The following is a 72,089-nucleotide window of genomic DNA, read 5'->3' as shown; positions in this document are numbered from 1 at the left end:
TAGGTGTGAATAGTACTGTTCCATTGAATTTTGATTTTAATAATGAACAGCCTAGTTGCACCGTTTACCTAGAATTTACCTATGTTTCAATCGGGATAACCCAACCTTCTTCAGAATAACAGTATCTGTCGTTTGCCCAAAGTGGACATAGTCAAGCTAAAACTACAAATCCGTAGATTATCGTCAGACTAAAACTTATCTGGCACTGCCTCGCCCCACTTCGTGATCGCGATGCGGCAACCACGAGTGCTGTACTGGAACTGACCGTAGCGTCATGGGCCCGCCTAGGCGGACAGAAAATACCTTGCGCCTGCGCATAAACAGTTACCTGTTGGGACAAGACGTGAACTTAACTCCTGACCTTGAATTTACTAGTAAAGTGAAATAAAAGGTATAGCTGAGGAAAAGGGCGTATATGTTAACCTGTACAGAACGTACTTAGATCGACTGTCTTAACATTTATAAAGTATTCATTCGCTATGATATGAGGAAGACATCATGTGCTTACAAGGTATGGCCTATCTAGAAAAATTTTTGTGCATAAGCGTGAAGTTTAATCACTTAAAAAGAACTTGGAAGTGGTAAAGTTAATATAAAGCCAACATCGTCATTATTACGACTAGGTCTAGAAAATTTTACAGTCTGACCATAATTTACGGATTTGTACTTTTAGCTTGACGATGTCCACTATGGAAAAAAGATAGATACTGTTATTCTGAAGAAGGTTGGGTTAGCCCGACTGAAACCAAGATAAATTCGAGGTAAAGGGTGCAACTGAGGCTGTTTATTATTAAAATTAATATTTATACGGCTGCTGACAGGGCTGCGAAATGTTGAAGATACGACTGTTCCGTTTCCTTTGCTGAAACTTTTCCCCTCTTCAAGATGCTCTTCCCATCTCCAGCTTAGTTGTAGAAGGGCTCTCCGCGAAATGACAAATTTTCTTCTTTTTCCCCTTTGCGTACACGATTTTTCTGGCTTTTTGAATCTGGAAATGCCACTTACCAGTCACATTCAAAACCATTCCACGTATGTCATAACAATTAGTGTCAACACAGCATTCATAGCTTAACGTTGCTTTAATAATACTTTTCATGTTCTTACCTTTCTGTTTTGGAAACATTTCTTTTCCACTGATCAGAACGCCTCTTCTTCTTCCAGGAGGAACTGTCGCCTTTGGTCTCGTTCTGGTCATTTGCAACTACGACGATGGAGTCGACTTCTTGCAGAATTCCTACTGTTTCGATTACTGCCACTTCATTTGCACCATATTCTGCATTTAAGTTGCCCACAACATCACTTAGATTCTTCAAAACGCTCACGTAAATACGTCAACAAACATCTTACTGACCAGCTAAACAGTGCTTACCGGCGTATATTTCGACAACGCATCGGCACCGAGAGCTTCGTTGTTGCATACGTGTTCGCTACAGGGCACCCAACCTAACTCTGAATAAGAAAAATATCCATTCGAATCGTAACAAACTGAACGGTTGCTTTGAATGTCTAGATTGGTAAGTCCGATGTCAGTTGGCGTTCGTTGATTCCGGACATGGCAAGGCGACCGCCATACCTATTAACTTGGTGGGTTTTGCAAACGCTGAAAATTTAGCAGGTTTCGCACGGATTTTGCACCCTGAAACCTATTCCATCGTGTCGGCGCTGAAAAAATCTATACGGTAGTGTGCACAACTCAAAATCGACAAAAACTGCATTTAGCGGCTTTTGCATCTGGGCTACTCATATATTCCTGTTTAAGGGAAAACTAGATGTAACACAATACGTCAGTTAACAATATCTGCTACAGTAAGTAAAACACAAATGCCGATTTACTACAAATTAGACTATGCTCAGGACAATGGTAACTTCCGAAAATTCCCAAAAATTGACGTCTATTTGCGTTGATATACAATGAAATTAGGGGTGATCTTTTTTTGTTAGTAACTGTGAATCACAAACGCTGATTTTCTGTGAAATAAATTCTCCAAAACACTCCTCTTGATAACTTACGAAAGTGCAGTTTTGTTAGCATCCCAAAATTCTCAAAGATTACCTATTTTTCACCTAAAAAAATGGTTCAAATGGCTCTGAGCACTATGGGACTCAACTGCTGAGGTCATTAGTCCCCTAGAACTTAGAACTAGTTAAACCTAACTAACCTAAGGACATCACAAACATCCATGCCCGAGGCAGGATTCGAACCTGCGACCGTAGCGGTCTTGCGGTTCCAGACTGCAGCGCCTTTAACCGCACGGCCACTTCGGCCGGCCATTTTTCACCTAATTATACAATGAAATTAGAGAATGATTGTTCTGAATCAGGACAGGCCCACTGTTCTCAAAAATTTTAAAAGAGCATAAATAAGTTTAAACCTACAATTGACGATAACAGTACCCGATTATCGTGGCACTTGTGAATGTTCAAATTTTCTCAATACAAGTGGGTATTTGTACAATTAGTGAAAGATTAGGCAGAAGTGCCGTGAACTGTAAAATGTTTGAATCTGGCATTTCAAATCAGCACATGAACATTGCATATACTGTCTCACACAAACGAAAATTCAGAAGTCAGCTTTTACATATAAATAAATGTGTGATTGCACGGATTTTTTATTTAGCTGTTCCTGTGCCAAATCCTACATTGGTGTGCTGAAGAAGAACACTGCAGCATGAGTTTATCTCAGTCAAAACTGATAAATGTACAGCATCAACAAAGCACGTCCTCTGCCTATTGCAGGTAGCATCCATAACTACTACTGGTTCAGTATTAAGGAACTGATCAACCTATTTACAGTCAGAAATTGATATTGTAGGTAATTTAAACTAGGTAGAATCAGTAATGATAGTTACTAGATCAACAATTAATTTAAAAAATTCAGCCATTTCAGAGCATAGAATGTCTGAAAAATCTTTAGATGATGAGAGCATATATTGAATAATCTCCAAAGTATTTCAAAAGGAAACACCACATTGTCCTTGTGATTTCCACTAGCAGTGCCAGAATTTTAGTCATTTAAATAAAAACGGGAGCTAGCTCTAGAACTAAGCTAGGTGAACTGGGAAATTCAGAAAGCTTTTTGCAAGGAAGTTCAGCAGCATGCATTACAAGCGGCTAATGCGATGTTTAGTGGTGAGGCACATCTTCATCTGTGCAGTAACGAACTTGAGGTAAAGTTTCTGTATAGAGCAATAGGTAATATTCATCAGCTTTGAAACAATAACTGTGGCGTACAGGGATTGGACAAAAAAAAGCTAAGAAAGTCTGCTGTTTACAATGTTGTATTTGATCATAATTATCACCTGTGCAATGTCCTCAATACATTTCAAATGTCAGTCATGGCCAGAACAGTGTTCTGTGTAGCTGTTAGTGCATTATGTTGAAGATACGTGAATTCAAACGTGAGGAAATTGTTGGGGCTTGTGTGATGGGTGCTTCTATAACCAAGATACCTGAAGTGTTTGATATTTCACAAGGCAGCATACTGAAGATTTATACATCATATAGTGAAAGTGGAAAAATATCATGTAGGAAGACAAAACGTGGACGAAAGTGTGTGTTGAGTGATCATGGCAGAGTCATTGAAGAGGATTGTGACAAAAGTAAGGGGATGACAGCTGCAAAATTCACTGCAGAACTGAATGACGCACTCATGAATCTTGTCAGCCAGAAAACAGCATGAAGGGAACTCCACAAGCAGGAAATTTTAGGGCAAGCTGGAATTCCAAAACTACTCATCACCGAAGCAAATGTTCACACCAGTAACATGTGTCAACACAGCCAAAAAAACCTGGAGTATGGAGCAACGGCAAAAAGTCATTTGGTCAGATGAGTCTTGTTGCACATTGTTTCTAGCTTCTGAATGAGTTTATGTCCCAAGAATGAGGAACGGTGGGGGTATGGTTACGATCTGGACAGCCACATTGCGGTATTTCGTGGGCTCCGTTGCAAGGTCGTATTATTGCCAAGGATTGTTATTGTTGTGGCCTTCTGTTCAGGGACTGGTTTGATGCAGCTCTCCATGCTACTCTATCCTGTGCAAGCCTCTTCATCTCCGAATAACTACTGCAACCTACCTCCTTCTGAATCTGCTTAGTATATTCATCTCTTGGTCTCCCTCAATGAATTTTACCCTCCACTCTTCCCTCCAGTACTAAACTGTTGATCCCTAGATGCCTCAGAACGTGTCCTACCAACCGATCCCTTTTTCTAGTCAAGTTGTGCTACAAATTCCTCTTCTCCCCAATTCTATTTAGTACTTCCTCATTAGTTACGTGATCTACCCATCTAATCTTCAGCATTCTTCTGTAGCACCACATTTCGAAAGCTTCTATTTTCTTCTTGTCGACACTATTTGTCGTCCATGTTTCACTTCCATACGTGGCTGCACTCTATACAAATACTTTCTGAAAATACTTCCTGATACTTAAATCTGTATTCGATGTTAACAAATTTCTCTTCTTCAGAAATGCTTTCCTTGCCATTGCCAGTCTACATTTTATATCCTCTCCACTTCGGCCATCACCAGTTCTTTGGCTCCTCAAATAGCAAAACTCATTTACTATCGTAAGTGTCTCATTTCCTAATCTAATTCCCTCAGCATACCTGATTCAATTCGACTACATTCCATTATCCTCGTTTTGCTTTTGTTAATGTTCATCTTATATCCTCTTTTCAAGACACTGTCCATTGCGTTAAGCTGCTCTTCCAGGTCCTTTGCTGTCTCTGACAGAATTACAATGTCATCTGTGAACCTCAAAGTTTTTATTTCTTCTCCATGGATTTTAATTCCTACTCCAAATTTCTCTTTTGTTTCCTTAACTGCTTGCTCAGTACACAGATTGAATAACATCGGTGGTAGCCACAACCCTGTCTCACTCCCTTCTCGATCACTGCTTTTCCTTTTCATAATGAAAGTGGAAAAACATCATGGACGAAGACAGAACGTGGACGAACGTATGTGTTCAGTGATGGTGGCAGACAGACAGTCTGTACAAATTGTAAATAGCCTTTCGCTCCCTGTATTTTACACCTACCACATTCAGAATTTGAAGAGAATATTCCAGTCAATATTGCCAAAAGCTTTTTATAAGTCTACAAATGCTAGAAACGTAGGTTTGCATTTCTTTAACCTATCTTCTAAGATAAGTTGTAGGGCCAGTATTGCCTCGCTTGTTCCAACATTTCTAAGGAGTCCAAACTGATCTTCCGTGAGGTCGGCTTCTACCAGTTTTTCCATCCGTTTGTAAATAATTAGTGTTAGTATTTTGCAATGATGACTTATTAAACTGATACTTTGGTAATTTTCACACCTGTCAACACCTGCTTTCTTTGCAATTGTAATTATTATATTCTTATTGAAGTCTGAAGATATTTCGCTTGTCTCATACATCTTGCTCACCAGATGGAAGAGTTTGGTCGTGGCTGGCTCTCCCAAAGCTATCAGTAGTTGTAATGGAATGCTGTCTACTCTTGGGTCCTTGTTTCGACTTAGGACTTTCAGTGCTCTGTCAAATTCTTCACGCAGTATCATATCTCCCATTTTATCTTCATCCTCATCCGCTTCCATTTCCATAATACTGCCCTCCAGTACATCGCTCTTGTATAGACCCTCTACATACTCCTTCCACTTTTCTGCTTTCCCTTCTTTGCTTAGGATTGGTTTTCCATTTCAGCTCTTGATATTCATACAAGTGGTTCTCTTTTCTCCAAAGGTCTCTTTGGTTTTCCTGTAGGCAGTATCTATCTTACCCTTGTGATATATGCTTTTACATCCTTACATTTGTCCTCTAGCCATCCCTGCTTAGAAATTTTGCATTTCCTGTCGATCTTATTTTTGAGACGTTTGCTTACTTTTCACCTGCTTCATTTACTGTATTTTTATATTTTCCACTTTCATCAATTAAATTCACTATCTCTTTTGTTACCCAAGGATTTCTACTAGCCCTTGTCTTTTTACCTACGTGATTCTCTACTGTCTTCGCTATTTCATCTCTCAAAGCTACCCAGTCTTCTTCTACTGTATCTCTGTTCATTGTTCTTGTCAGCTGTTCTCTACTACTCTCTCTGAAACTCTCTAAAACCTCTGGTTCTCTCAGTTTAAGTAGGTCACATCTCCTTAAATCTCTACCTTTTTGTAGTTTCTTCAGTTTTAATCTGCAGTTCATAACCAACAAATTGTGGTCAGAGTCCATATCTGCCTCCTGGAAATGTCTTACAACTTAAAACCTGGTTCCTAAATCTCTATCTTACCATTATATAATCTATGTGAACCATTCCATTGTCTCCAGGCCTCTTCCAAATTTACAAATTTCTTTCATGATTCTTAAACCAAGTGTTATCTATGATTAATTTATGCTCTGTGCAAAATTCTATCATGATTTTGTGACCACTTTGGCTAATCATGTCCGTCCCATGGTACAATGTTTGTTCCCCAAAGGTGATGCTGTTTTGTAAGATGATGAGACCCCTAATTACACAGCCTGCATAATATGGGCCTGGGTTTGTGAGGGTGGGATGAATTTTTGTTTTTCCCCTGGACACCATAGTCACCAGGTCGCAGTATTATTGAGCTCATGGATACTTTCATGATCAGTGGCCACCTCAGTCATCATTACCTGAACTTACCACTATTTTGTAGGAATATTGGCATGGGATTGCCTTTAAAACCCCGTAGAAACTGTATTCATCCATTCTGAGAAGCTATTTTGAATGCCAATGATTTTCCTGCATCGTTTTAGACATGATAATTTCTTGTATTTTTGATGTTTCCACATTTTTGTCCACCTCCTGTAGGACTGATAAACGCTTGTGTTACGAATATGTGGGCTTAATGACATGAACCTGCTGTCCTACAGTTCTGTTCATTTACTCCAATTTTTTAGATAAATAGTTTCAGTTTCTTGAATAGTAATGTTAGCTGGACACTGACTACACCTGATTTGACTCTATACACTTTTCTTCTCTCAGGCTATCTAAAACCCAAGATCTTTGCATTCGACCTGAAGCTGTTCAAGAACTTAGAGAAATGATGAAACAAGGAAGCACCAAACACCTACAACGACATGAAAATTGATAATTTACTTCCTTGAAAGTACGAGATTGTGTGTAAGTAATAACAACTGACTCCAAAGCCGAGGTCACTAATGAACACTTGGATGGTGGTGCTCAACATGGAAGTAAGAAACATTTTCACTGCCATATTTGCCCAATAAGTGGAGGAGAGTTGGTGGAATTCAATTTCTTATTACCAGTATTTGTGACAGAGCCCTGTATTAAATTCAAAACCTCACTGCTGTGTCTCATGAAGTAAGGGCGTGTGACTTTGTTGATGTTGATCTGTCCATAGGTTGGTGACATTAAGCTTGGTGGTCCCCATGAGCCTATTCGAGAGGAGTAGGATGTGTGTAAGCACTGGTTCTCAACGTTTCCATTCTGTTCTTCCATAACATACAAATGGGGCGCTGCACTTAAAAAGCACCCATCACTGTCATCCATACAACACAGATACATTCTTGACACTTCATAACAGGTCAGAGGTAGGCAACTGCAAACCACTAGGACCATGCCCAGTATGGTGAGGTAGGATTTCTGGGTCCACTCCCTATAACAAAACAAGGGATTTCTTGATCAACTAGATGTTGTGACACCACTCTGGTTCAACTGAAAGATACAATTCCATCTCCATTTAGGTAACATTTATTCCAATTTTGATCGTAAAGAATGAGATTTGTGACTTTTCCATAAGTATTTAATAATCTGAAGTATTTGCATAATTGTACTCTTTTTTAAAATTTGCCTACAATATAATAAAACATTTTTTGTGAATTACAATGTGAAAATACAACTTTAGAGAAATGAATATCACTTTACAAAGCCTTATATTCAAGAAGAAGTTGTATCTTTAAAAGCTGTAATCAGCCTTCAGTTTATTTATGTAATTTATAACAGTTTATTATTCATGAGATAGGTAGTCATCAGCGTATTCGAAAAATGTAATTCACTTCACTAGAAACAATATTTTTCTAGATGTAAAATGTTAATACTGCAATAGGTTAACAAACCTTGTTATGTGGCATATTTTGAAAGTTCTGCATTTCAATTCAAACATTTGAAAGTCGGATGGAATAATGGCCACAGCGCCGAGAGACAGTGTTCACGTGTGTGTGAGCTGTGCTTGTTTTACTTAAGAAGAAGGCCCTTTGGCCAAAAGCTAAAATATATAGCAATCTTTTCATTGTACCTACCTGTGACTCAACGTCTCCTCTATATATCTAATTTTCTTTCAGGACTATATACATCTTTTATTACTGTTTGAATACTCAGATGTTTGTAACTACAAAAAAATGCAGTTTTGCTTCAGTTTTTCATGATTATAAAAACCACATGTTACGAAGGAACTTCTAGAAAATTCTGGAAAACAATTTTGTGCTATATAGAAGAGAATTCCCTCCATATCAGTCAGTCTGGAATGAGTAGGGGGTGTGGAACTCTGGAGATAACTGTTGGCGAGTTACTTTTAAGCTGTTGTGTGTGACAAATCAAGCATAGTGTGTCTTTTGCTATGAGAAATTATGCATAAATGAGTTTCATTAAAATGTAGAAACAGTTTATTATGTTTCATTATATGTGACAGAGTAAGCGTGAAAATAAATCAAGAAAAATATTAAGAAATGCTATCTTTACTGGCTAATCAAGAATATGAGAACCTGTTCATTCTCAAATTAGAGAACAATGAAACTTCTCATTGTTGCAGTAAATAAATCAGAACTGTGTTTTCTTTCCTCTCTTATGGTGGTGCTTGGTTCTGTGTTGTGAATTTCTTTGCTTCTAAGAGTTTCTTTTGTTTTCCATGTTTTTACTCTTTGAAGTTTTGTTTTTGCTGTGTCATCTTTTAGAGATTAAAGGAAGATCAGTATTCCTAAGAGTGACAAGTTCTTGCTACATAATTATATCCTAAGTTCATCCACAACAGGTTATGGGTCCAGGTTTGAATGCTTCAGACCCTGAGAATTATAGTATTCGTTCGTGAGACTATTTTTCCGTTTACTAGGATATTTGTGAGACTGCAAAATTTTTGGAATAACACAGTGCTTCAGTTGAGTGATGATATCAGTAGTACAAACATTTGCAAACTGTCAAGTGAAGATCAGTGGGAAACATGGAAATGGCAGATTCAACTTTGTTTAAAGGATCATTCTCTTTATTCGATTATAGATGTTACATGTCAGTGGGGTCAACTGAAGAACGAGATACAACCTGGCAGCTTTGACCAATGATGTCATAGGTTACTCATAGATATTAATGTGTTTACTTTTGAGCCGTAGATAATAAATCGGTTGCCAGCTGTGGATAAGTGCCATCGCTGTAAATTGGATAAAAAACCAATGTGGTTTTCAGAGACAGCGCTAGAAATTGTGTAAGATTTTTTTCGTTTGCATTGATTTAAATAATTTGTTCTTTCCAATTCACTCGGTACTTAATTTCATTCTTAGTAAGTTTGAGATAATTTGGAAGAATAGCTTTTCATTTAGAGGAATTTTTACTTTTTCATTTTCGTTTATAGATATGGATTTATCTATTCCCATGAATGTGGAAGACTTAAAAGGAGACTTTGGGTGTAGACATGATGGCAACCATTCGATTTTTGAAAAGTCTGGTCTTCTTGCTGATAACGTTCGATGTCGTGGGTGCGGCGATCATATGCGCCTGACAAGTGTGTCCGCTCATCGTATTTACGAGCTATTCGTATGGAGGTGTAGCAAGGATCGACTATGGCGCTCAGTTAGATGGGGAACATGGTTTGAGAAATCGAAGCTGGCTTTGAGGGATATAATAAAAATTATATAATGTTGGTGTTGAGGTATCCTGTGTGCTTGTGTGTGCATGAATGTTGTGTGAGTGAGAGTACCGTTTTACACTGGTATTGTTCTGTAGGGAAGTTTGTGGGGGCCTTTGGGGGCCGGGTGTTATAGTCGGAAACGATGAGTCTCAATTTGGCTAAACCGAGCACAACAGGGGGGGGGAACCTGCGATAGGATTTTATGGGTTTGGGGGGCTGTAATTTCAGGTCCAGAATGTGACAATGTAGTTTTTAAAGTAGTTCCTAATCGAATGAAGAAAGTTTTGGTGAAATTAATTGAAGGTCATGTTGCAGAGGGTTCTGTAGTTATTTCCGATGGTTTCTCTTCATATAGTGATTTGGGGAAACGACGGATTTCGAATTTACATAGCTTTTTAGATGAATATTCATGGAGGCGTAGTGTACCCGATACATACTGCCCATTTAAGTGTTCCTTAAACGTGTTGGGCACACGTATCTTCCAAAATGTGCCCGTTAATTTCAAATTGGGATGGGGGATAACTGATAATTAAGGAGAAGGCTGCGTTTGGTCGAGATGGTTAAAATATTGATTTGGAATTTTTGGGGCTGATCCGTCATTCTTCAGTTTCTTATGTTACATAATTTTCTTCTGTGGATTTTTTTTTCCATTTTACTTCATTTCGTTGGTGTGAACTTCTGGGTTTGTATATTTGTATGTATGTGTATATGTGTGTTTCTTCGTGGTATTGTGTTTCTTGTGTATTTCTTGTGTATGTGGGTATGTGATTTTTGTTGATGTCTTTCAAGGCGACCTTTGGTTTTTTGCGGAGGAGTTTCCATATGGGAAGTTTAGTTTTTTATTTTTATGTTGCACTGAATTTGTCTATTTTGATGTATTACTTTGTCATATTACACTGTTCCGTGTTAAGTATGGGTTCGTTAGCTGCGTTAAGGAACACAAATTTTGCAGTTGTTGCTCTTTTTCCCTTTATCAGTACTGGTATCACTTCGATTTTTTCGAGTATCCACGAGCACTACTGAAGGCAGAAAGACCGACATACATAAAATATCTATCCCGTACTTCAGCTGATGTACACAAGTCAACTGAAGTACGGATACTGGTGCTAGCTAGACGAAAAAAGCGCCATATGTAACATTGATGTGATTTACCTACACAGGTCAAATGTTATGTATGTCGCTATTTTTCGCCTTCGGTAGCACTAATATCCTATTCTTCAGTTGACCTATATAGGTACAGGATACACATGTTATAAATGTCGTTATTTCCCATTCGCTAGTATTAGTATCTTCTTCTTCAGTTGACCTATATAGCTCAACTGAAGTATGGAATAAAAAATTTAACTGCTGTTGGTTTTCTAATCGTCGCTAGCAGGACTATGATAACTTTCAGTCGATACTATTAGAATCGAAGGCAGAAAAGAAACATTGTATCCCATATATAGGTAAATCATATCATATAGGTCAACTGAAATAAGGGATACAAATTTTGTGTGTGTCGTCTTCTTTCGCCTTCGCTTAGCTGAAGGGAGGTACAGGTTGCCAATGTTACATACTTCGATTTTCTCGTTTTCGTTAGCAGTAGTATCCTATTCTTCAGTTGACCTATATAGGTCAGCTGAAGTATGGGATACAAATATTATGTATGTAGATCTTAACGCCTTCGCTATTAATACAATCTACGTAAAAAGAGAGTGCTGGTAGTAAACGGAGGCAAGAGAAACAACACCTGTAAAATTGGTATCCCGTACTTCAGTTGACCTATATAGTTAAACTGAAGAATAGGATACTAATGCTAATTAAAACGAAGAAATCGAGGTACATTAAATTTGTATCCCCTACTGCAGTTAACCTATACAGATCGACTGAAGTCCGAGATACAACTCATATATATGTCAACTGAGGTATTCTATGCTACCGCTATTTCTATCCCTTTTTTCCCTATATTTTTCACAGAAGTGCTAGGATTCAAACAAGCGATATCCTTATCGTTATGGTTCAAACATTATTGGACGTGATATTACTCGCGCAAACAAAGTTTACACTCGGCGCGGTGGCTGATGGGAGAGACTGTAAAAGGGAAATGCCTTTATGGTCGCTACCATCAGCCAACGCGCCTAGTGTCAACTTTGTTTGCGCGTGTAATACTCGTATATGTCTGCCATATGTTTTCTCTGCTGCATTCCTTTGTTTATTAACACTCTTCTCTGCTGGAATGAGATTTTCACTCTGCAGCGGAGTGTGCGCTGATATGAAACTTCCTGGCAGATTAAAACTGTGTGCCGGATCGAGACTCGAACTCGGGACCTTTGCCTTTCGCAGGCAAGTGCTCTACCAAGTGAGCTACCCAAGCACGACTCACGCCCCGTCCTCACAGCTTTACTTCTGCCAGTACCTCATCTCCTACCTTCCAAACTTAACAGAAGCTCTCCTGCGAACCTGCTTGGGTAGCTCAGTTGGTAGAGCACTTGCCCGCGAAAGGCAATGGTCCCGAGTTCGAGTCTCGGTCCGGCACACAGTTTTAATCTGCCAGGAAGTTTCATATCAGCGCACAATCCGCTGCAGAGTGAAAATCTCATTCTGGAAACATCCCCCAGGCTGTGGCTAAGCCATGTCTCCACAATATCCTTTCTTTCAGGAGTGATAGTTCTGCATGGTTCGCAGGAGAGCTTCTGTTAAGTTTGGAAGGTAGGAGACGAGGTACTGGCAGAAGTAAAGCTGTGAGGACGGGGCGTGAGTCGTGCTTGGGTAGCTCAGTTGGTAGAGCACTTGCCCGCGAAAGGCAAAGGTCCCGAGTTCGAGTCTCGGTCCGGCACACAGTTTTAATCTGCCAGGAAGTTTCACTCTTCTCTGCTGTTAAATCTGGTCATAAATCATCTCTGGCAAATACCGACGTCATTGGTCAAAGCCGACGTGTTGTATCCCGTCCGACGCATATCGGCGCTGGCAATAGGACAATGCTCAGGCAGCTCGTATCATTGGAATGGCGCTTTATGAGGAACCTGCTATTCAGGTAAGAAAGAAGACTGACGCAAAAGAAATCTGGGATACCCTTATGTCAGTACATGAACAATTTTCATTGTGGCGACTATGTACGTTGTTCGATTGTTTCTTTGAAACGTTACAAGATGACGTCACGTCTATAACAAAACACACGTCGCTACTTGCGAACGTTTCCCATGACTTGTGCAGTGAACTGATCAAAATTAATACAAATGCAACTTCGCCCCTTTCGCTGTTCGAACATCGTATTTTCAAAACATTAGGACACGTATATCAGATTTACAAGTCGACTTGGTATCATGTTCCTAAACCTGAGCAGACGACACAGCTTCTAATTGAGAATCTGCGTTCAATTGAGAATTCGCTAGCTAGAAAGGCAGGTGCTGCTTTCTACGCAAAATCAAAAACGAATGAGCAACATCAAAAACAGAAGAAATTTGCAACAGAGGAGAGTAAGTGAAAGAAGAAAGAAAGTCGTACGTTTCTGTATTGCAAGAAAGCTGGACATATCATCGCAAACTGCCGAAATCGCATGGCCGCAGAAGAACCAAAAGCAACAGCTAACAACAATAATTTCAGTTCCAGTTTAAAAGTGAGCAACAAACCAAATACATTTCTAGACACTAGCTTGTGGTCTCATGTTAATTTTGAAAGTGCAGATTTTTGGATTTCGGACTCTGGCACGACACATCATCCTTCACCAAATAAACGGCATTTCGCTCCATTAGAAAAGTTTCAGATTCCCCAATGTGTCCAGACAGCTGGCAAAGAAGTTAATTTTGCACATGGGACAGGCAGTATTCATACTGATATATTCATAAACGAAAGGTGGACACCTGCTTTGCTTGAAAATGTCTGGTATGTACCTGATGTCAGACACCAACTTTTCTCTGTCCGTCAAGCTACGCGACATGGATAAAATGTGACTTATGATAACAAAGGTGTTATTATTCGGCGACGTAGTGAAGTAGTCGCAACAGGAAGACTAGTTGGTTCTGTATACATTATAAACATGCGAGTTTGTCCTCGAGATTCACAAGTAATGATTAACTTAGCAACTACATAAGAACAAGTACAATGTTGGCATGAGAGACTCGGCCATCAAGATAGACGTCATGTACGAGATGTGCTCCCTCGTTTTGGTATATCAGTTAAGTGCCCTGATACCACATCATTTCATGATGGATATATTCTTGGCAAATCCTACTGTAAACCATATAGCAATTTAAGAGATGGTCCACAAACTGTCAGTAAGTTGATCAATGCAGACATTAATAGACCCATGTCTATTGACTCTATAAATAGTTTTCGTTACTATGCGATTTTCAAGATGATTTTTCTCGTTTCTTTCGGGTATATTTCATTCCAAATAAATCTGAAGTGGCTAACAATTTGAAAACATATTTGACGGAGTGTGATGGTTCAAATGGCTCTGAGCACTGTGGGACTTAACATTTGTGGTCATCAGTCCCCCACTTAAACCTAACTATCCTAAGGACATCACATATATCCATGCCCGAGGCAGGATTCGAACCTGCGACCGTAGCGGTCACGCGGTTCCAGACTGAAGCGCCTAGAACCGCCAGGCCACATTGGCCGGCAAGGAGTGCGATGCTATTGGTCATAAGGTAAACGTATTTCAGTCTGACGGTGGAGGAGATTTAATTGTAACTTGGTAGCTGCTGTTCTACAAAACCGTGGTATTGAGTTTCGTCTCACGTGTCCAGACCTCCTGGGCAAAATGTGTTGCTGAACAAGCAAATCGACATATAGTTGAATTATCTCGCTCAGTGATAACGTCTAGCAAGTTACCTAAATCATTTTGGGCTCATGCATGTGACACAGCCGTTTTTCTAACAGTTTTAGCTATCTACGAATTTTTGGATGAAAATGTTACGTTTGTTTGACAAGGAAATTTCGTTCTAAGTTCGATAAAAAGGCTATACCTGGTCGTTTCATTGGCTACATGAATGACAAATGTGGTTACAAAATGTGGATTCCATCAAACTATCGTGCGATGAAATCACGCAATGTCGGTTTTCAACGAGAAAAGGTATATACAACTGGAAATTCGATTGAATTGGAATTTAATTCTGTACCTGAAGAAACAGGAGAGAAAAGTGATACTACTGTTGATCAGATTGGAACTAGTAACCAAGAATATTTGAATGAGTTACTAAGTTCGTGAAATACGTCCCCCAGTGAAATTTAGTGACTACGAATTAGGATACCAGTCTCACCACTCTCAAGAAGCAAATGCATTAGTTGGCTGACAAAAGCAGTCCATGAAGAGCTTGCACCAACAAACTTCAACGAAGCTATGAAAAGTAGTGATTCCAATGAATGGTTTAATGTGATGAAAGAAGAAATGAAGACATTTGAAAGACACCTGGGACTTGGTAGAACTGCCGAAAGGAAAATGTGTTATCGATAATTGAGATGGGTGCTTTGTATTAAGGGGCTCCGGAACGCCCTATACTTGCAATGTTAAAATAACGCTTATAAATTACATCTTTCCTCACAAAGTATTTGAGGTAGGAAGTTGAACTTTTTACAGATTATTTATTGGAATATGGACTACGACTTAACACAGGGATTTTACAAAATTTTAGTTCAGTTATTAAAGATGATTTTTCTTCAATTGTAATGAAAATTCACAACATTTTTTTGCAAATTTTTTTTTATATATTTAAAAATGCACAGTGTTTTGGAAAAAGGCTGTGTTAAATTATGCAGAAGGTACTGTGTAACATTTACTGAAAGTTTGAAACAAATACGTTTGGAAGATCCTTAGAAAACATGTAATTAGTATGAGAAAATAAAAGTTTTGGGAATCGAGCGACAAAGATTGGATTAACTTTTTAGTGCATTCAAGGTCCATAGGATGGATTATCTTCATCCTCTGCAAACTCCTCCTCCAGCTTCCTCTTGTTCCTCCTCCTGTTTACTCTTGCTTGTATTTCTAGACTCTTTACAGCCCTGTCTGCAGCCCGAAGGCGTTCCTTGTCTAAAGCAAGCATCGCTCGTACCATGTTAGAACCTATCTTCATTCCCATATTTCTAAATACCTTGCACCTTACAATGTTGCCATCATTGAAAGTCGCAACAGCATCGTACACACCAAAGTGAAGTGTTTCTATTCCAACAAATACAGTCTTGGGGATTCTCGACCATATAACACTATTTACACTTTCATTGGGGTTTTGAGTTTTTCCGTGAATACACTTTTTCAACAGTTCAGGTGCTGCTAAGTCTCTGAAAATAGGTTTTATCACCTCCATTATTGCATGAGGCAGACTATGCTTATGAGTGTACACTTCACCAGTTAGCAATCCTTTGTTATATTTACACCAACTGTCTTCTTCTTTGGGACACAAGCTATGTTGGGGATTTTCATCAGTTGAAGAAGTATGAAAAAAAAGAGCCCAAACAGCCTTCTTCGTTTCGTCGACACTTTGTGTATTTTGCCTAATAGCCATTCCATAATAGTTCTGTATTTTGTCAATTACACTGTCAGTTAACCTTCCCTTCCCATCCAACCCTTTACCATCACTGAGTTTTTGTTTTTTGTACGAAGCTTTCAGTCGCCGAAGTCTTGTTCCCATTCGCTTCTGTACGTGTCCAATACACTCAAATTTCTGCCCTACAACATCATCATCATAGGGCTTCAGTCCTTGAACATGTTTGAAACTTTTAGAATCACAGTCACCAAGGTAATTAACATATCGCACTTTATCACATGCCTCAGAACGCTGGAATATACTGGCAACACCAGCCACTTCCATTCCTCCACTACTGCCACTATAGTTAGCTTTGAAATTATTTTCATGTGTACCTTTATATTTTTGTGGACATCTACAATACTTTGATATTACTGCTACATCTAAAACTTTCCCTGTATACATACTGGTGGCAGATACTACACCACGAAGAGATGTGTGTCCCCGTTTATGCCAGGTACCATCGAACGCTGCAGTCAAATCTCTGTTACCATTATTTTCCATTACTGCCTCTTCCACAGCGTTCTTCATAGATTCTATACAGACATCTTCTACTTTAGACCCTATTAATTTATTATAGGTCGTAAACTTGGTAGGGGGATTTGGAAGATTCATGATGCCACAGAAAATTGCACCTGCAGTAGCACCCTCACCAACTGAACGCAAGGAATAAACAAATCTAATGTTGTGTTCGTAGATTTTGCTACCATTTTCTTCAGTTGCAGTTACTGCAACACTGTTCCAAAAGGTGGTCATGTATGAACACTTATCACATTTCAGTTGTATTTCACTAGCAAGTCCTACGTGCTTTATTATGGAGAGTTCCAGACCAACTTCACTACAATGAATACATCTTACACAGTTTGAAAAAATTCCTTTGAGAACCGACATATCAAATATTTCATTCACATCCGATTCGCCCATAAAACATTCCTAGTTTTCACTCATTGAACCAAGCTTCTTCTGTGAAGTATTTTATTTCCCACTTTCACTGCTATGGGCAGGTGTACTTGAGAGGTTAGGTTCACTCACTTGGTTATCGTCTTTATTGTTTACAGTAATAACACATACCTTTGGCTTTCCAACATTTCTCCTTTTCTTAAAAGCCTTCAGATGATTTCTAATAACTTTACTTTTACTCATTATTATACTTCAACAAAACAGAGACTCAAGAAACAGAATTAATTGCGAATATTTTCGAGATAACGACAGAGTAAATAAACATGAAACAATCGACAATCACACCAGCGATATATATTGAACCATCACAGGTTAGCCACAACACATACTTTATCTCACATCACTAAAATGTACCTGATAAACACGGACGTTAATAATAACACCATTTGACAGCAGTTTAACAGCGCCACAGTGGGTCACTCCCATGTAGAACACATTTCAAAAAAAATTTAAAAATAGTTGTAGTCTTCGAAATTGAATAAATTATATATCCATTAAAAGGTAATAGTCTGCAGATTCAGAAAACGCAAAAAAGTAAAAATTGAACTTTTCATGATTTTGAGCCTTTCCGGAGCCCCTTAAATATAAGCCTCATGGATCGATACTGTGCTTGCATGGTTGTGCGCGGTATGTTTCAACGTGTCGGACTTGATTATGATAAAACGTTTAGTTCAGTTGCTCGTTATGACGCTCGTGCTGTAATAGCGATTGCAGCTGAAGAAAATTTGAAACTTGCTCAGTTTGACGTTAGAACTGCATTTTTATATGGTGACTTGGATACAGAAATATACATGACTCAACCAGAAGGTTTCGATGACGGGTCAGGTCGTGTTTGTCGACTCAAGAAATCAGTGTATGGACTCAAGCAAACACCTCGTTGCTAGAAAAATAAGTTTTATTCATTCGTGAGAAAAAATGGCTTTATTAGTTCAACAGCAGAACCATGTATTTACATCCGACAAAGCAAAACAGAAAAATTGATGATTGCTATGTATGTCGATGATGGACTTACAGCAGGGACAACTGAAAGTGCGCTGAATTCATTTTTAGATATGTTAAAGTCTGAATTTAAAATAGCAATGGGATCCTTAGACTCATTTTTAGGTATGCAAATAGAGCAACGACAGTCTGGCTTGTTTATTTCACAGCGAGCATACACAGAGAAGCTTCAGCATCGTTTTAACATGGGTGATTAAAAACTCCATGTGATAATGAACAATTAGACAGTGAATATAGCAATACTCTTGACAACAACGTTTCGTATGTTCGGCTGTGTGATCATTAATGTACCTGGTATGTTCTACTCATCCATATCTCGCTTATGCCGTTTTCAAAGTTGCTCGATCTGTGGCTAAACCCACTTCTGATTGGAACTCTGTAAAACGTATTTTGAGATGTCTTCGTGGTACTTCAGAATTACGTCTCTTCTATACTTCATCTGGCGGTAAACTTTGTGCATATGCTGATGCTGACTTTGCTGGCAACACTAAAACAAGACGATCAACAAATGGTTTTGTTTCAGTGATTGGTGATATGGCTCTATTGTGGACACCTCAACTGCAGAAATCAGTTGCACTATCCACCACTGAAGTGGAGTTCGTTGTTGCAAGTGAAGGAGCCAGGGAGTTAGTATAGCTCAACAAACTGCTGTTGGAGATCGGTGGAAAAAGAAACTCGCCTGTATTGTTCATTGACAATGCAAGTGCCATTAAATTAGTGAAAAACCCAGAGTTCCATAAATGTTCTAAGCACATCGAAGCAAAGTATTATTTTATTTTGTGCGTGAACTCTATCAAAATGGGGATATCAATGTGGAATATATTTGTTCAGAAAATCACCATGGTGACATATTTACAAAGCCTTTAAAATCAAACAAATTTAAAGCAATGTGTACCAAGATAGGACTTCGTAACTAATGTGTTTTGACCTCTTATTTTTTATTTAAAAGTTGTTCGGTGCACCACAGTTTGATTTGGCATAAGTGTTAAAGTAAATAAATCAGAACCACAGTCTAACGACAGTGTCAGAATCGTGTTTCCTCTCCATTAGTGGTGCTTGGTTCTGTGTTGTGAATTTCTTTGCTCCCAAGAGTTTCTTTTGTTTTCCATCTTTTTACTCTGAAGTTTTTGTTGTTGCTGTGAGTCATCGTTTAGATATTGAAGGAAGAAGATCAGTATTCGATCTATAAAATTATATCCTAAGTTTATCCATGATACTCATCAATAACAATATGAGTATTTACTTTATTCTACAAGTTATTTAATCAAATTTTGAAGGAGTATCTCTCTCTCAAAGTTTAGATATACTAAAATATCAGAAAATAACTTAATCTAAAAAAAGTGTAATATTTTCAAAAAAACTGTGTATTACATAATTAGAGTAGAGGCTCATTTGAAGTGGAGTGGTTCCCTGGGATATTATGTCTCAGATAGATCATTTTATCCCCTATACTTACTCTGTGAGCATGGGATTCTTATGTTATAACTAATAATGGATGCCTTTCACATGTGGACTCAATAAGCTTTAACTGAAACTAAAGAAATTGCACATAAGTGGTTTTCATAAATAAAAGAATTCACGGTCCAAGTTTTAATAAGTTTTTAATGTCTTTTGAAACATCAACTTTTATAATACATGCAATGTAGCAACAGTATTTTAGCAGCTGTTTGTTGCCTCTGATGAACTTGCAGAAATGTAGAATTCATTTTTAAGGAAACACAAAATGCACAAAATATTTGACAAAATAATCCAAATGACAACACAAAAAGGTATTGGATCAAATGCTAATAAATATACTACACTAATAATGGTACATTGTATGCTGACTAATGTGTATTAGTTTACATGGTTGCATTACTTATTTTACAGTGTAGCATTACACATGTCAGTAAGAAATAGTGGACGTTATTACACATCTCCATAAGTATAAACATATACTCTGCCGGCACTGTAGGCAGCTGCAACAATTTCTTTCTTGCCATCACCATCCAAGTCAGCTACAACTGATTTGCCTGAAAGTGAAAGTTTATTTTCATTAAATAATCACCTTTTCTGAGCACAAAGAAATTTTACATTCACACACATAATTTTCGTGGATTAACAATTAGAAAAAATGAAGACTTATTAATTCATTCATCATATGTACTGTGTAATGAAGGAGCAATTCAGTTACGTTAACTGAGTCGTTATACATTAGTGAGGTGAAGTAGCTATTAAGAACTGAATGTATATTAATTAATGTGTTAAACTGCTATATACTATTTGTGCTTTCTCAAACTAAATTTACTAAAGCAAAATTAATAGTCACCCCCATTTAGAAAACAAATGATGCCACTTTTTCAGTTGTATTAAATAGCTACTAAATATCTAATATTGTTGTTGGCTTAGTATCTACCTGACTTTGGATTACTTATTTCTAACAATTAAGTTGTGCTCAAGTCAACACAATGAGAAATACTTTCAAGGGCAAAACATCCTAAACTAAGTTGCCTGATTAATGTTTTTACGTGTTGTCTCAGTTTTAAATTTTCCTGGTGCTAGCAGATTATTTTTGTTTCTCTAAAATCACATATGAGTCTTGGTGAGACTGAGACAACTATTTGCTTTGAACCGGTCATAGGCTTGTGCAACTATCATTTGAGCTGCATCTGGTAAGGTTGAGTCTGGAACCTTGTTTAGTATGGTTATGTCAACTGCAACAACTGTCTTTCAAAGTCATTGGCAGATAATTTATGTCAATTAAGAACAAGAATGAGACCAGTGCTGATCCTTGCAGGACACTGACAGTCTCTCGTTCCAAGATATGATGAGGGAGTTAATGTTGGTGGCTGGTTCACAGTGGCGACGAGTGAGTCACAGGAAGATAAGACATGAAACATATTTGAAAAAAAAAATAGTAGCAATAGATTGAGATATAATTTGTGTTGTTAATCAAGTGCAGAAGAGAGGGTGGAAGATGCTCAAATGTAATAAGAATGTTAAGTGATAACATTTTAGGATACACAGCTGAAAAGCTGCAAACACAGTTACATAACTCAGAAGCTGAGGTAGGAAGCATCTGCTCTGGGTATGATGTCCACTGTAAACCAACAGGCAGTTGTGCAATATTAAAGGTTAAAATAAAAGAAGGATAATATACAGAAAAAATAGAAACCTGGAGGAAATTGGTGATTTCAGCGAAAGTTCATTACACATCTGCTTGCAACAGGGTGAGCTCACTAGTGCTTCAGCCCTGTCCTGTCCCCCTGCCACCCCCCCCCCCCCTCCCCCCCTCCCCAACCAGCCCCAGCCATCATCCTGCTTTCTCTCTCCACCTCTCCCTCTCCTCCCTACACTCTTGCTCCTTTCATCAACAGCAACTGCACTTGACAAACTGCTAAAGCTTCAGAACCAGTACAATAGAGCTGGCCGAAAAATGTGTGTTCACTTAATCAACTAGTTACAGGTGAGTGCAATGGTTTCTTCCATCATCTACTCTGTCTGACAGTTGGTCCAGAAATGGGAGGCTAAACTAAATAGGTACTGTAGACACTTAGGTGTGCTCCTTATTCATTCAGTCATTCACACATTATGTTCTGTAAATACCAACCAGAAAGAGAGTGCGGGAATGAGGAACAAGTTAAAGAGTTCATTGACAGGCTCAAATAGCCACTGTAGGCTACTGTTGTGAAGTGCTAACCTTGCATTTTTAATTATGGTATTTTTCTCTAGAAAACTCTGTTTTCTTTATATGTATTGGTGTAGAGAAGCTACTGTTCCCTGTCTTGCACCACTCAGCTCCTGTTTTTAATCTACAATTTCATATTGACAATTTGTGTAACTGCACATGTTATTAGCTGTCTATAAACTGGAGAGAACTTTTTGTACTTCAATTTAGAATATCTGTAGATTATTTAATTTCCTGCCTGAAGTCTACTGGCAAACGGTCAAATATTTTTGCAGTAAAAAATAAAATTCCATTCTAAACTGTAAACAGGGACACAAAATGATAGAAACAAAGAAAAATTTTACATCAACAGCCACAGAATAGCATGCTATGAAAAGGCTCTGCTATATGTACGATTAAAATTAGTCAGTGCACTGCCCAGTATTATCATTACTCTTCCCACAGTAACATTTAAGCTTAAGGAATTTCTTTTTTCAAAACCTTTCCTACACTTAGAAGAATATTGTAGTATCATAGAGAGTAATAAGTGTTTTGAAAAAGTATATGAATCACAGCAAACTATTTGTTAATGATAGGAACAACTGAATGAAGACTTGCACCATAGGGTGGTGGGGTTTTGGTTTCCGCTAGATAGGTCAGGAGTCCACTACACACAGCTGGCGGCTACATGGGTAGCAGGGGTTGTGTGGCGTGGACTGGGTGTTTTTTTTAGATTAGATGGCCTCGGGAAACTACAGAAAGGGCAACAGCCTCAAAGGGTGTGGAGCAAAGTCAGGACATGCAGGGACCAAGCAGCAATCGGTATTGTAATTGTAAACAGTCAAAGCTGCGTTGGTAAAGTACAGGAACTTCAAGCGCTGATAGAAAGCACCGAAGCTGAAATCGTTATAGGTACGGAAAGCTGGCTGAAGCCAGAGATAAATTCTGCCGAAATTTTTACAAAGGCACAGACGGTGTTTAGAAAGGATAGATTGCATGCAACCAGTGGTGGCATGTTTTTTGCTGTTAGTAGTAGTTTATCCTGTAGTGAAATAGAAGAGGATAGTTCCTGTGAATTATTATGGGTGGAGTTTATACTCAACAACCGAGCTAGGTTAATAATCGGCTCCTTTTACCGACTTCCCCTCCCAGCAGCATTAGTGGCAGAACAACTGAGAGAAAATCTGGAATAAATTTCACATAAATTTCCTCAGCATGTTATAGTCTTAGGTGGAGACTTCAATTTACCAGATATAGACTGGGACACTCAGATGTTTAGGACGGGTGGTAGGGACAGAGCATCGAGTGTCATTATACTGAGTGCACTATCCGAAAATTACTTCGAGCAATGAAACACAGAACCGACTTGGGAGATAACATCTTGGACCTACTGATAACAAACAGACCCGAACTTTTCGACTCTGTAAGTGCAGAACAGGGAATCAGTGATCATAAGGTGGTTGCAGCATCCCTGAATATGGAAGTAAATAGGAATATAAAAAAAGGGAGGAAGATTTGTCTGTTTAGGAAGAGTAATAGGAGGCAGATTTCAGAGTAACTAACAGATCAAAACGAAAATTTCTGTTCCGACACTGACAATGTTGAGTGTTTATGGAAAAAGTTCAAGGCAATCGTAAAATGCGTTTTAGACAGGTGCGTGCCAAGTAAAACTGTGAGGGGTGGGAAAAACCCACCGTGGTTCAACAACAAAATTAGGAAACTACTGCGAAAGCAAAGAGAGCTTCACTGCAAATTTAAACGCAGGCAAAACCTCTCAGACAAACAGAAGCTAAACAATGTCAAAGTTAGGGTAAGGAGGGCTATGCATGAAGCGTTCAGTGAATTCAAAAGTAAAATTCTATGAACCGACTTGACAGAAAATCCTAGGAAGTTCTGGTCTTACGTTAAATCAGTAAGTGGATCGAAACAGCATATTCAGACACTCTGGGATGATGATGGCATTGAAACAGAGGATGACACATGTAAAGCTGAAATACTAAACACCTTTTTCCAAAGCTGTTTCACAGAGGAAGACTGCACTGCAGTTCCTTCTCTAAATCCTTGCATGAACGAAAAAATGGCTGACATCGAAATAAGTATCCAAGGAATAGAGAAGCAACTGAAATCACTCAACAGAGGAAAGTCCACTGGACCTGATGGGATACCAATTCGATTCTACACAGAGTACGTGAAAGAAATTGCCCCCCTTCTAACAGCCGTGTACCGCAAGCCTCTAGAGGAACGGAAGGTTCCAAATGATTGGAAAAGAGCTCAGGTAGTTCCAGTTTTCAAGAAGGGTCGTCGAGCAGATGCATAAAACTGTAGGCCTATATCTATGACATCGATCTGTTGTAGAATTTTAGAACACGTTTTTTGCTCGCGTATCATGTCATTTCTGGAAACCCAGAATCTACTCTGTAGGAATCAACATGGATTGCGGAAACAGCGATCGTGTGAGACCCAACTCGCTTTATTTGTTCATGAGACCCAGAAAATATTAGATACAGACTCCCAGGTAGATGCCATTTTCCTCGACTTCCGGAAGGCATTTGATACAGTTCCACACTGTCGTCTGATAAACAAAGTAAGAGCCTATGTAGTATCAGACCAGCTGTGTGGCTGGATTGAAGAGTTTTTAGCAAACAGAACACAGCATGTTGTTCTCAATGGAGAGATGCCTACAGATGTTAAAGTAACCTCTGGCATGAATGTTATGGGACCATTGCTTTTCACAATATATGTAAATGACCTAGTAGATAGTGTCGTAAGTTCCATGCGGCTTTTCAGGGATGATGCTGTAGTATACAAAGAAGCTGCAGCATTAGAAAATTGCAGCGAAATGCAGGAAGATCTGCAGCGGATAGGCACTTGGTGCAGGGAGTGGCAACTGACCCTTAACATAGACAAATGTAATGTATTGTGAATACATAGAAAGAAGGATCCTTTATTGTATGATTATATGATAGCAGAACAAACACTGGTAGGAGTTACTTCTGCAAAATATCTGGGAGTATGCGTACAGAATGATTTGAAGTGGAATGATCATATAAAATTAATTGTTGGTAAGGCGGGTACCAGGTTGAGATTCATTGGGAGAGTCCTTAGAAAATGTAGTCCATCAACAAAGGAGGCAGCTTACAAAACACTCGTTCGACTTATACTTGAGTATTGCTCATCAGTGTGGGATCCGTACCAGGTCGGGTTGACAGAGGAGATAAAGATCCAAATAAGAGCGGCATGTTTCGTCACAGGGTTATTTGGTAAGCGTGATAGCGTTACGGAGATGTTTAGCAAACTCGAGTGGCAGACTTTGCAAGACAGGCGCTCTTCATCGCAGTGTAGCTTGCTGTCCAGGTTTCGAGAGGGTGCGTTTCTGGATGAAGTATTGAATATATTGCTTCCCCCTACTTATACCTCCCGAGGAGATCACGAATGTAAAATTAAAGAGATTCGAGCGTGCACGGAGGCTTTCCGGCAGTCGTTCTTTCCGCAAACTATACGCGACTGGAACAGGAAAGGGAGGTAATGACTGTGGCACGTAAAGTGCCCTCCGCCACACACCATTGGGTGGCTTGCGGAGTATAAATGTAGATGTAGATGAAGACAGTTGGATCAGTTGGTTGAATTATTCATTTCAGTGCTACAAGTCGATCTGAGCAACCAAATGAAATCAATCAACCAAGTTTTGCATGGTGATCGAGGAAGAAAGGGCATTACCAAATTTCAGCAACTGTTTGCATTTTGTTTTACTGAAAAGATGTGAGTGATGATGAACATTAGTTAAAAACCTCCCTCAGGTTACACATGCACCCCACATGCTCCACGTGAGCCTCCTGCTGCTGCTAGGAGTGCAGCCATCAGGAGGAGATGGCGCAGTTCCTTGCACTGTGCCAGCAATCAGGCCACCTCCTCATGACAGATGCACTCCTGACTGCTAGAGATTGGCAGCAGTGGCACTGTGCATCTGGCCCCAAGGACATTGCACCACCCCCAAATGGAAAAAGGCTGAAAATATGTAGACTAAGTGACACCACTCAAACCTAGAGACTGAGTGAAAACATTCAAATAACAGGCTTAATTATCAGAGACTTGTGTCATTCCACTGTCTCACATTAAGTGAAACTACTCAAACGCGGAGAGCGAGTGAGAAACATTTGTATATCTCACAGGGCCACAGACACAGACACTGTGCTGTATATTGAGATTAGTAGCCTTTGCTGTTTCTGTATATATGCAAAGAATCATTCAATGTTGAAACAAGTATTATTATTATTATTACTATCATCATTCTCTTCATCATTATTACTATTATTAACTTATATTATTCGAGCTGTGAATTTCACAGTTCATCCTTAGTTCACTCTTTTTATTAACGAGCAGTACTACTAGGGAGTAAATATAGTGGCACGTGATTGCAAGAATTCCAAGACTATTTTTACGATCTGAGACAATAATATGTTAAGCTTGTAGCTATTTTCAGAGAAATGTGACTGTAACCCTGACACAGTACCAACATAAAATGCAGACTCCTTGACAAATGCATCCACATTGTGATTAGTAACTGATTCACATAATGTGTGAGATGCCAAACTTGGAAAGCCCATTATAATGAATGAATTGAACTGAATTAAATTTTATTTGATTCTGTAGTATTATATTGCACACATAAAGTGTGTGTGTTATATACAACATATCAAAAACAGAAAACACCCAGTATCAATTATTTCCTGAGGAATAATGATTTTGGTTGCCCTCTTTAAACACCACTGATTACAAAGAAAAACCCATATAAATTTAATTTAATAGGCACACTTTCACCTGCAAAATTTCTTTACCGCCAGATAGTTTTTTAGTTTCTTTGTTAAGTTAGTGTGGTGTATACTCTGATATAGGATTCTGAATAATTTCTTCATAACGTGATACTGAAGTCCTTTTACAAGGATTATCAATCAGAGGGATATGCTTCATAACTTTTTTTTTTTTTTTTTCTCTGAGCATTGTGGATAGTACATTATCATTCATTTGTGATCCATTCTGAACTGTCTTCTGTAATATATATTGTTGTTTTATATATCTATGAATAAGTAAAAGTTATGATGCCAAGATTTCTGAAGCAGTTTCTTCATGTTTCAGAAGTGTCCCCCATCCCTTACCCCTCAATGTGAATACTCTTTTCATTTCTTGAATGTTTGAGTTTCCCCATACTGTCACTCTGTACTGCGGGTACTGTTGAAGGAATCCATGATGTACTTTCCACAGAAGCTGTTTGTCTGTGTGTTGTGGTAGCTTTATGAATGTGACAGTGCTGAGTTTCTTACAGACAGAATTAATACACTATTTCCATTCAGTTCATTAGCCACAGTAATACCTAATAATTTAGTGGATTCTACTTCTTCCAGCCTTGTTTTGTCCACTTCTAAATCCTTATGCTCAGACTTTGGATTCTACTTCTTCCAGCCTTGTTTTGTCCACTTCTAAATCCTTATGCTCAGACTTCACTGAATATACATAGTTTTATTTTCTGGTTTATAACCACTTAATTTTCCACTGGACTGCAATGCTTGTAGAAGTATATGCTGTTCTCTCAACCTGTTCCATATTTTGCTCACTGATCAATTTTGTCAGGTCATCTGCATACAATGTTTTCTTCTCTTTCTGTTCAACGTTTCTGTCATTTATAAAGAGGATAAACAGCAATGACCCAATTATAAATTCCGTGCCACTCTGTATTTGATGGTTTGTGACTGGTCTGTGTTCTATATTGGTACACACTATTTCCTGTTCCATAGGTATAATTGTATCTGTTCTCCTGCTTGTCCTTGAGTGCTATAGCTTAGAAGACATATAGAAATATTATAGACACAATTTTTTTTCTTCTAATGACTGTATAATATATTCTATCACACCATTAATTGCTGGGGGAAGAGGGGGGGGGGGTAGGTGTGTGAATTTATTTAATTAAACTTGATGAAAGCATTGAAGTTTTATGGAACCAAGGATGGAAAACAGGAAAAACAACTTGACTTAGCTTATGGAACATAAACCAGAGAATAAGTGCAAAAACTGAGACTTGTGAAGTCACTTATCTACTAGAGCATATGAAAAATTTATCTGATAGGACACAATATCTTACATTGTATGTTAATAAAGAACATTATATAGAATAGATATGTGAGGCTCTGAAGATGAAGCAGCTTAATTACAAATCTAAATTAAGTATCTTCATCATTGGTAAAATTGCAGGAATGCTCCGGAAAACACTATCTGCATTACTGAGCTGTATTGTAAACTGGTTCAGCCTTGACAAGCTGATAATAAAAATAAATAGTACCATTAAATTCCTACATTGTCAATAGAAATTGTGAAGTCATTAATAATGAAGATGTGAGACACAGACATTGCAAGTGCAATCAATACAAAACTTCTGAGGTCTTGCTCCAGGACAACTGCAAATGAGATACACACATTTACAGTATATTTAGAAGGTTAAGAACAATGTGTTATTTAATGAAAGTCCTTGAAAACTGTTGCCATAAGGAATGTACATTCTGCCCTGAAGGATGAGCTCTCTTTAAAAGAACACGAATTCTTACTCTTGCATGTATTTCTATTAAGAAATATATGCACTGTTTTGTAATACAGCTATCAAAACTCAAAATATTCATTGTAATAACACTAAATGGAAAATAAACTTTCATGTGCACCAAGTAAAACCATGTTTGCCAAAAGGGACACTACACTATTGTAAAATTATGAACAATAAGCTGCCAAAAAAAACTGTGGTAATAAATGATCTCATAAAATTAAAAGCAGCATTGTAAGGATGTTTACTTATGTACTTGTTCTGTAGCTTGAATAAGTTCCTTCAGGACCTTGGTGCCATTAACATAATCCATATTAGTGATTAGTGTGCGTGTGTGTGTGTGTGTGTGATGTATCTTCACTCATGGTGTGCGCAATTTCAGAGCTCGTGCATCCATAAAGTTCGCAGGCCTAATCGTAGAGGCACACCTGGATCAACCCCCTGGCACGCTCTGGTGAGCTGCCAAGGAAACAGTATTATTTAAGCAATGGTAGATGAGTGTCCATCCTATTCTGTACCCTGTATTACTGTTGTCCAGTCAATGTGTTCAGTGCTGCATACAACCTGTCTCTTATGTATTGCTCTAAAAGAAACTACGTTCAATAAAACATGTGTTGTTTTTGTTACAGCAAGATTCATTTGTATCCTCAACAGTCCAAGTAATATGCTTGTTAGCTAGCTATATGGCAAAATTTCTTGCATCCTCTTAGAGAGACTGTTAGTTGATGAAGAGACAAAACTGAAGTCAGGCTGTTTTTATAACACTTATGCTTTTAATAACTCTTCAGTAATTTGGGCCATCAATTAACAAATGTGGGTAAATCAGTGACATTAGAAAGTGCTTACATGGACACTATTGTAGCTCCATCTCTTAAGCAGTTAAAGTGGTAATCACATATTAAGTAAAACAGCCATCAATTTGAATTATTCTTTGTGTGTGTGATATTGCTTTTGTGTGAAAGAACAAGAACATTGTCAAAAACCAAAAACAGATTGCTTGTAGCATCAAAAAGATTGTCATTCTTAAGCAACACAACACCTTACCTGTTGTAGTAGCTTTTGTGTCCAAATAAACATTTTTCTCATAGCTCCAATCATTTTTGTCTTGACTTGCCGCTGTGAGAATATAGTGCTTTCCATCATCATCACCTGACAAAAGTATATATGGCTTTTCCCTATAAGAAAGTATTTCAGTGATCAGTTTTTATCATCTAAAGTAATGAGGACACTAAAAAAATGTTTCATGATAAAAAGATGTAGAATCCATGGTTGAATTCTAACCTGCATACTCTATTTTGAGTGCATATTGTGTCAACAGTATCTGAGATGAGCTTTCCTTGTTAGCTACTAAGACGTGATAGACACACAAGAGAAAAAATTGTGAAATCTCGGGTTTTCAGAAATTTATTGGCGTTAATGCTGACTTATATGACATGTCACCTCAACACATCTACATTTGCTAACTACAAATAACAGTTTATGCATTTTATATATCTAAAAACAAAGATGATGTGACTTACCAAATGAAAGTCCTGGCAGGTCGACAGACACACAAACATACACACAAAATTCAAGCTTTCGCAACAAACTGTTGCCTCATCAGGAAAGAGGGAAGGAGAGGGAAAGACGAAAGGATGTGGGTTTTAAGGGAGAGGATAAGGAGTCATTCCAATCCCGGGAGCGGAAAGACTTACCTTAGGGGGAAAAAAGGACGGGTATACACTCGCACACACACACATATCCATCCACACATATACAGACACAAGCAGACACAAGGTGTCTGGGAAAGACGAAAGGATGTGGTTTTTAAGGGAGAGGGTAAGGAGTCATTCCAATCCCGGGAGCGGAAAGACTTACCTTAGGGGGAAAAAAGGACGGGTATACACTCGCACACACACACATATCCATCCACACATATACAGACACAAGCAGACACATCCTGACCCACAACTTCTTCACTTTTGAAGGCCAGACATACCAACAATTAAAGGGAACAGCCATGGGTACCAGGATGGCCCCCTCGTACGCCAACCTATTCATGGGTCGCTTAGAGGAAGCCTTCTTGGTTACCCAGGTCTGCCAACCCAAAGTTTGGTACAGATTTATTGATGACATCTTCATGATCTGGACTCACAGTGAAGAAGAACTCCAGAATTTCCTCTCCAACCTCAACTCCTTTGGTTCCATCAGATTCACCTGGTCCTACTCCAAATCCCATGCCACTTTCCTTGACGTTGACCTCCACCTGTCCAATGGCCAACTTCACACGTCCGTCCACATCAAACCCACCAACAAGCAACAGTACCTCCATTATGACAGCTGCCACCCATTCCACATCAAACGGTCCCTTCCCTACAGCCTAGGTCTTCGTGGCAAACGAATCTGCTCCAGTCCGGAATCCCTGAAACATTACACCAACAACCTGACAACAGCTTTCGCATCCCGCAACTACCCTCCCGGCCTGGTACAGAAGCAAATAACCAGAGCCACTTCCTCATCCCCTCAAACCCAGAATCCCCCACAGAAGAACCACAAAAGTGCCCCACTTGTGACAGGATACTTTCCGGGACTGGACCAGACTCTGAATGTGGCTCTCCAGTAGGGATACGACTTCCTCAAATCCTGCCCTGAAATGAGATCCATCCTTCATGAAATCCTCCCCACTCCGCCAAGAGTGTCTTTCCGCCGTCCACCTAACCTTCATAACCTGTTAGTTCATCCCTATGAAATCCCCAAACCACCTTCCCTACCCTCTGGCTCCTATCCTTGTAACCGCCCCCGGTGCAAAACCTGTCCCATGCACCCTCCCACCACCAACTACTCCAGTCCTGTAACCCGGAAGGTGTACACGATCAAAGGCAGAGCCACGTGTGAAAGCACCCACGTGATTTACCAACTGACCTGCCTACACTGTGATGCATTCTATGTGGGAATGACCAGCAACAAACTGTCCATTCGCATGAATGGACACAGGCAGACAGTGTTTGTTGGTAATGAGGATCACCCTGTGGCTAAACATGCCTTGGTGCACAGCCAGCACATCTTGGCACAGTGTTACACCGTCCGGGTTATCTGGATACTTCCCACCAACACCAACCTATCCGAACTCCGGAGATGGGAACTTGCCCTTCAGTATATCCTCTCTTCTCGTTATCCGCCAGGCCTCAATCTCCGCTAATTTCCAGTTGCCGCCACTCATACCTCACCTGTCTCTCAACAACTTCTTTGCCTCTACTCTTCCACCTCGACTGACATCTCTGCCCAAACTCTTTGTCTTTAAATATGTCTGCTTGTGTCTGTATGTGTGGATGGATATGTGTGTGTGTGCGAGTGTATACCTGTCCTTTTTTCCCCCTAAGGTAAGTCTTTCCGCTCCCGGGATTGGAATGACTCCTTACCCTCTCCCTTAAAACCCACATCCTTTCGTCTTTCCCTCTCCTTCCCTCTTTCCTGATGAGGCAACAGTTTGTTGCGAAAGCTTGAATTTTGTGTGTATATTTGTGTTTGTTTGTGTGTCTATCGACCTGCCAGCGCTTTTGTTTGGCAAGTCTCATCATCTTTCTTTTTTTTTATATATATATATATATATATATATATATATATATATATATATATATATATATATATATATATATATATATATTAATTTTTCCTTGCTTTCTGTGTTATTATCCATTTTAATAAATAATACTTGTTTAAAAAGCAAGGAACAAATGGCAACAGGCAATGTCAGTCATTCTGGTCCACATACTTATGACAAAACTGAAATTTTAAATAATTAAACTTATAAAACAAACTGGCTCAACCAACAGCAGTTTAAAAAAAAGAATGAAGATGGTAAAATAACTTCTAATTTATTTAATTTTTTAATCACATGTAAAGTTAAAGTAATTTAAAATGGCAACTCTTTTCCCTAACCAGAGTACATCTCTGTGACACACAAGTTGCCCAATGTGGAATCAACTGAAAAGACTTGCCAACTTAGTGGCCAAACTTCCCCAAGTGGGGGGACTCCTGGCTATCAGTGTCATACGGTCATTTCATTTCATTAGCATGTGATAAAATGCATGATTTGGGGCATAAAAAGTGCCAGGCATAAAAGTGAAGAATGCAGAAGAAGAGAAGGATACGCAATAAAACTTCATGGGTTGAGAGGGTACAGATGCCATTTCAGTGATTACAAAATCAAATCAGATTTACAGAGAACATGGCTGTATGACTTCACTTATCTGTATGATGTTGAATCCCCAGTGCCCTGAATGTATCAACCAATTCCATTGGGAAGAGTGTGATAAAACCATTGTATCCTCTTCTGAGGCAAGATGGCCCACAACTGTTGCAACTGGTCCTTGATAACCTGGGTATCAGTTCTGGCAAGGCGTTGATACCCAAGCTGGTTCCACACATGTTCTATCAGAGACAGATCTAGAGATCTTGCTTGCCACTTGAGTACCTCAACATCACATAGACAATTCATGGAGACAGGTGCCATGTGTGGACTAGCACTGTCCTGTCAAAAAAAAAAAAAAAAAAAATGGCACTGTGATATTGATGCATGAGAGGTAACACATGAGAACACAGGATGTCCATGATGTACTGCTGTGCTCTCAAAGTTTCCTCAATCACTACCAGCCATTACCTGAAGTCATATACAAACTGTGCTCCATACAATGATCCCCGAAATAACATCTCTGTGCCTCTCCAAAACACTGTAAGAATGGGACATATTCCCAGGTAGCTACCATACTTGCCAATGATGGTCATCTGGGATGGTGCAGAAGAGTGATTCATCACTGAACACAATGTGCAGTTGTTTGTGCTGTGGTGCGAATGGAAGCCTATGAATGCAATAGTAATTTCCTAGTGTGGCTGAGTCTCTGACTAATGGTTCAGGATGACATAGAATATTGCAGGGAGTCCACTGGCTGTTGTTGGATGGCAGGCACAGGTGTAAAGCAGTTACAATGTGCTTGGTGCACAGTACAGCAGTCCTCCCTTGTGGTGGTTAGATGTCGTCAACTGGAACCTTGACAACAAATATGTCCTACCTCATGTTCCCATCCACACCAACATATCCAGATGCCCCATAAATCTGGACAATGCATGATTTAGTCATCTGGCTAAATTGAGACCCACAGTGCCCCTCAAACTGTGCCAGGTGATCATAACACAGTCTCTTCCATAAGTATACCCTATCAGTCCAGGTAACAGCACTAAACATGAACAACACTAATGCACTCTGGTGGCTGTTGTGCCTCTCACACAGAGTTGCAATTCGAATCATTTACATTCCTGCCAATGGGGTGTACATGTACAAAGTTACATTGACATCCTACCACATCTTATGGGTGCTTCATTTTTTTGATGAAAGACTACTTTTACTATTAACCACAATGGCATGCTCATAAAAGACCAACTGGAAATTGCAAATATTTTTAATGAATATTTTTCTTCCGCAGGGGAAGCCATAAATGACAAACATAAAAACATGCACTACAGTTTTAAAGGTAATACATGTGACCATAGTATATATCTAGCCCCCACAAACTGTGCAGAAATAATGGGCATCATTAGCTCTCTAAAACCCTCTAATTCAGTTGGGCATGATGGCCTAAATACTAATGTTTTAAAAGCCTGTAACCAAAATGTCTCTGTACCTCTGTCTGCAGCAGTCAACAATATACCGTAATAGAATGAGGCACCTTTCCAGACAGACTAAAAATAGCACAGGTAACACCCATTTTTAAGAAAGGTGACAACAACAAAATAGAAAACTACAGACCAGTCTCAATCCTTCCTGTCTTTTCCAAAATAGTTGAGAAAGTTATATACAACAGGATTATAAACTTTCTTAACAAACACAACCTGATGTTCGAAAATCAAAATGGATTCGTAAAGGTAAATCAACTAGCACTGCAGCTTCTCAACTAATTGAAGAGGTGTTAGGGGGTATCGAAAGCAAGGAACATGTGGCAGGTGTTTACCTAGACCTGGAAAAAGCCTTTGATTGTGTGAACGTTGACATCCTATTAGACAAGCTATGGAACATGGGCATTAGAGACGCTGCTTATGACCTAATAAAGTGTTATATGAGCAATAGAAAGCAGTTTGTTCTACTTAAAACGGAAAGTGGTGTCTACAAATCAGAGATCACTTGCATAAAACATGAGGTGCCCCAGGGCTCGGTATTGGGCCCCCTTCTGTTCTTGATCTATGTAAATGATATTAAATACTGTACTATAAATTCCAAAATTGTTCTGTATGCCGATGACACGTCCATTGTATGTAAAAAGGAATCATGTAATGAACTGGAGGCCGAGTGTAATAATGTGACAAAATAACTTGTTCAGTTTTTTAATGAAAGCCACTTAAATGTAAGCACCAGTAAAACATGTTTGATGGAGTTTAACAAAAGTAGTTTGAATAATGAAATTAAATTATACATGGGCAACGAATTGGTAAAGAAAGAGTCTAGTGTAAAATTCCTTGGCGTAACAATCCAAAGCAACCTGAAATGGGACATACACATTGACTCTCTAGCAACTAAGTTGTCAAAAAATATATTTGCAATCAGTACTATTAGCAAGTTCTGTAGAGACACCATAGTCCTAAAGACTGCATACCATGCTCTTTTCTCCTCGCACTTGAATTACGGTATTGAAATTTGGGGGGCAACAACCAAAGCTAATCTAGATAAGCTACTCATTCTTCAAAAAAGGGGTGTGAGAATAATCTGTGGAGCAAAATATAGGGAATCTTGTCGCAACTTGTTTCCAAACACAGAGGATGTAACTGTTATAAACACATACATTCTAAAAACCATATTGCTTGTGAAAAGACTGCACCCAAACACTTATTCAGATTTCCACCAGTACAATACTAGAAATAAAGAAAGATTTTACATTGGCAGCCACAGAACAGCACTTTATGAAAAGGGGCCGCAGTATGCAGGTATAAAATTAGCTAATGCACTGCCTAGAGCAGTCATGGCTCTTCCTACAATTAAACTGAAACATCAGCTTAAGAAATTTTTAGTAAAACAACAAATGCTCTGTGAAATTATGTGAATAGAAATAAGTAAACACCCTATTGTAATTTTGTTGTAAATTAATGACGTATTCAGAAGAATGTGTCTTGTGTATTGTACAAATAACTTTAATCACTACTGTTTCTTTGTACATGTGCAGCGAACCATTCGATGTTGAATAAAGCTATTATTATTATTATTATTATTATTATTAGACAGAGAATTTAGTGTACATTTCATCAAATCAACTGTTTTCTTCCATAATTTTCTCCCTCTGAGTACCAAATCCTCCTCACCTGGTGAAACTCTAAACTGTTCATTATTTTCACAAAAATTCATTACTAAATCAGTTACTTCATTTTTCAGCTTCATTCCTCTTGTCAGGCTAGGTTCTGATAAGAAACTTTATTCCCTAAAAAGATTCAGTGCACTGTATAATCAGAAATTTAAAAAGTACTCTGAATTTACTGTCAGGAACAATTCAGTGATGCAGAGCCAGTCAGCAGGTGAATTTGTTTCTTCTCTGTACATTGGTGTATATTGTTCCTTATGTTATCAAGCAGTAAGTCCATTTCAACAGCTCCAGTATTTACTAATGCTGTATCATTTTCTGCATTTCAACATCTAATGCAACTTTTTACATTTTCTGCCAGTTTTTGAATTTTAACTTTTGCTTATTCCTTTTTACAGTCCTCATTACCATAAGTGCACATAATTTCAAAAGTGAACATTTCCAAGTAAGAAATATTAAAGATTTTGTACACCAGAAAACATGGATACCAACATACAAATATTTGTTGTTTTTTGTTGTGACTATATAACTTACATTGCCAGTTGTTCCTTGGGTTGTAAACAAAATATTATTTATTAAAATGAATAATAAAACTGACAATATAAAAGTATAAGAACTGTCTTTACAAATATTTGAACAATAACAGATTTTGAGAGACACCAAAATAAACAACTGTTCTAAAATTTCTTAAATAGCATTAAAAATAATATAAAGGAGTGAAAAACCATACTAACTCATTTTACTGAGTTACAGCTCACATTTTGGGGATACTTTTTGAAAAATTATTTTTAATACTATCATACTGTCTTTAAGTGATATCCACTATAATGCAAAACCAATTTATGTACAAGATAAAACATAACATATAAGTATTTACTCTTTTCTTGCCTTGATGAGTTCACATAAAACGTACTAGATAATTTTGTTTACAATCCCTATACTTCAGAGTATATGACCACCAAATTTTACATGCAATGGATGATAAATTAAACTATTGTAATTTATTTTGCAAATGTTAGAAAACATAATTTTGTGTCATCCCAGTGTTAAAAACGTCAAAACTACCAAACCTTAAAATGACCTAAAATGAAAATAGAGAAAGGTAAAGTGCTCAAATTTTGTGTGATTTCTAGTCTCTCTATGGAGAGCAAATATGGTCAGTGAGAAAATGTTTTTTTTGGTCTAAATGACATGAAATGAGCAAACATTTTTTGACCAGAGATGTAAATGATGAAATGATACAAAACTAATAAAAATAATTATCACACTTACCCCGACTGCTCATGTTCGTCAGAGATGTAAAACAAGTGTGCAGCACCAGGTGTCATAGACTGTCCTCCCAGAATGAAATTAGCCTCAAATCCTTCAGCAAGTGTGTGTCTCTCAAATGTTCCTGTTCTGAAAAATGATAAAACTTTACATAGTACAGCGCAGACCTTAACACCGGTAAGTAATGTGCCATAAAAAGAAAAACATACATGAAAAATATTTTGTGCATAAAAATGAGAGAGACAGAGAGAAGCTTAACATTTATCACAGGTTTGCTTGCCATTTGATACAGCAAGTAAACCTTTATAGCTTGAAATATGATAATACTACAATTTTTATTGGCTGATCAGCATGTTCATACAACATGAACTGCTTATCAATTAATATGCCTTGGAAATTTAGTCATTTTTTAATTGCATCTTGTAGTGTCAAGTTGTGGTTCTAGATCAAAATGTTTGTCTTATCACTTGACAATTACCTCCATATGTTTATTTTTTGTGACCAAAAGAGTTTAGAGAGATTGAGTTCACATCAACTATTATTCCTCTGTCCACCCCTGGTAGCTGAATGGTCAGTGCAATGGGATGTCATACCTAACGGCCCAGGTTTGATTCCTGGCTGGGGCAGAGATTTTCTCTGCTCAGGGACTGGGTGTTGTGTTGTCCTTATCATCATCATTTCATCCCCATTGACATGCAAGCCGCCGAAGTGGCGACATATTTTCAATAATTTACCAGCAACCATTAAGAGTTTAGCTCAGACAAGGCACAATTTAAACATAATTTAAAAGAATTTTTGGTGGCCAACTCCTTCTATTCCATCCACGAGTTTCTCAACAAGGGCAGTAGACCATTTTAATGAAAATTTATTATACTTTAATTTTTTACAATACTTGGTTGTAACAGCCAAGTAACTGCCTACTGTGTGAATGATGGATGTATGGAAATCAGATGTAAGTCTTAAGTCTGTAAATAGTGGAAGTTTAATCTTAAATCTTGTACATAATCTGACTGTTCTTAACTGAGGATCACTGAAATGAATAATTTACTTTAATTTTTGACAATACTTGGTTGTAATAGCCAAGAAACTAGCAAATGTCTGAATGATGGATTTAATGAAAGCAGATGTAAGTATTAAACCTGTAAATATTAGAAGTTTAAATTTAATTCATATACATAATTTTACTGTTTATTGACTGAGGATCATTAAAATTAATGAAACTCAAGTTTTTTTAATTACATTTTTGTAATGTGTTTATCTGACATGTTCCACACCCAGGAGGAATCCCTCTTTTATGGGTCTTTGGAATGAATAATTAATGTAATCTAATCTAATCAACTCGAAAGACTTTCACCAGGCGAATGGTCTACCTGACGGGAGGCCCTAGCCACATGGCATTTTCATTTTATTATTTCTCTTGCACACCATTCCTGATGAACAGTTAAGGGGAAAAGTGACACACCATAAGTTGGCTTGTGGAGTATAGATGTAGATATAGGTGCATCTGTAGATAAGAAAATCAAGGCATGTTATAGCTCAAGATTGAAGCTTTGAGTATTTATGTCTGGTATATAATATTTCTCCATTCTGAGCTTGGTGTTAGACCTACATCTATTACTCAGATAATAGTAATTAGTTATTTGTAAAGTTTGTTACTTATTTGTGTAGACGGCTAGTTAACTGTATCTTCTAGGAATAATATTTTCTGTAATTTTCTGTCATCTCAAACATGTTAGGTGATATATGAAAATAACATACTTTCCCAGTGCACATTTTACTAATGAAATTGAATAGTGTCCTTTATGTAGAAAACCCTGTACAAAATCCAAACTACAATTAAGTTGTCATGTCATTGTATGTAATGCTGTCAGTAATCCTATTAGATTTAGATACATACACTACAAATCAGAGTGAAGTGCATGTCCCCAATTGGTGTAAGAGTTTTTGTGTTTGCATCTACATCTGCACTCTGCAAAGCACCATGAACTGTATGGGAGATAAGTTACAGTCAAGCTGACATTGGCTCTTTCACAATATTTCAACAATTTTTCTAGTTGTCTTCATCAGGTGTTGAGAGATTTTGTGGCTTGCTGTTTGGACTCCAACCTGTCACACAAAATCCCTTCATTAAAAAACCTCTTATCTATGAGCAAAGGAGAGCATTGAGATGTTTTCTGATGTGATTTAAGTTAACTGAGTGTTAGACCCCTTACTTTACTTAATTTAAAACCTCTGTCCCTGTTGATTGTATTATCCATCACTCTAATCTCAATTGTTTTCTGTATTCCACTGTCCCAGAAATTTGGCATCTGCATCACGATGTTGGCTATATTAGTCTGGGGTGGCTATATTAGTCTGATGTAATACTTATGTTCTTTACATATTTATCTAATCATTCTTATGGTCTCTCTTGTAAAATTTTCATCAATTAAACTTTTTTTATGCTTCTGCAAAGCTTTATCTTACATTTGAATTTTTATTGACTGTTTCATTAGTTATCGACACCAGGAAGCAGTCAACTGGCAGTGACCAATGTGTACTTTGCAGTTTGGTAGGAGTCAAAAGAGTGAGCAATGAAGTCAGCATTCAACAACTAGTGAAGTTGTCAAAATTTCATGAAACAGAAAATGACAAATTGATTGGAACTCCAAAAACTTATAAACTTTCAGATATAAAGATAGAAGGATCATAATGTCCCCAACAATTTTATGAAAAATTAGCTGGAGAGAGAGGCTTATCAGTACCAGGAATTTGTCTTCACTTTTGTGAATGGGTGTCACTATAGCATGCTTATATTTAAATATTTCAGCCTGGTGGGGAATGTTTAATACTCGCTAACAAAAACAGTACCATTAATTAGTAACTCTTTCACTTCTAGAAAAGTTTTCTACGTACTGGTTTGAGCACTGGCTTGTTATCACCTAATGTGGACACCTGCACTGAATGCAACATCTTCAAACTGCTAACAAATGCTGTGTTACTTGAACCACCTGCCTGGTCCTGTACTGAATATTTCTGGCATGCTAGCAGTCATGAATTTTGTCACTTGAGTTTTGTCATCAACAACATTAACTGAATACAGTGATTGCAGAAAAATATAGAGATTTCCCATTTCTGGTTTGGAAGCTTCTTTGAAAACTGGTTTCTATAAGGATAAAACCACAGAGATTTCTTTTTCCGTAAGAATTACATGACTGTTGTTAGTTTTCAAAGTGAGTTTATAAAGAACGATTGAAAAGTTTCCATTTGAGGGTGGGCATTGCTGCAATGTAGCAGGGGATTAGTGTGGCATTCATGTCTTTCCAGTGCATGTGTAGTAGATATGGAAATGTGAACTTTGGCGACATTATTACCTAATGCATTCAAATGGGACCAATGTGCTGTTGTTCTTTTCTTGGCTGCTAAAGGACAACATTGGTAGACATCCATTGGAGAATCAAGAATTTTTGTGGAGGAGCATGCCTGTTGAAAAGCATGACAGTGGAAAGGTATGTCCAGTTCTGTGCAGGATGCTGCTGCTTCATGATAATGCATGTTCCCAAATCGCAAATGTCACAAAGCAGAAGTTATGCCACCTAAAGTGGGAGACGCTCTAGGACCCATCCTATAGTCCTGATCTGTCCCACATGATTAGCATGCCTTCAGTTCCTTAAATATGGCCTTCAATGGTTGATGATTCCTGTCAGATAAGCATGTCCAGCAAGTAGCTATGGACATCTTTATGCAGCAAGACATAGTGTTTTACCAGACAGCTGTCTTCAACCTGGTGCATCAGTGCACTCATTGTGTAACAGCTCATGATGATTTTGCCTGTTTCCATAGAAGTTCTGGACTGTATGGCCTTCAAATGGAAATTTTGTTGTCACCCCTTACAGTAAGCTATGATGAAAATGATTCTGTTGTTTACTGTTACTTCATTGCTACCTACTCCCAAAACCTGCTTCTGGCATATACTTGTGTTCCTCACCATATTAGTTTAAGGAAGCAATAAATCAATTAATAGTTACATAGATAGATTTTTGTACCTCTTAACATGCTACTGTATGATGGACTGCAAATTACAGTGTTTGGCATTTTTCTTATGAGGAACATATACCAGCAACTACATGGGTGCTTTATGCAAAGCACTCTATTAAAAGATCCAGTGAATGAGATATTCAAAAATTTATAATTTCATAGCCACTTTTTCTGATCCACAGTAATAACTGCTGAATGAAACCTGTTTGGTAGCATCATGTATGATTTGTTCCTTATACAGTAACAGTCTGAATGCTCAGTCACAAAAGGAACACATTAATTCTCTGTAATATTTACACCACAAAAATAATATTACAACAAAGCAACTTTTGCCATTGTATTAGTAACTTATTGAAGATTTTCTTACATATTTGACAACTTCTTGTGAACTAAAGAGAGTTGACTGTCTGCAGCTGAGGTATGCTAATGGAATCATTGTAAATCAAGATAAATTCACATTGCAACTAACCTGAAGTAGTAGTTGTTGTTGTGGTCTTCAGTCCTGAGACTGGTTTGATGCAGCTCTCCATGCTACTCTATCCTGTACAAGCCTCTTCATCTCCCAGAACCTACCGCAACCTACATCCTTCTGAATCTGCTTAGTGTATTCATCTCTTGGTCTCCCTCTACGATTTTTACCCTCCACGCTGCCCTCCAATACTAAATTGGTGATCCCTTGATGCCTCAGAACATGTCCTACCAACCGATCCCTTCTTCTAGTCAAGTTGTGCCACAAACTTCTCTTCTCCCCAATCCTATTCAATACTTCCTCATTAGTTACGTGATCTGCCATCTAATCTTCAGCATTCTTCTGTAGCACCACATTTCAAAGGCTTCTATTCTCTTCTTGTCCAAACTATTTATCGTCCATGTTTCACTTCCATACATGGCTACACTCCAAACAAATACTTTCAGAAATGACTTCCTGACACTTAAATCTATACTCGATGTTAACAAATTTCTCTTCTTAAGAAACGCTTTCCTTGCCATTGCCAGTCTACATTTTATATCCTCTCTACTTCGACCATCATCAGTTATTTTGCTCCCCAAATAGCAAAACTCCTTTACTACTTTAAGTGTCTCATTTCCTAATCTAATTCCCTCAGCATCACCCGACTTAATTCGACTACATTCCATTACCCTCGATTTGCTTTTGTTGATGTTCATCTTATCCTCCTTTCAAGACACTGTCCATTCTGTTCAACTGATCTTCCAAGTCCTTTGCTGTCTCTGACAGAATTACAATGTCATCGGCGAACCTCAAAGTTTTTATTTCTTCTCCATGGATTTTAATACCTACTCCGAATTTTTCTTTTGTTTCCTTCACTGCTTGCTCAATATACAGATTGAATAACATTGGGGATAGGCTACAGCCCTGTCTCACTCCCTTCCGAACCACTGCTCCCCTTTCATGCCCCTCGATTCTTATAACTGCCATCTGGTTTCTGTACAAATTGTAAATAGCCTTTCGCTCCCTGTATTTTACTTCTGCCACCTTTAGAATTTGAAAGAGAGTATTCCAGTCAACATTGTCAAAAGCTTTCTCTCTAAGTCTACAAATGCTAGAAACGTAGGTTTGCCCTTCCTTAATCTAGCTTCTAAGATTAGTCGTAGGGTCAGTATTGCCTCACGTGTTCCAGTGTTTCTACGGAATCCAAACTGATCCTCCCCGAGGTCGGCTTCTACTAGTTTTTCCATTCTTCTGTAAAGAATTCACGTTAGTATTTTGCAGCTGTGACTTATTAAACTGATAGTTCGGTAATTTTCACATCTGTCAACACCTGCTTTCTTTGGGACTGGAATTATTATATTCTTCTTGAAGTCTGAGGGTATTTTGCCTGTTTCATACATCTTGCTCACCAGATGGTAGAGTTTTGTCAGGACTGGCTCTCCTAAGGCCATCAATAGTTCCAATGGAATGTTGTCTACTCCGGGGGCCTTGTTTCGACTCAGGTCTTTCAGTGCTCTGTCAAACTCTTCACGCAGTATCGTATCTCCCATTTCATCTTCATCTACATCCCCTTCCATTTCCATAATATTGTCCTCAAGTACATCACCCTTGTATAGACCTTCTGAAGTAGTTACCAGCTGTCATTTGTCTGTATACATAAAGGCCAGCGCAAGGTCAAGGAGGGATTTTTTTTTTTAACTTAGTGAGACGGAAGTTGTTATTTGAGAGCAAGCATGTCAGTTGTTACAGAGGTGGTGCACAAAGTTGTGGATAAATGGAGGGATACAAAAATAATATTGGTGAGTCACAGCTGGAATCGATAGACTCATACAAATATCTGGATGTAACATTTAACAGGGACATGAAATGGGACAATCACATCAGCTCAATCATAAGTGAAGCAGGTGGTAGACTTCAGTTAATTGGTAGAGTACTGGGGAAGTGCAATCAGTCTACAAAGGAGATTACTTACAAATCACTTATGTGACCAGTTCTAGAATGTTGCTCACATGTGGGACCCATACCAAATAGGACTAATAGGGGATACTGAACATTTACAGAGGTCAGCATGAATGGTCGCAGTTTTGTTTGACCCATAGGAGAGTGTCACAGAGATGTTGAAAGATCTGAAAAGGCAGACTCTTTGAAGGTAGATGGAAACTATCCAGAGAAAGTCTGCCAAAAAAGTTTCAAGAGCCAGCTTTAAATGATGGCTCTAGGAAAATGCTAAACCCCCACCCTCCATATATTGTTCCCATAGGGATCATGAGGACAAGATTAGATTAACTGCAGCATGCTCACAGGCATGTAAAGAACCAGTTTTCCAGTGCCTCATAGATGAATGTAATGGGAAAAAGCCCTGACAGCTGGTACAGTTGGACATATCCTCAGCCATGCACATCCCAGTAATTTGCAGAGCATGGAAGCAGATGTAGATGTAAGTATTGGGCAGTAATATTGTATCATAATTTTATGGTTTTCTCAAGCTACAGAATACTACAGATGAAAATGAAGAATGCTAGTATGGTTTGTCATCTGCCTGGGTCATGCCCACTGGGGTGTGGAGTAAAATGAAATGACTATTTATGCCTATGCATATTTATTAAAAAAGAACCATTGCAAAAACATGCACACCAGTTTTTTTTACTATACTACTGGGTGGTTATAATTAAAGTGCTGCTACTCACAGAGATCCAGTATTAGCAGAGATTTCGCATGCCAATGAAATTTGGTAGATATTCTAACGCATTAATGTGGGACCAATTTACACAGGAAAAATATTAATTTCAATTTTGGTCACCAAATTCAAATTTGGTGCTGTGAATGCAAGAAAGACATACTGAAGTGTTCCCACATGTAATGGATTAGGAGTTGGATGTGGGCACAAAAGGTAACAAATGAGAAGTGCATAATGTTGATTTTATTACTAACGCCACTATACAATTTGTTCAGTATGAGCACCGAAGCCATTGACAAGATGCTGCATCCATACAATGACATGATCAACAGCTGCTCACAACAGTTCTGGTGGAATCTGAGCAACGTGTTCCTGCATATTGGCCTACACTTGAGGTACAGACTGAACACGTTCCTCGTAAATGTGTTCTTTTAGATATCTGCAGGGCCAAAAGGCACATGGATTTAGATCACGTGATCTTGTAGGAAAACCTCTGGAGATAACATATTCATGGAAGGTTACATTAAGCAGATCTTTCAATGGGCAATTGACATGAGGTGGTGCCCCATATTGCATGAAAACAGTGGTTTCTGTACAGATGCTCTCTTCCAAAGCAGAAAACACATGCTGTATAAGGAGGTCTTGATAATGTACAGATGTCACAATATACCTCATAGGCCCTCTGGGTGTATTCTCTTCAAAGAAGAATGGACTGAGAATAAAGGTGTTTATCAATCCATACCACAGTCACATATGGTGAGTGCAATGGCTCTTCATACACAACATGCAGCTTAACCCCAAATTTGACAGTTCTGTATATTCACTGCATCCTGTAGTGTAAAACGTGCCTCATCACTCCACAAAATATTGCCCAGCTACATGTCTTCAACATCAGTCCATGCCAGAAACCAAAGAGCAAATTCAGAACACTGCCGTGGATCATGAGGTTTCAATTGCTACACTGTCTGGATCTTGTAAAGGTACCAGTGTAAAATAGACCACAAAACTTTCTGTACTGTTGACCATGGGATGGACAATTCTCATGACACTGCATGAGCACTAGCACTACTCAGGGCACATGCTGCATGGTTGATTACAGCAACAGCAAACTTGTCAATACCTTCCACAGGGATAGGACACCTTCCTCTTTCAGATGCCACACCACACCCACCCATGTTTTTGAATTCCATTATCATTTTCTTTAAACCATTTAATGACATTGGGCCTCTCCTAAGACTGTTGAGTTGGCAATACTCTCTCGATGCAGCACTGTAATTGCTGCCATCCACATAAACTAGTTTCATTAATAGCGCATGGCCTCTCTTCTTGATAGCCATATTGTTCAATCATGTTATGGCTTGTCATATTGCAGTGTGGGTGTCAAACCATCATACAAATAGTGTAGAGAGATAGATATGCACCTGGTGGCCAAAATTGGAACTAATATTTTCCTGTTGTAATCAGTTTCACATTAACACATATGATATCTACCAAGTTTCAATGCCATATGATAATTGCAGCAAACACTGTGCCTACATGAGTAGCTGCAGTTTAATCATAACCTCCTGGTACTTAATGTGTAGTGCTCATAATACTGAGTTGCACCAGAGTAATTATTTTTAACTCACCTGAAGTCTTCTGGTACTGTATAAGCAAAAACATTTCCATAGCTGCCATTATAGGCAGTAACAATTATTTCTTTTACACCATCAAGGTTAATATCCCAGTAATATAAATCAAAAGGTTGACCAATTGTATCATCTACAACCACTTCTTGTAGCTGCAACAAACAGTTATATCATATACATTAGAAGCCTTGCAAATTTTATTGTTAAAATAAGTAACAGAGTAACTATGATTCAGGTATTTGTAAATTAATGGCCCTTTATTACCTACACAGTTCATTCACCAGTGCCTTGCTGTTTTGTGCAAATATATCTAACATATGCACACCAATTCAGGAGATATGTGAAGTGCTCTTGCAGTATTTTACAGTAGATGCAGTCATTGACTGCTGGAGCACCTGGGAGGTGCATATAGCATTGAGAAAATGTCACCTTGGGTTGTATTGCACACCCAACATTCAAATGTTTTAGCCATAGTATTTCCAGTTTCTTATTAAGAAACTACAAAATAGTTACTGATAGCTACTGAGAACAGATAACCACTCACCACACATGGAAAATGCAGCAAATTCACAAAGAAGGAAGATATAAATAGTTAGAGACCACTGCTCATATCATAAACTTAAGTTCTCAGCAGGCCTCTCTTCTCTTTGTTCTGTTGCTGCAGTTTGGCTGGAATGAGTACTGTTCTCAATTTGAGTGGATGGAGGAACAAATATATTGGAGAATGGGCATAAGGCAGAAGAGAAACAGGTAAGCAGACAGTATTGGAAAGACACGTTTCTAGAAGACATGGCAGCTCTTTCATTTGGGTATCATGATAGTGGCTAGCTTCCACATATGAAAGAGAGATGGTGAGAGGCAGGGTCTATACTGAAGACTGATGAGAAAATGGAGAAGCCAATGTTAGATATCATTTTGTCCACAAACTTAGTAAGTTATTGGGTGATTCACATTTTACCCTAGTTCCAGTGGAGGAGTGACGTGCTTTTTATGAAAACAAATTTTCACACTTCCACACATTCAACAACATCAATATAAGATTCTGGTCTATCTTATGTTACAATTTGTAATTTCCATTGCAAGACAGAGAAAGTAATTAGTCTTTCCTTCTCATCCTATCCAGTAAGTCTCCCCAACCCAGGGTTCTGGTGACTTTTCTGAACTGTACCCCTTTTCCTAAATCTCTCCAGTCCTTCTTCACCCCTCTTCCTTCCCCTTTAACTGTTCTGCCAGAAGAGGGAGCCACTGGCTCCAAAACTTGTAAATATTATAACTTTTTGTGTGTGTATTCTCCTGCCATCGCTCGGTGAGTTGATTTTTTATCTATACATTTACATTACAAATATTTAGTCTAATATACAGGTCATGAGTAAGTAAACTTATGTGTTGTACAAGTGAACTACCATTAAATGTGAGCATAAAGAGATCCTATACTAACCACAGAAGGGTTTTGCCAGAAATTTGCATTGTCAGTTCCATAGTATATTGTGACCTTTTCATTCCAGAATTCCCCATTGAGCTGGACATCATAGGCTGTTCCACCGACTGGCAATTGCTCAATCTGAAAATGTATATCAGCTCCATCTTCGTTTATCATATGCTGAGTCCATCCTTCCAACTGACTGTTACCTGGATTCTCAAGCCACAGGAACTGTTTTGTTACACTGCCTGAAGCATGGTAATTGAACAAAATTGTGGTAAATTGAAAAACAATGAATGTTTATAATTATAATCAGAAGCTCTAGTAATATTAACAAAGGAAAACTTGACAGATAAAACTAATAAACTATGAGACAGAATTGCTGGTCATTACCTATCTCCAGGAAGCAAAGTGTATTAAGTAGCGCATATAAAGATACAATGGAAACACTAAGTAGTTTTGAGAACTAAAGATATTTATGTACACTCTTCCTCAGTACAGGTGAGTGTCCCTCATATTCGGGTCCAAGAGGCGTAATTTTTTTTTTTAACTCAACACACCTCCTAGTCCTCCCTGAAAATGGAATAATTAGTTCAGAAAACTAGTAGTGTGCCTATTGGCAGTACCATACATTTTGCTTCCTGAAAGTAAGTACCAGCCAGCAGTTACTCAAGTAATATTCTAATTTATACTATTGAAACAAATGCCAATGTTTCAAAGGAAATTGAAGCATACCTAAGAGTCCAGTGTGGAAACGAGCAGTCACAGCATCTGAAAGGCCATCACCATTAACATCTCTCCAAATTACTCGATGGTAAGAATAGTCTTGATCCTATTAAAACAAAGAAATTACGTATGGAGCACCTACTACTCATGCATTACATTTCTATAATATGAACAACTTGTTCTGCTAATCTTTAACATAATTCAGTAACTCGAAGTTATTACTAGTATATAAATACTTCTTTAACAGTGAAATTTAACTTCACGCTATCAACTGTTCACCTTTTACTTTAAACAGAATTTCTATACATTAGGTACAATTAGTACCAAGTAATAAGTACACTAAACATTTGTGTCACTTCAGCCAATGTTTGTAATATTTTGATAATGATAATAGTACATTCAACTTACATCTAATGAAGCAATATTATATGGTCCATCAAATGGCTCTTGATCAGTGAAGTAGATGTTCAAACAACCTTTCGTTTTGGTGGGTACAAGAAAACCTGATGTCCAAATTATTCCCTCACGACCTGCTATAGAACCTGTAGTACATTGAAAAGAACACAGTGTAGATAAAATAGGCTAAAATGTTTAATATTAGGATAAATTTTCCTATTATTTGTAGATTTTACATTTATTTGTTTCATTTTCACCAAGAAATATTGGAGGGTGCTATGTCAGTTGATTCATATTTGGAAGAAACGGAGACGAAGTCGAGTAAATCGACATTCTGATACAAATTTTCTCTTTGTGTCTTATGTTTCTAGATATTGTTTTCACCACTGACCACAGGTAGTGGAATAGTAATCTATAACATGTTAATAAAGTTTTTTGACTAAAACAAAATCCTCACTAGTACCCAGAATGTTTTCAGAAAAAATAAATCTACAACTAGTGCCATCTATGATTTTCTACAGAAAGCCCTAGAAATAATGGACAAAAATCAAAATGCTACAACCAGCTCATCATTAAGATAGCAATAGCTCATAATTCAAAAATTGTCAGATTTTACTTACTTGTTTCTACATTTTAGGAAATGTGTCCCACATAGGGTGAAAAGTCCCATGCAACAATGAAAACTCCAGGCAGGAATATCAAGAATGTAGGAAAAGACAGATTGCTACCTACCAGGCTGTCCCGAGATACTGGAGTTGGCGGTTGTGTGTGTGTGTGAGGTCTGCTTACTTATGCGTGTGAATGGTGTGTGTGTCTCTTTTACAGATGAAGACTGTGGCCAAAAGCTATATGTAAGTGTCTCTTAAATGTGACTCTGCAACTTGGTGTGTCTTCTTTATGGTAAAGTAGCAACCTGTCTTTTCCTACAGTGTTGAAAGCCCCATACAAGGCATGGCTAGACTGGTGCTGAAAAGCCTTATGAGTGAACGAAAACAAGCTTGTGAAATTGTTTGCACACTTTGAATACCTTGAAAATGATCATAGTTTCTTGGAAAGTGTGATAATATGTGATGAATCTTTGTTTTTCACTTATGATCCAGAAACCAAATCCCTATCCATGCATTGGAAGGGTCCAACTTCAATGAGCAGGAAAGAAATTCAAATGAGGAAATCGAGATTCAAAGCGATGATGATTTTTTTTTTTGCCCCCCCCCCTTCCCCCCCCCCCCCCCCGATACTCATGGAACTATTTACCTTCACTGGGTTCCTGAAGATCAGACAGTTAATCAGCATTACAACCTTGAGGTTCTTGCTCAACTCCATGGGGGGGGGGGGGGAAAAAAAAAAAAAAAAAAAAAAAAAAAAAAAAACATATCGCGAAAGAACAAGTCATGGGTCCTCCATAAAGATAATGCACCAGCTCATACTGTACTGTCTGTTAAGATGTTTCTAGCAAAGTACAGCAGCCCAATGTTAGACAACCCATCTTATTTTCCTGATCTAGCACCATGTGATTATTATTTATTCCCATTGTTAAATTTGAAATAGAAGATTTCAGTTGATTGAAATAGTGAAAGAAAAAGTGGAACACATCATCAAGGAGCTCACAGAAAAAGACTTCCAACACTGTTTCCATAAATGTAAAATCTGCATAGAGCATTGCATGGAAAGAGAAGCAGAATATATAGAGGGTGACAATAACTCAATATGTATGTTTTTGAAATAAAATGCTTTACAGCAATAGTCTCATTATTTTACAGCCACACCTCATATCTTAATACATGTTTGGTTAGCTCTTCTGTAGCAAAGTATCAAAACCTCATATCTTATATCTTATAAAATTGAAATCTTATGGGTATGAAACTTTCTAATTCAGTCGGACATACCATGCTTCTTTAATTGTTGGGTCTATGTAATAATTATTTTGAGCGTATTGATGACATATATAACATTCATTGTATAATAATATGCAATACATTATCAATCATTAAAGTAATAAATTAATGTGTGCAGAAGACTAAATAGACTATCTGAAAATGGTAAGTACACAAATAGAGAATTACACTATTTTCGGTAAAAAAAGCAACTAAGTAATGGTCTATTATGAAACAAAATTCACCAACAAACTAAATTTATGTTAGATTTGAATTGTGTGTTTTTTTCTCATCTTTTGGTATGTTATTGTACCAAAGTTTAACTTTCATTTTGTAGATACTTTGATACGGAGGAAGCTGGAACCTTTTCATCTGTTCTTATTGCACTCCTACTAAAATTTTTTTATCTTCCTTAACTGCAGTTTAAACCTAGATGTATATTGTGTAAATGGATAGATAAAAAATCTACTCACCAAGGGGCAGCAGGAGAACACACACATAAAAAGGTTTAACTTTTACAAGCTTTTGGAGCCTGTGGCTTCTTCTTCTGGTAGAAGAGCTGAAGGGGAAGGAAGAGGGGTGAAGGAAAGGGACTGGAGAGGTTTAGGGAAAGGATTACAGTTCAGAAAACTTACCCAGAACTGTGGGTCAGGGGAGACTTACTGGGTGGGACGAGAAGGAAAGACTGATTGTTGGGGATTGCACCAGACGAGGACTGAAAACCTGACAGCTGAGAGGTGGAAGACAGGGTAATATGCAAGACAGACATTACTACTAAAACATCATGAATGAGTTAATAAGAGTGAAAAGCTAAGTGCATTGTATGTAAAAGAGGTGGGACGAGGGACAGTGAAAAACAGACAGGTCAGAAAATGAAAGATGCAGAAAACTAAAATGGAGCAAAAAAGCTCCAGTGATCATGAAAAACTACATGACAGAGGCCACTGACCACCTTCCCAGCTATGATTCTGTCTCTGTAACTGTCATGAATAAAAGACACTATTAACCAGGAATGTTTTACTGATGCTCCACAATATGATTCCACCCACCACTACCAATGCACCCACATATATGTGGGAGAACGTAACTTCATCCTGACAAACCAGCATCCCAATCCACCTGCTACCATAGAGGTCATGACCTGAGCTCTACAAAATTATGAGCTCATTACAGCAGAGGAATCTGAAGGCTCACATAAGAAAACAGAGGATGAATATTGGTACCAATATGTCCAAAAAAGAATTAAGAAGCAAGATACTGGAAAATAGGAAAAAATGACAATTCACAAACTACTGCCGCTGTTGAAATTTAAGTGTTATTAGATAATGAGAGTCAAAGCAAAAGCCAAACTCAACAAGTTAACACTCTGAATAATGCTGTGGAGACAGAACTTATGAATAAAGGGCATGAAATGACAATAAAGTGTGCTAAGAAAGGTGAAGCAGATCCTTCTGTGTGGAAAAGAAATGAAGCAAAAATTTTTAGAAGAAAGGCAAAGAAGATAAAAGTACTGTGTATAACAAAAAATGAAAACAAACTGAAAGGGTCCATAATGCTCATCAAAATTCTGTTGCAAATCAAAGACCAAGAGAATGTGCTCTTCAATATCTGAACCAAATCAAAATATATTTCTCTTAAATGTGTTTCAAAATTACAGTACAGCAAATGGTATGACAATCATTCAAAAATATTTACTTAAAGGACACCCCCAAATGAAATGTGATAGTGTACATTCCTCCAGAGTGAATGCAGAAAGAGAAACAGGAACAGGGTGCTCTGTTCACCAGCTGCTTATCTTGATGTGATAAAGGAAGCTCTGCCCTGCATTGTATGGTGGTGTATCTATGTGGATATAGATGTAGATGTAGAAGATGTGGCAGACAAGGTCAGTAAAAGATAAAGTATATATCTCATAACTTTTTTAAAAACTCTCTAAAATTCTGCACCATAAATCCATTCATCCAGGGAATACAGTAGGAGATTCATGTATTACAGACTTATTGGCCCTCAGGTATAATCCATCTGCAAGTATTGAATAAAAACTGGATTTTGAAGAGGACTGGAAATTACCTGCAAAACACACCGATATTGTCATCAGTAAAATAAAAAAAAATCTTTTCACTAGTTCAGTTGTAATTTCTGCATAACAGTATCATAGTTTGCAACAAACGTTGCACGTAATTTCAAACCTTAAAAAAAATCTCATTGACACCCCCCACAAAGTAATAAAAGAAGAAAGTTGATTCTTTACAACATTTTCACTATTCATGCAGTGAAACTTCAGCATCATGCATGCCATTTTGATTTATTACTTCTTTATTATTGATATCATTTGCAACATTTTTTACAGACAGTGTCCACATATTCCACTGAATGATCATCAAAATTTATATTATTATTTGACGTATAGCTTAGAAGATATGATGTCATAAACATTGAGATGTGTGAGAAACTAACTTTTCTTAGATCAGGTTTTACATATTTGACATCAAATATTTAACACATTAATTCATTTGTAAGTTAATCACTGACATTAGTAGAGTAGGATGTCTTGGGTGGGTGAATCGGGCACATCCCGCACCTACGCCTTCATCCTGTGGCAAAGATTTGGGAGTGGCAGTGACATAGATATAGACAAGGGTGTTGTGTGGGTTGGGTCTGTGACAGAATATCATTTTAGGAGGATTGGGCTGGATGTGGATAGAATGTCCCTAATTCCAGGCATGATGATAGATAGTCAAATTTCAGTTGTTCATCAAAGGATTCATCCAAAGGCTAGAAAAGCTTTTATTGCTGTTGCTGTTGACATCTCTATGCTTCCACTGTTAAGTGAGTTATCACCTTCACTCCTAAATTATTCACATTCTGCCAGAGCTTTCCTTACCATATTTATGCATTGGTAATTTATACAGAGTTAAAGTTCAACATTACTGCAGGTGAGGAAATATGGTATGTATGGTAGTTAGAAAATAATATGTATTACCTTTGCATCATTAATGGACCAGAAAAGTTGAGTAAATTTGGTAATCTTGAATTAATACTATTTGAAGGGGTACTCACTGCTCATAAAATAGAGATCATTTGGCCAATAGTTTTCTTGATCTATTTTTGTTGGCACCCAGTTGTTGACATCATTTAACTGACTCCCAGGAGACTTGATGTAGTAAATATAATCTTTCTGTAAATTAAAAAAGCAAACTTGGCTGAAACAAAATCACAGTTAAGTGGATTACAGCAAATATGAATGTACACATTAACAAAAACTGATAAACAGAATTTCTTCATTGATATTTAACATTTCTCTCAGTGTTTCTTTACAAAGAAATAATACAGTTCTTGAAATGCTTAGAGGCAATGAATCTGTCATGAAATCATGTTTCCATCATTTTTTATTTTAGAAATGATACAGTTTGTTAAATACTGTGTCATCAATTTATGATTAACTACTGAAATGAATATGAAGTTCACAGAAAATCAATTAAATGTAGCTACTATGTTTGTTGCAACTATAATACTTTATTACAGGAAGTTACCTGCATTGGTAGAAAAAAATTGGAATATAATATGATGTACATGATTATTCAACAAACACAGAAGTTGCTGAGTGGTAGACACACACATAGAAAGGATGAAAAACTGCTTAACTTCCCAATAAATTCCTTCTTTGGAGCTAACAAGGAAACACACGCACGCACGCACGCATGCGCGTGCGCGCGCCCACCCACACACACACACACACACACACACACACACACACACACACACACACACAGAGAGAGAGAGAGAGAGAGAGAGAGAGAGAGAAAGCAATGTTATCTTCAGACTCTGCCATCCAACAGTCACATCATACAACTGTCATATTCTTATTGGCATGGAAAGCCCTAGTAGAATGGAAATAATTTAGGAGAAAAGATAACAACTCACCAAATAGTACAGATGTTGAGTTGTTGACTGAAAACTTGCTAGTTTACCAATGAGTCTCTTTTGATCTATGGCACATGCATAGTCTAACTCAGGAAAGGATTCATCCAAAAGTCAGCACATTTTCAGTCTTGTTTATGAGCCTGTTGATGACTCAACACACATACTATACAGTAAGTTGTTACCTTTGCTCCCAAATTATTTACATACTGCCATGTTTTATTTGATAATGAACCTACACAGACTATTATTTGTGTACAGCCTATAAAACAAATTTCAGTTCAGAAATACACATAAATATAGTTTTAAATTATCCAAAAAGAACATAATGGTCTTTGTGAAGCATGTTGATACATAGATTATAGGGAAAAATGCAATGATCATCTGTACCCAGTAGCCTTGTAAGGCAGAATGTGTACTGGTCAACTGAATTTAGCAATTAACTGCTTGTCAATATTATGCTTATTATAACAGAGGCTGCCATACAGATGTTACAGTTCACAGGCAAAGCCTCACAATTTGGAAACAGATGCAACTTTGGTGCCTGTGTTGGACCCAAGGAGTGAGATGAGTCACCTCCAGAATCAGTGTAATATTCACCATATAGAGAGTCCCAGGTTGGCAGAGACAATGTATCCATTCTGAATTCTGTGTGAAATTAGTTATTACACTGACTTTCTGCTTTGTACTAGGTCTCTGCTTATGTTATGCACCATAACTCATCATTTCAGCAATTATCTTCAATGCACGCTTGCCTTTCTTTGTACCCTATTTGTGTGTGTGTACTAGAATCCTCAATTTTGTTACTTTGTTGGGTGCTCATACAGTCTGTTGAGACAAGCACTTATCTCACACAAAATGGTTGCATAATTTGTGTCCTTCAAAGGATTTTTAAAATCTAATAATTTCTGGAGATGATTCAGTTATCTATAATGAAGTGCTATCTGAAAAAAAAGCTGCACAAATATCCAATCAGATACAGATAAGATATCAAATTGGTGCAAAAATTGGCAACTTGCTTTAAATGTACACAGAATTAAAATTGGGCATTTTACAAAGCACAGAAAAGTAGTATCCTATGACTATAATATCAGTCAAACAATGGAAAATCCAGGATGGAATAATGACAATATTATGAAAAGATAGATTGCTACTCACCATATAGCGAAGATGTTGAGTCACAGATAGGCACAACGAAAAGACTAGTACAATAAGAAGACTGTCAAACAAGATGTGATTTGAAATTTCCGTTATATTTTGAGTAGCATTCTATAATTTTCATAATGTTATCATTATCATATCAATCAGTCAACTCATACAGGCAAAGCCTCTGGGCTAAATGTAACGATCACATAGGCTCGGTCATAGATAGAGAAGGTAGCAGATTTTGGTTCATTGGCAGGATTCTGGGAAAGTGTAGTCAGTCAAGAAAGGAGACTGCTTACAAAAACATTTGTGCCTCCCACCTTAGAATACTGCTTGGGTGTATGGGACCCGTACCAAATAGCACTAACACTGTGCACTGAATGTATATAAAGAAGGCCAAGAGGAATGGTCACTGGCTTGTCTGACTCACAGCAGACCACAAGGGAAATGGTGAAAAGCCTGAATTGGCAGACATTTGAAGATAGACACCAACTATCCTGTTAGTAGCAATTTAAAAAGTTTAAAGAATCTGTACTGAGTGGTGGATCTAGGATTATACTCTGATCCCCCATAAATTGCTCCCATAGGGATCATGAAGACAAGAATGTCACTAACTACTGCACATACAAAGGCAATGAAGCAATCGTTCTTCCTGCACTAAATATGTAAATGGAAAAGATCCAACGGAGAGCAGCGCACTTCGTTACAGGATCATTTAGTAATTGCGAAAGTGTTATGGAGATGATAGATAAACTCCAGTGGAAGATTCTGCAGGAGAGACACTCAGTAGCTCAGTACAGGCTTTTGTTAAAGTTTTGAGAACATACCTTCACTGAAGAGTCAAGCGGTATATTGCTTCCTCCTACGTATATCTCGTGAAGAGACCATGTGGATAAAATCAGAGAGATTAGAGCCCACACAGTAGCATACCGACAATCCTTCTTTCCACGAACAATACGAGACTGGAATAGAAGGGAGAACCGATAGAGGTACTGAGGGTACCCTTTGCCACACACACCGTCAGGTGGCTTGTGGAGTATGGATGTAGATGTAGATGTAGATGTAGATGTAGATGTAGATGTAGAAGGAAGCCCTCTTAACTGGTAAAATGAGAGGTGCCCTCAACACGCATTTCACAGTGTTTAAAAGAGTATGTCTGTAGCTGTAGATGCAGGAACTGTGCAGCAGATCAATAGTAAGGTTGATGAGCAAGTTTCAGGTAAACTCAAAAGTAAAAGTGATCAACCAAACAATTCCTACATACAAAGAAACATTTAAAGTATGATATTTTTGGTATATGGAAAGGTATATTGCACAAATAATGTAATATTTGCAACTGAAAACAAATCAGCATTATTTTGTATGGGAGATTTATCAGTGATGTGGAAATTGTGATACTGGAATCTAAAGTGAGCAAAAGAATGATAATCAGCAGCTACACACACACAGTCATAAAAGTGTGATAAAAGTATAGGAGTTGGACAAAAATATGGAAACGCCAAAAAACACAACACATTACCATGAATAATATGGTTTAGGAAACCATTGGCATTAAAAGCAGATTCCAGTCATTTCAGAGTGGATACATAAAGATCCAGTATGATCCCATACTCCTAGATTTTGAGAAAGAATTTAATACAGTGCTCCACAGGAGACTGTTAATGAAGGTCTGAGCATACAGAATAGATTCTCAGATTTGTGAGTGGCTCAAAGACTTCTTAAATAAAAGAACCCAGTATGTTGTCATGGGTGATGAATGTTCATCAGGGAAGTAGTGTCATTAGGAGTGCCCCAAAAGGAAGTGTGATAGGACCAATATTGTTCTCTGTACGCATAAGCAACCTGGTGGCTGTAGGGTAATCAGCAGTCTGCAACCATTTGCTGATTACATTGTAGTGTATGAAAAAGGTCATCATTGAATGAATGTGGGAGGATACAGGATGACTTAGACACAATTTCTATTTGGTATGATGAATAACAGAGTGCTCAAAATGTATAAAAATATTAAGCTAATGCAAGTGAGTAGGAAAAACAATACTGTAATGTTTAAAAATAGTATAGTGGAGTGCAGCTTGCTACAGTGTTGATTAAATATATAGATGTAACGTAGCAAAGCAATATGAAATATTATGAACATGTAAGGGTGGTAGCAGGGAAGGTAAACTTTGGTTTATTAGGAGAATTCTCACCTGTAAAGAATACTTGTGTGGCCCACTCTTGAGTACTGTTCAAGTGTTTTGGATCCTCACCAGGTCAGGTTGAAGGAAGACATTGAAGGAAATCAGAGGTGCTGCTAGATTTGTAACACAGGTTCGGTCAACATACAAACACTATGGAGATGCTTCAGGAACTCCAATTAGAATTCCTGGATGGAAGACAATACTATTTTCACAAAATTACTGAGAAAGTTTAGAGACCCAGTATTTGCAGCTGAATGCAAAATGATTCTACTGCCTCCAATGTACATCTTGCATAAGGGCTGTGAAGACAAGATAAATTAGAGCTCATATGGACACATTTGGACAGTCATTTTTCCCTTGATACATTTGTGAGTGGAATAGGAAAGAGAATGATTTGTAGCAGTACAAGTTACCCTCTGCCACACACCATTGCAAGCTTGTGGAGTATGTACATCAATGTAGATCTTCTCAAAATATGTTATACCAGATCACATGCATAAAACAGCTTGAAATGCCCGATTACCTTACAAATGAGCTAATTTGTTAAAAAATTTATGTTAAGCATGCAAGCAAGAAAAAGTTTAGAAAAAGTTTGAAATTATGTTTAAAGTTTGCTGGAAGTCACTAAGTGCCTCTTTCTCAAATACTGAATATAATTGGAGTAATTTGCACACCATGAATCACACTGCCTCAAGATATATACACAGTTTCTAACTTTAACACCTGTCTTATTGCATTAAATATTTAACCTAAGAATGTACGTCTTAATGACTAGGTTATGAGAGAGTTTCAAATTTCTTAATTTGGCCAAAAAAACTTGAAATATTGGAGAAAGCTGTTGCCCCTGGAAGGTGTTAGATAGGCACTGTGAACCATGACTCAGGAACTGGATTACTTGGTTCATAATATATATGTGAGGAAGTATAAAGGGATTCAGCAAAAAAATTTTTGATGCTTAAAAGGATATTTCATTACTATTTGGACACAGCTACTTTGAAAAATGTATCCACTGAATCCCAAAGGCATTACTGATACTAAAGTAGCATTTACTCATTTCATATTACAGGTGAGTTTTCAGTTTCAGTTTTACTTTATAAAAGTAAGAAATTTGAGGACCTTCAAACATATTCCAAGATATTTCAAAAGAAGAACTTTGATCTACTCAGTGACTCAGTGGCCAATCTGATGTGGTAGTAGAAGACAGCATAAGGAAAGCTGATGTTTTAAATTTTGCATTTAAAAGCTCATTCATGCAGGAGGATCATACAGACCATTGTACAGACTCTCATATGTAGGACATAGATATACGCATCCTGGAATTGAGATGCAACTAAAAGAGTTGAAAACAAATAAGTTTCCAGGTCCAGATGAAATCTCAGTTCAGTTTTACAGAGAGTATGCTTTGGCACTGACCCCTTACTTAGCATGCATTTATCACAAATCTCCTGCCCAGCACAAAGTCCCAAGCAAATGGGAAAAAAACACAGTTGACTTACTTATACAAGCAGGGTAAATGAACAGACCCACAAAATTACAAACCAATGTCCTTAATATCAGTTTGCAGCAGGATTCTTAAAGCAGATTCTGAGTTTGCATGTAATGAATTTCCTTGAGACAGATAATTGTCTGCCCACAAATGAAAACTGTCTGCCCGCAAATCAACAAGAATTTAGAAAGCATCATTCGTACAAAACTCAGCTTGCCATTTTCTCACACAATATCCTGTGAACTGCATATTCCATATTCCTAGATTTCTGGATAGCATTTGACACAATGCCCCACAGTAGACTGATAATGAAAGTCTGAGCATAGTGAATAGGTTCTCAGATACGTAACTGGTACATAGTTCTGGATAGCAAATGTTCATAAAAGATATAGGTTTCATCAGGAGTGTCCCTGGGAAGTGTCATAGGTCAGCTCATGTTCTCTATATACATAAACAGTCCGAAGGATAGGGTGAGTAGTTGCCTTTGATTTTTTTCTGATGATGCTGTAGTTTATGGGAAGATGTTGTTCTTAAATGAATGTAGTAGGATACAGGATAAGTTATACATAATTTCTGATTGATGTGATGGATGTCAGCTTGTTCTAAATCTACGTCTACATATACAGCTATACTCTGCAAACCACTGTGAAGTGCATGGCAAAGGGAACATCCCACTGTACCAGTTATTAGGGCTTTTTCCTGTTGCATTCACATATTAAGTGTGGGAAAAATGGTTGTTCAAATGCCTCTATGCATGCTGTAATTAATATAATCTTATCCTCATTATCCCTCTGGGATTGACACATAAGGGGTTATAGTGTATTCCTAGAGCAAGTATTTAAAGCCAGTTCTTGAAATTGTAGACTGATTATGTTTCTCCGGCATTCTATCAATAAACCAAAGTCTGCTGTCTGCTTTACCCACAGCTGAGTCTATGTGATCATTCCACTTCACGTCCCTGCTAAGAGTTACACCCAAGTATTTGTATGAGTTTACAGATTCCAAATGTGACTCAATAATATTATATTCATAGGATACTAAGATTTTCATTTTGTGAAGTACACAATTTTACGTTTGAACATTTAAAGCATGTTGTCTCTCAGTGCACCATTTTGAAATCTTATCAAGATCTGACTGAATATTGAACTGCTTCATTCACACTGTTCTTCATTGCAGATAACTGCATCATCTGCAAAAAGTCTGAAGTTGCTATTAATATTGTCTATGAGACCATTAATATACAACATGAACAGTATGGGACCCAAGAATTTGAATGAAGTATTAGCAGTATGCTATATGATACAGCCACACTGATTAAATATCTGAGGATAACTCTGCAAAATATGACACTGAATGAGCAAGTAAGGTCAGTGGTTTGAATTACTGTGAGAACTCTAGGAAACTATAACTCATCTATAATGGAGACCACATATAGAACACTTGTGCAACCCATTCTTGCATATTGCTTACATGTTTGGACAAAAGGGAGACATCAAAACAATACAGAGGTATGCTGCTAAATTTTGTTACTATTATGTTTGCTCAGCATATGTGTATATGGAATTGGTCCATGAACTCATATGGGAAGCCATGGAGGCTATACAACTTTCTTTTCGCAAAACACTACAGTGAAAGTTAAGAGAACTGGCTTCTGTGACTGGCTATAGAATGATTCCACAGCTACCAACATGCATCTCAGTGTAAGGACTGTGAAGACAAGATAAGAGAAATTATGGTTCATACAGAGGCACACTAACAGTCATTTTTCACTCACTTCATTTACATGTAGAGCAAGAAAAGGAATGAGTAGCTGTGGTACAAGATACCCACTGCTGTGCACCTTATGGTGGTTTGTGGAGTGTGCATGTTGGTGTGTGCTGAACATGAAGAAAGAAGATGTTAGCTATTTGACAGCCACAAGGTTTACTAATGTGACAGGAGTCCTGATTGTACTGAAAGTACTACGTTTTTGCAAGGCAACTAAGTTTTCAGTAAAATGAAAAATGTTATCAAGACACTCATTTAATCACCGTGAAAACTGCAAAATTTAAGAATGTCCCTTTTTAAATTTCAGTTGCGTGAAATTCTTTTAATGGAAAGTTAGGAAGGAAACACATTGTGTGTTCTTCCTTAATGCACTTGTTACATCATTGCAGCACATATAATACTGCAAAACTGTACTCATTGTAAGATTGTTATCAATTAAAGTAATTACTTTCTAACACTGTACTCATTATAAGATTGTTATCAGTTAAAGTAATTACTTTCTATCCTGTATAAACTGACACAGTCAGAACTTAATAAAGCTATGTTTTGGAGTTTACCTGTGCAAGAGAAAGAGGGTTGAAGTTGGAGATATACAGGGTGAACTGGTCAGCATAGTTCTCTGTTGCCTGCTCGGACTGGAAAACCTCAAGAAAAGCAGCTTGGCCCAAATGGAAGTTCCCCAACTCCTTTGGCAAAATATCAAAGGCAGTAGTGGCCACTGCAGTGAGAAGAACCAATGTTGCAGTGATCATCTTGGAGTTCTGCACGTCTTGCTGTGATCTGATGTCTCTTATAGAGAGATGTACCAACTGTGAGACAAATAATGATCATAGAAGTGCAAAGACACACCTTTTCCCATCTGTTTGAACATCTGCGCTTAATTAAATGCTCAATGTTCACACAGCTGTGCCTGTGTAAACAGGTGCAAGCTCATGCATCATCCTGTAGTAGCAAACTGCAAAACAAAATGTGCACTTTTTTTCATATGTTAAGAAAGATTTTGCTAGCAGCAGCAACCATCAACATCCATCTTTTGCAACATTGAAATATCTTTTCGCAGAACAACACTTTAGGATGCCACATATTCATCAGGTATTAATAAAGAGGTAAAATATGGAATTCAATCCAACCAATGTGTGAGAGATTCTATGTGTTCTCATACACAGCTTCAAGTTACATTCCTCAAGTTTCCTTTTACACAATTACAATCAATTATTTTCCCTATCCCCCCAGTCATACACACTTACACAACAATAGTGTAAATAACAAAATAAAGAGGTTTTCAGTCTCTGATTTCAATATCATACAAATAATAACCTGAGGCATAATCAAGCACAATGAAAAAATACACAAGAAAATAAAACAAAGAAATATAAACAAAATTATGTTACAGTTTCAGAGTAAGAAAGGAAATAAAAAGTTGTTAGGACATCTCCAGGTCAACTGAGAGATAACAACAGAAATTCCAGACTGGAAATGACAGACAAATAATTAAGGGGGACAAGCAACTGTTCATCTGTGGTGGACTAATAGACTCTTTTTCATCATTCATTTTTTGTTTCTCTACTAGAAGAACAAATAACATAAAATTATATGATAGGACAAAAATGTGGATGTTGTTAAAAATTACAGGAACCAAAAATATATTATGAGGCCCGCAACTATGAGTTATATTAGGATCAGTGAAGTGAGACAGAGAATGAGGTTATTAACAAGGATGCCCAGTGGACATACCTACACTTTGTTCAGAGACATAAATGGTAAAAAGCAGGAAGTAACTACATTTGGTTCTACTATTCAGATATAATATGTTAGATAAACAATAGGAAGAAGTTACCTAATGGAACAAAGTAGATGAGGAATTTAATCCCCTCTTAGAATCAGAACCAGAATTTTATTGTCTCGTACAATACATGTCAAATCATTAATTTATTGTACGGGAGACTCTCCAAGCTTATATCTATAATAGGCTGTACATGGAATACAACATTTACTAGAACTATAAAATATCTGAATATATATACTATTAATTTTTATCCTGCTCAAATGGTCTGATCATCACTAAAAAATTCATCAGTAGAGTAATAGCATTTTTGTACCAGACTGATATATAATTTTCTTTTTACTGAATCAATTTCAATCTTTTGAAAATTGTCTTTTTTTAACCTATTGCATATTTCCCTCCCCATATATTGTGGGGTCTGCATGAAAATATTGAGTCTATGTGTAGGAAGCATGAAACTTTCTTTGTTTCTAGTTTCATAGGTGTGCTGGAAGTTATTTGGAGCAAAGAGTTCTGGATTATTATTTGTGAAAAGCATTATTTCATATGAATACAGTAATAGACTACTCAGTATGTTTTAGTCTCTTAATAGTGGCTGACAAAATTCTCTTGGTTTTGCACTACACATATTCCTAATAATTTTTTCTGTAAAGTTAATATTCTTGTCAAAATTGCTAGCATTTCCCGAAAAGACAACGCCGTATCTCAGTATTGCCTCAAAGTAGCTATGGTACACTTACCTTTTCCATGTCTATGGCTGTGATATTGGCTAATATTGACATAGCAAATGCCAGGCAGTTCTGTTTATTTTTTAAATAGTCTGTACATGAGGACCATGATAGATTTCTGTCCAAATGCACTCCTCACAATTTAACACATTCTGCTTTATTTAGTTCCAGACTTCATGCATAATTTGAATATCATTTACTTTAGACTGTTTGGTCTTAAACTCCATAAGCTGTGTTTTTGAAATATTTAGTTTTAGGTCATTTAGGTGGAACCACACATCTAAATTTTCTAGGGTTTCTATGACATTTTTGGGAATTTCTTCTGAATTTTTATTTTCTATCATTCTTATAATACTGTGAATACAGTTTCCCTTTTTAGTGGGTCAAGGGCAGTTAGTCAAAGCTGACAGAAAGAGTGGCTAACATCTAAGAAAGAATAAGTATTAAATCAAAACAGTATTTTCTACTAAGTAATAAAACTGTTCAATACAGTGCCCACAGAGATTGAGGAGATTATTTACTTCTACATCTACATCTACATAATTACTCTGCTATTTACAATAAAGTGCCTGGCAGAGGATTCAATGCACCACCTTCAAGCTGTCTCTCTACCGTTCCACTCTCGAACGGCGCGCGGGAAAAACGAGCACTTAAATTTTTCTGTGCGAGCCCTGATTTATCTTATTTTATCATGATGATCATTTCTCCCCATGTAGATGGGTGCCAACAGAATATTTTAACAATTGGAGGAGAAAACTGGTGACTGAAATTTCATGAGAAGATCCCGTCACAACAAAAAATGCCTTTGTTTTAATGATTGCCACTCCAATTCACATATCACCTCTGTGGCACTATCTCCCCTATTTCATGATACAAAATGAGCTGCCCTTCTCTGTACTTTTTCAATGTCATCCGTCAGTCCCGTCTGATGTGGATCCCACACCACACAGCAATACTCCAGAATAGGGTGCACAAGTGTGGTGTAAGCAGTCTCTTTAGAAGACCTGTTGCATCTTCTAAGTGTTCTGCCGATGAATTGCAGTCTTTGGTTGGTTCTGCCCACAACATTATCTATGTGATCGTTCCAATTTAGGGTATTTGTAATTGTAATCCCTAAGTGTTTAGTTGAATTTACAGCCTTCAGATTTGGGTGACTTATCTCATAATCGAAATTTAGTGGATTTATTTTAGTACTCATTTGAATAACTTCACACTTTTCTTTATTCAGGGTCAACTGCCATTTTTCACACCCTACAGATATCTTATCTAAATAATTTTACAATTCGTTTTGGTCATCTGATGACTTTACAAGACAGTAAATGACAGCATCATCTGTAAACAATCCAAGATGGCTACTGAGATTGTCTCCTGTGTTGTTAATATAGATCAGGAACAATAGAGGGCCTATAACACTTCCTTGGGGAATGCCAGATATTATTTCTGTTTTACTCAATGACTTTCTGTCTATTACTACAAAATGTGACCTTTCTGACAGGAAATCACGAATCCAGATGCACAACTGAAGCAATATTCCATAGGCAGGCAGTCTGGTTAGAAGACGCTTGTGTGGAAGGGTGTCAAAAGCCTTCTGGAAATCTAAAAATATGGAATCAATTTGACATCCTCTGTCGATAGCACTCATTACTTCATGAGTATAAAGAGCAAGTTGTGTTTCACAAGAACAATATTTTCTGAATCTCTGCTGACTATGTGTCAATAAATCATTTCGTTCGAGGTACTTCATAATATTCAAATACAGTATATGTTCCAAAACCCTATTGCAAATCAACGTTAGTGATATGGGCCTGTAATTCAGTGAATTACTCCTACTTCCCTTTTTGGGTATTGGTGTGACTTGAGCAATTTTCCATTCTTTAGGTACAGATCTTTCTGTGAGTGAGCAGTTGTATATAATTGCTAAATATGGAGCTATTGTATCAGCATACTCTGAGAGGAACCTGACTGGTATACAATCTGGACCAGAAACCTTACTTTTATTAAGTGATTTAAGCTGCTTTGCAACAGCAAGGATATCTATTTCTATTTTTCTCATCTTGGCAGTTGTTCTTGATTGGAACTCAGAAATATTTACTTTGTCTTGTTTGGTGAAGGAGTTTCGGAAAATCATGCTTCATAACTCTGCTTTAGTGGCACTGTCATCAGTGACTTCGCCGTCGTTATCGCACATTGAAGGTATTGATTGCGTCTTGCCGCTGGTGTGCTTTATGTATGACCAGAATCTCTTTGGCTTATCTGCCAGATTTCAAGATAGAGTTTCATTGTGGAAATTATTGAAAACATCTTGCTTTAAAAAGACAGCTAAAAAGTACCTGTTTAACAATGCATTCTTACAGTGAAGGATTATTTAGATAATGTGGAGAAGGGTTTCATAAAAATGTAACACGTAAATAATAATAATAATAACACATCTCTGTCATTTCACATAACACCTTCATACTGCTATATATTCTTTTTATTTCTTTTATTTTCTGGAAAATCTTACTCCCAAAGTTATACATTGTACAAGTATAACACTAAATTCTTAACCTCTTTCTGAGCTCAATATCTCACTCATTACAGAGGGATGATGACTAAACTTTCCAGGAAAGCACATGAGGATTTGAGGTACACTAAATGGTAACCAAACAATGTCCATTGTTATGTATATTGAAGGTGGAGGGGGAAGAAAGGAAATGGAAGGAATCATTGATGCCAGTTGCATCAGAAATTTGTGTGGAATCAGCAGGGATGATTGAAAATATGTGCAGGACTGGGATTCAAACCCAGGATCTTCTGCTTATTAGGTGGCTGTGTTAACCACAGTGCCACCCTGACACAATTTTTATCGCAATTGTGTGGACTATCTCGATGAGCCCCTCAGCTGACCCACTTTCCCACCTAGCACCACTTATCTGCAGTCCCAGTCCAAGTCCTCCTTCCTCACTACTTTGTGATTCCCACAGAAGGACTGACGTAACTGTGCATCCACACTGAAGGTGGTGGATTCACTGCCCATTGAGGCGAATCAGTTAAATGAATGTGAAATCTGCAACAATAATACATATTATATAAACTGAATGTGGAGGGGGAGAGAGAAAAAAGGAAAGGGAAGGAACCGTTGACGTCATGTGCATTGAGACTTTATGTAGAATCAGCGGAAAACTATTGAAAATGTATGCTGGACCAGAATTTGAACCCAGGATCTCCTTCTTACCCTATCTGCAGTTCACATCCATGTCCTCCTTCCTCACTTCTTCAAGATTACCACAGAAGGTTGGATGTAACTGTGCATCTGCACTGAAGTTGGTGGATTTATTGCTCCTTGAGGCTAAACCCCCCATGAACCATGGATCTTGCCGTTGGTGGGGAGGCTTGCATGCCTCAGCGATACAGATAACCGTACCGTAGTTGCAGCCACAACGGAGGGGTATCTGTTGAGAGGCCAGACAAATGTGTGGTTTCTGAAGAGAGGCAGCAGCCTTTTCAGTAGTTGCAGGGGCAACAGTCTGGATGATTGACCGATCTGGCCTTACAACACTAACCAAAACAGTTTTGCTGTGCTGGTACTGTGAACAGCTGAAAGCAAGGGAACTACAGCCATAATTTTTCCCGAGGGCATGCAGCTTTACTGTATGGTTAAATGATGATGGCATCCTCTTGGGTAAAATATTCCAGAGGTAAAATAGTCCCCCATTCAGATCTCCGGGTGGGGACTACTCAAGAGGACGTCGTTATCAGGAGAAAGAAAACTGGCGTTCTATGGATCCGAGCATGGAATATCAGATCCCTTAATCAGGCAGGTAGGTTAGAAAATTTAAAAAGAGAAATGGATAGCTTCAAGTTAGATATAGTGGGAGTTAGTGAAGTTCGGTGGCAGGAGGAAAAAGACTTCTGGTCAGGTGAATACAGGGTTATAAATACAAAATCAAATAGGGGTAATGCAGGAGTAGTTTTAATAATAAATAAAAAAATAGGTGTACGGGTAAGCTACTACAAACAGCATAGTGAACGCATTATTGTGGCCAAGATAGATATGAAGCCCACACCTACTACAGTAGTACAAGTTTATATGCCAAATAGCTCTGCAGATGACGAAGAAATTGATGAAATGTATGATGAGATAAAAGAAATTATTCAGGTAGTGAAGGGAGACGAAAATTTAATAGTCATGGGTGACTGGAATTCATCAGTAGGAAAAGGGAGAGAAGGAAACATAGTAGGTGAATATGGATTGGGGCTAAGAAATGAAAGAGGAAGCCACCTGGTAGAATTTTGCACAGAACATAACTTACCGTATTTACTCGAATCTAAGCCGCACTTTTTTCCAGTTTTTGTAATCCAAAAAACTGCCTGCGGTTTAGAATTGAGTGCAGAGTAAATGGAAGTTCTGAAAAATGTTGGTAGGTGCTGCCACAACTAACTTCTGCCATCAAATATATGTAGCGCTACACAGGCATGCTTCGCAGGCACAAAGATAAATACTGGTGCCAAAACCTGTGTGTCAGTAAATAAATTAAAAGACAAGGTACAAGAATGTAAAAATTATGCCATGTATTCTTTCATGTTTGCTGCTATCTCATTTAAATCCTGTCTGCCTAATAAACTACGAAACTAGAGTGAGATAACAGCAAATGTGGAAGAATATACGTATCATGTCATGTTTGTATTCGTATTATTCTTATGCTGTATAGTGATACAGTCAGAAAAGAAGCATGGTAACTGACTCAATTTTTAAATCTAAGGTGACTTTAATTTCTGTGCAGAATGTAATGTACTAAAGAGGCGTCTGCAAATATTTTCAAACGGAGAAAAATTTCCCTAAACTTTCGTTCAGAACATCTTCTATCATGCAATCTATTATTTGGTTCTTGGTGATCATTATCAAAGAAAGCAGCAGTGTAAGTAACAACAAATAGCAGTCTCTTGCCATTGTTTCGCTTATGAGACAATTCCTCTCTTTTTTTTAATTGTAAGTGGCAGTAGCGTACACAAAAGCAAGCCATGCCGCGAGCAGTGACAGGTCATAAACACTCATTATCAGAATGTGACAAACAATGCATGACACAGTACAATAATGCATTTTCAGCTTAGAGTGACATAAACACCTATAACAAAGAGAATGGCACTTATCAGATCAAAGCAAAATAAGCAATCGATTCAAACCAGATGAAGCACGTAAAAAAGGAAGGGTACCCATATAAATACGGACAGAGCACCTGACCCATAGCAATGGCTACTTGGTAAAGCTTAAATGTTAAGCTTACAACTTGAACCAAACTACTGTAGCTGTATCTTCATCCATTCGACCTAAATTGTGCCTCATGTTACAGTGGGCCAACTTTGTTTCGATTTGGAGGTGCGGTCTAAAACTTTTCTCTCCCCTTGAATTTTGAGTCTCAAATTTCAGATGCAGCTTAGATTCGGGATTTTTTTTTTCCTTGCTTTTGAGTCTCATTTTGCAGGTGCAGCTTAGATTCGAGTGCGGCTTAGACTTGAGTAAATAGGATAATCATAACTAACACTTGGTTCAAGCATCCAAGAATCATGAAAGAAGGCTGTATACATGGAAGAGGCCTGGAGATACTGGAAGGTTTCAGATAGATTTTATAATGGTAAGACAGAGATTTAGGAACCAGGTTTTAAATTGTAAGACATTTACAGGGGCAGATGTGGACCCTGACCACGATCTATTGGTTATGAACTGTAGATTAAAACTGAAGAAACTGCAAAAAGATGGGAATTTAAGGAGATGAGACCTGGATAAACTGACAGAACCAGAGGTTGTAGAGAGTTTCAGGGAGAGCATAAGAGAACAATTGACAGGAATGGGGGAAAGAAATACAGTAGAAGAAGAATGGGTAGCTGTGAGGGATGAAATAGTGAAGACAGCAGAGGATAAAGTAGGTAAAAACACAAGGGCTAGTAGAAATCCTTGAGTAACAGAAGAAATATTGAATTTAATTGATGAAAGGAGAAAATATAATAATGTAGTAAATGAAGCAGGCAAAAATGAATACAAACATCTCAAAAATGAGATCAACAGGAAGTGCAAAATGGCTAAGCAGGTATGGCTAGAGGACAAATGTAAGGATGTAGAGGCTTATCTCACTAGGGGTAAGATAGATACAAGCAAAGAAGGGAAAGCAGAAAGGTGGAAGGAGTATATAGAGGGTCTATACAAGGGCAATGTACTTGAGGACAATATTATGGAAATGGAAGAGGATGTAGATGAAGATGATATGAGAGATATGATACTGCGTGAAGAGTTTGACAGAGTACTGAAAGACCTAAGTCAAGACAAGGCCCTGGGAGTAGACAACATTCTGTTAGAACTACTGACAGCCTTGGGAGAGCCAGCCCTGACAAAACTCTACCATCTGGTGAGCAAGATGTATGAGACAGGCGAAATACCCTCAGACTTCAAGAAGAATATAATAATTCCAATCCCAAAGAAAGCAGGTGTTGACAGATGTGAAAATTACTGAACTATCAGTTTAATAAATCATGGCTGCAAAATACTAACATGAATTCTTTACAGATGAATGGAAAAACTGGTACAAGCCAACCTCGGGGAAGAGTTTGGATTCCGTAGAAATATTGGAACACGTGAGGCAATACTGACCCTATGACTTATCTTAGAAGATAGATTAAGAAAAGGCACACCTACATTTCTAGCATTTGTAGACTTAGATAAAGCTTTTGAATACTGAATAAGCAATAAATACTGGAATACGCTCTTTTAAGTTCTGAAGATGGCAGGGTTAAAATACAGGGAGCAAAAGGCTATTTACAATTTGTACAGAAACCAGATGGCAGTTATAAGAGTCCAGGGGCATGTAAGGGAAGCAGTGGTTGGGAAGGGGGTGAGACAGGGTTGTAGCCTATCCCCAATGTTATTCAATCTGTATATTGAGCAAGCAGTGAAGGAAACAAAAGAAAAATTCGGAATAGGTATTAAAATCCACGGAGAAGAAATAAAAACTTTACGGTTCACCAAAGACATTGTAATTCTGTCAGAGCCAACAAAGGACTTGGAAGAGCAGTTGAATGGAATGGACAGTGTCTTGAAAGGAGGATATAAGATGAACATCAACAAAAGCAAAATGAGGATAATGGAATGTAGTCGAATTAAGTTGGGTGATGTTGAGGGTATTAGATTAGGAAATGAGACGCTTAAAGTAGTAAATGAGTTTTACTATTTGGGGAGCAAAATAACTGATAATGGTCAAAGTAGAGATGATATAAAATGTAGACTAGCAATGGCAAGGAAAGCATTTCTGAAGAAGAGAAATTTGTTAACATCGAGTATAGATTTACGTGGCAGGAAGTTTTTTCTGAAAGTATTTGTATGGAGTGTAGCCACGTATGGAAGTGAAACATGCATGATAAATAGTTTGGATAAGAAGAGAATAGAAGGTTTCAAAATGTGGTGCTACAGAAGACTGCTGAAGATTAGATGGGTAGATCACATAACTAATGAGGAGGCATTGAATAGAATTGGGGAGAAGAGAAATTTGGGCCACAACTTGACTAAAAGAAGGGATCAGTTGGTAGGACATGTTCTGAGGTATCAAGGGATCATCAATTTAGTATTGGAGGGCAGCGTAGAGGGTAAAAATCATAGAGGGAGATCGAGAGATGTATACATTAAGCATATTCAAAAGGATGTAGGTTGCAGTAGGCACTGAGAGATGAAGATGCTTGCACAGGGTAGAATATCATGGAGAGCTGCATCAAACCAGTCTCTGGACTGAAGACCACAACAACAACAACGAGGCTAATCAATTATGTGAATGCATGGTGTCTGTCCTTTTGGATGTGTCCAGAAGAACAGACACCACACATTCCTATAATCATCCATTGTTATTATGGTGCTGAAGTCACTGATAGTGTGTGTTGTCATACATTATAAAATAAGGTGTGTACAGTTTGCTTACAGTGGGCAGCAGAAAATGAATGAATGAGCAGTGTAGTACTAGCTTTTTACATTATTGAATAACTTCTTTACAAAACAGTATTGTTCGTTAGGGATAAAGTGAATTAGGATGTGCTGAGTTAAGCAGATTGGTCTTGCATACATCTTAACACCATCTCCCACTAGCTATCTTATTCATATCCAACTAGACTGTAAGATTGTAAATGCCTGTCAACATGAATTATGGTTATTGCTTGTTTTTAAATGCCATGATATGTCCAATATACCTTTAGAAAAAAATCTAATTCTACTAGGTTAAAAAGTAGGGCTGGTCACTCGAACCCCAGGATGAGAGGGACGCACGCGTTTTGCAGGTCAACACAGTGAGAAATATTTCTAAGTGCAAGGCAGGCAGAACAGAGTTTTTTTCACTTAACTTATCAAAATTGTGATGCCACATTAGTTTGTTATCCATTTAGATGAGTAGGAATTCACACATTGCACCTCATCTAGAGTGCTCCCATTTCTTTAAATTTCTAGTCTCTGGAGGCTTATTTCTCTTCTTTTGACTTTTTGTGCCCAACAGATGAAAAGGAAATACTGAGTGGTATACAGAAATTAAAATTAAAGTTTTCTTCAGGCATAAACAATGTTCCTGATTACATACTAAAAAATATGTAACAATATTAACTAACACTCCCCCCCCCCCTCTGCGAACTCCTGCTGGTGGACTTGAATCTAGTGTGCTTGCATGAGCCAAACTTGAACTCTGTGCACATGTATAAATTTTTTCCCATCTGTTCGTAGTGTCAGTTGCTGGCATGCAGCTATTGAGTGCGGCAGTGTGCAATGCTCAC

The 72,089-nt window shown here is 37.8% G+C and overlaps 2 protein-coding genes across 2 annotated transcripts; one reads left to right on the top strand and one right to left on the bottom strand.

Moving 5' to 3' along the window:
- Window positions 1-18,585: 18,585 nt before the first annotated feature.
- On the top strand, window positions 18,586-19,217 carry LOC126234908 (uncharacterized). The gene is made up of 2 exons (XM_049943648.1): window positions 18,586-18,926; window positions 19,061-19,217. The coding sequence occupies exons 1-2, from the start codon at window positions 18,586-18,588 to the stop codon at window positions 19,215-19,217; spliced, it is 498 nt and encodes a 165-aa protein (XP_049799605.1).
- A 665-nt stretch (window positions 19,218-19,882) lies between these two features.
- On the bottom strand, window positions 19,883-61,588 carry LOC126235871 (uncharacterized). The gene is made up of 9 exons (XM_049944775.1): window positions 61,364-61,588; window positions 53,367-53,484; window positions 48,445-48,578; window positions 48,046-48,142; window positions 47,329-47,558; window positions 45,891-46,042; window positions 37,121-37,246; window positions 29,574-29,704; window positions 19,883-20,312 (listed from the first exon to the last, which is right to left on the bottom strand). The coding sequence occupies exons 1-9, from the start codon at window positions 61,556-61,558 to the stop codon at window positions 20,209-20,211; spliced, it is 1,287 nt and encodes a 428-aa protein (XP_049800732.1). The 5' UTR covers window positions 61,559-61,588; the 3' UTR covers window positions 19,883-20,208.
- Between the last annotated feature and the right edge of the window lie 10,501 nt (window positions 61,589-72,089).

The sequence above is a fragment of the Schistocerca nitens genome, chromosome 2, assembly GCF_023898315.1.
Source record: "Schistocerca nitens isolate TAMUIC-IGC-003100 chromosome 2, iqSchNite1.1, whole genome shotgun sequence".
NCBI lineage: Eukaryota > Metazoa > Arthropoda > Insecta > Orthoptera > Acrididae > Schistocerca > Schistocerca nitens.
Note: the sequence above shows the minus strand (reverse complement) of the source record. Positions and strands in the feature narration are given on the sequence as shown.

Bases quoted from the DNA above. Each gene is read 5' to 3' on its own strand.
- LOC126234908 (XM_049943648.1), top strand. From the start codon at position 18,586: ATGTACCTGGTATGTTCTACTCATCCATATCTCGCTTATGCCGTTTTC. The intron at 18,927-19,060 runs GTTAGTATAGCT...AGCACATCGAAG, and splicing joins GCAAGTGAAGGAGCCAGGGA to CAAAGTATTATTTTATTTTG.
- LOC126235871 (XM_049944775.1), bottom strand. From the start codon at position 61,558: ATGATCACTGCAACATTGGTTCTTCTCACTGCAGTGGCCACTACTGCC. The intron at 46,043-47,328 runs GTTAGTATAGGA...TGTTTGTTGCAG, and splicing joins TCTGGCAAAACCCTTCTGTG to CTACAAGAAGTGGTTGTAGA. The intron at 29,705-37,120 runs GTAAGTGTGATA...ACTTTCTTATAG, and splicing joins GACGAACATGAGCAGTCGGG to GGAAAAGCCATATATACTTT.